Source organism: Sceloporus occidentalis, unplaced genomic scaffold, assembly GCF_023333645.1.
Source record: "Sceloporus occidentalis isolate IW3139 unplaced genomic scaffold, rSceOcc1.0.p SCAF_6, whole genome shotgun sequence".
Classification (NCBI taxonomy): domain Eukaryota; kingdom Metazoa; phylum Chordata; class Lepidosauria; order Squamata; family Phrynosomatidae; genus Sceloporus; species Sceloporus occidentalis.
In genome coordinates, this window is record NW_028316986.1 from 98466226 (window position 1) to 98538314 (window position 72089).

General features: G+C 40.4%; 1 protein-coding gene and 1 long non-coding RNA gene across 2 annotated transcripts; both read right to left on the reverse strand.

Moving 5' to 3' along the window:
- Window positions 1–17011: 17011 nt before the first annotated feature.
- On the reverse strand, window positions 17012–30776 carry GJA1 (gap junction protein alpha 1). The gene is made up of 2 exons (XM_089530484.1): window positions 30544–30776; window positions 17012–21015 (listed from the first exon to the last, which is right to left on the reverse strand). Exon 2 carries the CDS (start codon window positions 20997–20999, stop codon window positions 19851–19853), a length of 1149 nt encoding a protein of 382 aa, XP_089386610.1. The 5' UTR covers window positions 21000–21015; window positions 30544–30776; the 3' UTR covers window positions 17012–19850.
- Window positions 30777–65917: 35141 nt separating this feature from the next.
- On the reverse strand, window positions 65918–71258 carry LOC149311156 (uncharacterized). The gene is made up of 3 exons (XR_016281609.1): window positions 71115–71258; window positions 67242–67280; window positions 65918–66113 (listed from the first exon to the last, which is right to left on the reverse strand). It is a non-coding gene; the product is annotated as an uncharacterized LOC149311156 (long non-coding RNA).
- Between the last annotated feature and the right edge of the window lie 831 nt (window positions 71259–72089).

Sequence of the window (72089 nt, forward strand, 5' to 3'; positions counted from 1 at the left end):
TTCTCCCCTGGCAATGTAATTGGCAGATTCCATCTATCCAGCCATTTGTATGGGGTTGTTTTGTAGGGTTTTAATTGTTTTTAATTGTTAATTGTTGTATTTTTATGATATGATGTATGTTTTACTTGCTGTTGTACACCTCTGTGATCCCTGGAATAGCGGTATAGAACTAAATTAAATTATTATTATTATTATTATTATTATTATTATTATTATTTCTCTTATTACTTCCTTTCTCAACACCCCGGATAGCCTTAATCTACTGAAGATGCTGTAATACCTCCCAACTCCCAATTGACATTGTATGATTCTGACAGACTTCATTGGTCTGTCAAATTGCAATGCTGGGTGATGACAGGGTTGCTTTCCCATACTCTTTGCATCCCTGGAACAATTCTATTGGTATTCAAACCTCTAAATCACTTGTCTGACCCCATTGCCTTTTTATTTATTGTCCTTGACTAAGTACAAAGGGAGACACAGCCAAAAGATTCCCATATTTTGATAAACCCAAACTGTTTCTCCCCTTAATTTTACAAAACTTCAACTTTCACTACATCTTTCTACTTTGATTTAGAAAAGCAGATGTGCCCCTAGCCCTCTATGGACCCAGGGAGCCCATACACTGAATTATAGTCCAGGCCTAACAGTGATTGAATATCCCAGGATAGGAAACTTTTACTTCTAAGAGAAAGGCTTGCTTTTCTCTCTCAAATATATATTGTCTCTTATGGCAACCTGATGCTTGAGCCACTCTCTCATTGGTGGCAGGTGGTTTCCATGTGATTGGGTAGTCAATCTACTTTGAGATTTAATTCAGCAGCAGCAGCAGCAGCAGCAGCAGCCCATTGCATTTCCTACTGTTTGGACCAAAAGTGTTGAAACTGTTGTTTTTACATTTTGCTTTAGTTTTAAGCACAGCAATATTGTGCATATAGCTCTCAGGCCACAAAAATACAGAAGCCAAATGTAAAATGATCTTTTTTCATGAAGCATTTTCAAGTGTAGCATTAGAAACTGAAATGATCACTGATTATTCACAACATGCTAAAAAATTGGAAGGGACAATTTCAAAAAAGAAAGAGAAAAGAAGGGAGGGAGAGAAAGAGGCAGAGCAAGCAAGCTGTGCTGCTCTAACCAGTCTGCTGTTGAGTTTGTACTTGTGTAAACTTATTCATGACTAGGTGTGGAAGAACTTTAATTTAAAAGATAAGAAGTTATGATTTCAGTGATATCTATCCAGACATTGTGTAAGGCACTGCAGGAAAACAATTACCTTTTTGACCTGACATTGACTCTCCAACTACAAAATCTAGAAGTACAGTGGACCCTTGTTATATGCTGGAGTTTGGTTCCAAGATCCCCTATGAATAACAAAATCTGTATGCTCAAGTCCCATTAAGTACAGTATAATGACATAGCAAAATGGTGTCCCTTATAAAAAAAATGGAAAATCAAAGTTTGATATTTGAAATTTATACTTTTTTTGAGCATTTTCAAACCATGAATGCTTGAATCTGTGTATAAAAAATCCATGTATAATAGGGACCCTATCCAGTAATGTCACCTGGGGTGAAGGAATGACATACAGCCCTAAAGACCTATGGGCCTCCATGTCAGCAAGTTCTGTCACCTCTGAAATCTGCCAAATGTAGCTCAATGAGCAGACTTCCTCCACTCAATGCAATTCCCATCATCCTCAGCCACCATGACTTTAGCTGTGCTGGTTGGAGAAGATGAAACAGGTAGTCAAACACATCTGGAAATCATTAGGCTGAGGAAGGCTGTTGTACCTTATGAAGGTCTGGCTTCCTATTTTGAGCTGAGATAACCTTTGAAATCTTGAACAATACATACAACACTGGTTATTGGAAAAGAAATTCTTACAAATTGAGCAAGCAACAGAAAATCTGGGATTGGGGCTTTAGACAAGGTGATATTAGCAATCTCATTGCCTCCACAGGCCTGTGATTCGATTCACACAGGCACTAGTGGCTTTACCATTGTAACCACTTTTAACAATCCCTTGCTATAGTTTCCTAGAGGTATACAATATACAACTTTGTTTTGTTTGTTTGTTTTACTGTTGTCTGTTACAGTGTGACAGTGCACAAAGAGCAAGCCAACCACACAATCCTTCAATAAAGGGTACAGATACTACTGAGATTTGAAGTAATTATGCTTGTCCTCTGAAAGAATAAAGGTTGGCTGGAAAGTTTATATAAACTACAGCATGCTTTAAGTTACATGCCTGTACTCACTTATAAGTCCTCGTCAAATGCTGGGACTTATTTCTCACTAAATATCATTGAATCCTCCTGTGTTATAATACCTGCAGGTGAGAATTATGGGACACTTCTTTCGAGAATGAGTCATTTGGAGAAAGGAAACTGAGGCCAATAGGAAATAATTACATTGAGAAATATATGTATTTACCTTATGAATTTCTGGTAAGATATATGTTATAACTCATATCTGTTTGACAAATTGCTACTTGTTTTCTAGTTGGGATGCAGGAAGATGTACTGAATGTCCTCAAAATATATGGCATTTGTACACACAACTGGAATGCTCAAAATGTTATTTGTGTGTAAACATAAATGTTGAAAACAGGTCTGAGTTTATGGTGCAGAAACTCAAACAGGGAAAACTTGCACCAAAGACTGACTTTGTCTTGTGAACATATCTGACTCTTATGTTTATTTATTGCAGAAATTATTAGTGAATGGTCTTAGTAAAAGGTATTATTTAAACAGCTGGATTGGGTGATTCCAGAACAATCTTAGCTCTCAGATGCACTAAAATCTTTAAAATAAAGGTAACCCTGTGATCAGGCTGAAGCACGCATATGGGCACGCATGCGCATACACATACAGAGCTTGTTTAAGCAAGGATTAGCATTTTTAGGGATTCAAGTTGTTTTATTTATAACCATGCCAAAGTTTCTTACTTCTTTTTCTGGATACTGGAGAGAGAGAAAAGAACAGCAAGGAGTACAATGGTATATAGACCACAGGTTTTGTAAACTGTGATAGCAGGACTACATAAATTCATGGAAAAACATTAATCATTCTATACTAGCAAGGATATAAATTATGGTGTTAAGGAAGGATGTGTCTGTCTCTGAATCTTAGGCTGGCACAAAGCAAAAACAAACAAACATAGTAAAAATGTGTGTCATCTGTTGTTATTTTTAACTGCCCTTGAATCAACCCCGAATCATGTGTATGATACATCTCTAAGACCGCCTGTGCTCCACTACTCTGGTCAAGTCTTGTAAATTCATACTTGTGACCTCCTTAATTAAGTCTATCCATCTAGTTTGTGGTCTTCCTCTTTTTCTATTACTCTCTACCTTCCCCAGCATCATTGTCTTTTCTTGTGAGCATGCCTTCTCATGATGTAGCCAAAGTACGACAGTTTCAATTTGATCATCTTGGCTTCCAGAGAGAGTTCAGGTTTGATCCATTCAGGGACCCATTTATTTGTCTTTTTGACTGTCCATGGTATCCTTAGCACTCTTCCTCAGCACCACATTTCAAATGAATCGACTTTCTGATAGTATTTCCTTAATTGCAGCTGAGAATGCAGCTTCTAAAGGCTGAGTACCAGCATATTATAATGGGCTGAGTGTTGGAAATCACTGGGAAATCAGGATTTGAATGCCTGCTTGACCATGGAAACCCACTGAGTGTCCCTCAGCAAGTCACAATTTCTCCGCTTTAGGAGACTATTGTACAGTTTAAAAATCTGAATTACTGCTGCCAAATTCACTTCAAATTCGGGATACATCTGGATTTTAGAGCATGCGTTTTTGCCACTGCTGCTGCAGGGCAGGTACATTCCGGGTAACATCCAGCTAGAATTCGAGTTCAACTGAACTCTTTTCAAAGCCAGGAGCTTCCTGGCTTTGCAAATTGGCTGGCTGAACTTGGCTTCTAGCCAGATGTTACCCAGAATGCACCCACCTGGTGGCAGTGGTGGCAAAAACACATGTGATAAAATCTGGATGTATCCCAAATTTGAATTGAATTGGGCAGCAGAAATTCAGATTTTAAACTGTGCGATAAAGTCCTTAGAGCAGACTAAGGCAAGCTCTCCTTGAATAAATCTTGCCAAGAATAAATCTTGCCTGTGATAGGGTTGCCCTAAGTCAGAAATGACTTGAAGGCACACAGCAACAACAAAGGCTGATTAATGGGTCACAGAGACCATCAGTCTGACCATGCAAGTTTTTCTTACTGCGTTGTTGTTGTTGTTAGCTCCCTTCAAGTAGACTTCAACTCATGGTGATCCTGTGCATGAGACATCTCCAAGGCCTCCTGTTTTCAACCACTCTGCTGAGAGTTTGCATGTTCAGGCCTATGACCTCCCTAATTGAGTCTATTCATCTGGCATTCAGTCTTTCTCTCTTTCTACTGCCCTCTACCTTTCCCAGCATCATTGTCTTTTCTAATGAGTCATGCCTTCTTATGACGTGGCCAAAGTATGACGGCCTCAATTTAGTGATTTTGGGTTCCAGGGAGAGCTCAGGCTTGATCTGTTCCGGGACCTAATTGTTTGTCTTTTTGGCTTTTTGGTATCCCCAAAACTCTTTCTCCAGCACCAAATCTCAAATGAATTAATTTTCTTCCTATTTGCTTTCTTCACTGTCCTGCTCTCACATCCATACATGGTAATAACTTGGACAATGCTGACTGTAGTACTCAGCTGTATATCTTTGCACTTTGGAATCTTGTTCTGTCATAGCTGTCCATCCCATTGCTAATCTTTTTTCTGATTCTTTGACTGTAGTCTCCATTCTGATCCATGTTTAATCCAAGATATGGGAAATCTTTAACTATTTCAATATTCTTGTTATCTAGGTTGAATTTATGTAAATCCTCTGTGGTCATTATTTTTGTTTTCTTTATGTTCAGCAACAAGCCTGCCTTTACACTTTCTTTGACCTTCCTTAAAAATTGTTTCAAGTCTATCATATTTTCCATTAGTAGTATGGTGTCATCTGCATATCTTAGATTGTTGATGTTCCTTCCTCCTTTCTTTACTCCACTTTCTTCTAAGTCTAAAACTCATCTTCATATGATATTTCCTGCATACAAGTTGAGCAGATAGGGTGGTGAAATGCAGACTTGCCTGACCCCCTTGCCAATTGGGAATTATTCCCAATTGGGACTTCTCATTAGGACTATTGAATGTAGTGGCACTCCCATTTCTTTAAGAGTATACCATAGCTTTTCATGATCTATGCAGTCAAAGGCTTTACTATGATCAATAAACCCTGTAGTGATTTTCCTCTGGAATTCTATGATGCACTCCCTTAGCCATCATTGGCCTAACATAATTCTGTCAGTCACTCTCCTGCTTCATTTCTTCTATGTAGTCCAACCCTTCCTACGGTTTTTGATTCTTTTTTGCTGCCTACTTTAGCATTTCAGTTGCCTATCATTATCAAACAATCCCGTTATAGTGTATTGTCAATTTCTTCCTGGACTCTTTTATAGCAGCTCTTATAAGACATTATTGAAAATGCAGCTTCAAGTAAGTCTGTTTGACAACACTCAGAACTTAATTTTGAATATTTTGCTGAGAGAATGATAATAATAATAATAATAATAATAATAATAATTTATATTCCGCTTTTTCACAGGGAATCAAAGCAGATCACAACAGTAAAATGACACAACATACAATTAAAATTACAATTAAAAAGACAGATCCCAAAAACCCAACCCTCCCTTCAATCGTAAAAGCATAAGTCCAAGCCATAAAATAGGATTAAACTGCAGATAGTATAAAACATGACAATACAAGCATAATAAAAAAATGAAAGAAAAAACTTGTGGGTGAATTGTGCAGGAGAGGTTATCCTATAGGACAGAGGGGCCAGGGATGGTGATATCGGTACCAATGTCAATATCAATGTAAGGAGCAGTAGAAATAGCAGCAACAATAATAGTAATGGCAGGGGGAGGCAGATCTGGGAAGGCCTGCCAGAAGAGATCCATCTTGATTGCCTTTTTAAAGGCATCCAGGGTGGTAAGATGACAGATCTCGTCCAGCAGGTCATTCCAGAGCCTGGGAGCGACAGATGAAAAGGTCCTATGGATCACCGCAAACAACCTAGTCTTCTTAGGTTGTAGCAGATTCTTCCAAAGGATCAAAGTGTGTGGGGTGGATTCTATGGAAGGAGGTGGTCCTGCATGTAGTCTGGACCCAAGCCATGTAGGGCTTTAAAGGTTAAAACCAACACCTTGTATCTTGCCCAGAAATTGATAGGCAGCCAGTGGAGAGATTTTAGGACAGGTGTACTATGGGCAGTTCTAGGGGTGCCCATAACCAACCTGGCTGCCATGTTTTGTACCAATTGAAGTTTCTGAACTTGGCACAAGGGTAGCCCCTTGTAAAGCGCATTGCAGAAATCAAGCCGACAGTTTACCAGTGCATGTACAACTGCATCAAGGTATCTTCTTTCCAGGAAGAGGCACAACTGGCGTATCTGCCGAAGCTGATAACAAGTGCTCCTTCCCGTTGCATCCAACTGCACTGATAGTTGAAGCGATGAGTCAAGGAGCACCCCCAGCCTGTGGACAGACTCCTTCAGGGGAAATGTGACCCCATCCAGAACTGGCTGACCTAACTCCATTCCCAGATTGAGGGCCCCTATTACAAGTACCTCCATCTTACCTGGATTCAGTTTGAGTTTGTTTTCCCTCATCTACTCCTAAGAGGAGAGATGCCATCCTCAGTCGCTGCATCAGCCTGAGACATAGAGAATATATTTGGGTGTCATCAATGTACTGATAACACCCTACCCCATGTCTTCGGATGATCTCGCCCAGTGGCTTCGTATAAATGTTAAATAGCATGGGAGACAGAATGGCTCCCTGAGGGATGCCAAATTTTAGCTTTCTTTTAGAAGAGCAGCTGTCTCCCAGCATCACCATCTGGAATCTACCTGAGAGGTAGGAATGGAACCACTGCAAAGCAGTGCCCCCAATTCCCAATTCTCCCAGGCGTTCCAGAAGGATACTGTGGTCAATGGTATCAAAGACCGCTGAGAGCTCCAAGAGCACCAGCAGGGTCACACTTCCTCTGTCTGTGCTCAGACGGAGATCATCGACTAAGAACCAGAGAGGTTGGTCAGTAAGGCCTTTGGGGCTGTGTTAGCACCACCCCTAGCATGATAATGCCTCTGTTATCATAGTAAATTGGGAAGGTTTTTAGGATGGGGGAGTGGAAATGTCATTCCAAAGAAGAGAAAAATGGCCTATTAGAAAGGGCTCATTCTTTGCAGGAAATAGCAATATATAGCAAGTACATCTCTATACCATTTATCAGTGTACTTAAGCACTCCCTAAGCAGTTTACAACGTGTAAGCCAATTGCCCCCAACAAGCTGGGTACTCATTTTAGCAATTTATGGAAGAATGCAAGGCTGAGTGGACTGTGGAGCCCCTCAGGATAGAACTCACAACCTTGTAGCTGTGAATGGCTGCAGTGCTGGCATTTAACCACTGTGCTACCAGGGTTCTTCCTGAACCCTTCTTCAGAGGGTAGATGGATCTTAGCAGTGGGTAACTCAGAACACTTGAGACAGTAACAGTTTGGATTATGATAAGGGTATAGACCGCATGGTGACTCACCTGTCTTGCATGAAGATTGGAAATATCACCTGTCATCTAGAGAGCCCAATAAATAGTGCAGGGGTGGAGACAATGGTTATACTGTGTATCTGTACTACGATATTCACTTATGTCTCATTATAAAAGAGGACTCCTTTTTGCAGAAAATGTGCTCATCCTAATGTATATGTACAGATGCACACTTAGGAACACCTTGATGAGCTACGATCCTGGGAGTAGTCCCTTCACATATATAATTTTGTTTTTGTTAACTGCCCTCAAGTTGACCTCAACTCATGGCGACCCTGTGGATGAGACATCTCCATGATTCCCTGTCTTATACTGCTCTGCTTAAGTTTTGCAGACTCATGTCCACGACCTCCCTAATTTAATATAGCTATCTCAACATTAGGAAGAACGTCCTGAAAGTAAAAACTGTTCGACAGTGGAACACACTCTCTTGGAGTGTGATGGACTCCTTCTCTGGAGGTTTTAAACAGACGCTGGATGGCCATCTGTTGGGAGTGCTTTGATTCTGTGTTCCTTTATGGCAGGAGGTTGGACTGGATGGCCCTTGTGGTCTCTTCCAACTCTATGATTCTATGTTTCACTTGCCATGCAGTCTCCCTCTCTTCCTTGCACTTTCAACTTTTTCCCAGCATTATTGTCTTTTCTAATGGCTTGTGCCTTCTCATGATGTGGCCACAGTATGACAGCCTCAGTTTGAGCATCTTGGCTTTTAGGGGTATTTCAGGCTTGATCTGTTCAAGGACCCATTTGTTTGTCTTTTTGGCTGTCCACAGTATCCACAGCATTTTTCTCCAGCACCACATCTCAAAAGGGTTGATTTTCAGCATAGTAGTATTGTTTTGCTGTAACTGCAGTTTGTCAGTTTGTGTGATAAACTCCTTGGACATGGAACTCTTCAAGTAGAAAACACTATCAAACAGAAGATTATCCTTTCACAGGCCTTTGAAAACACCACTAGCCTCTATCAAGTAGGACACATGGATATCTTGGGGTTCGTTCCCACTTACCTATAAAGTGGGTCATGATCCGAATTTAGGGTGCATCGTTCCCACTGAAGCTGAAATTTAATCTCCATTCCCCCTCATTCGTTCCCACAGCATCTTGAATTAGAATCGAATTAAAATGTTTAAACCGGATTATCAGCCTATTATTTGGTTTTAAAAAATAGTAGTTTATAACGCGAGTTATTTTTGAAAGCAGGGTACGATTCGCTGTATCCGAATGGGAACCAAAGGGTGTCTGATTCGGGAACCTGGAGATGGGAGGAGCAGTGCTCAAGGGACTGGCCTGGGGGTGTCACCCTCTTTGGTCTCTTTCTGCATCGCCAGCGCCATTTTCTTCAATTCACATAGACTTTCCCCCAGTGGGTTGCAACCTCCCCTCTGCTCCTCATTCATAGACCGATGTGTGAGGAGAGCCATTGAACACCATTTTAAACTATTCTTTTTTTCTTTTTTCACCTCTGCCTGAGCAGCAGATGGGCTTTGCAGTACATGCCTGCTTGATTGCCCCTCAGACAGCCCAGAGAGCAATGGGGGAGGCAAAGCGATTTTTGGGAAAGGAGGCTCCTTCCAGAGGAACTATGGGATGGGCTTTGCAGGACATCCCTGCTTGATCACCCTCCAAATAGCCCAAGGAGCATTGGGGGAGGCAAAGCGATTTTGGGAAAGGAGGCTCATTCCAGAGGAACTATGAAATGGGCATTGCAGGACATCCTTGCTTGATCGCCCTCCAAACAGCCCAAAGAGCAATGGGGGAGGCAAAGCGATTTTGGGGAATGGAGAGCCTGGACGTCCAGGGATCTGAGGGGGGGGGATCGAGCCTTATCTTCTCTCTTCCCCAAAGATTCTCTCCCCAATAATGAAGCCCACTGCCTTCTCCTCCTTGATCTGATTTGCCAAGCCTCCTTCTAGTCTGGGCAGACACAACAGAAGAGCCTTGGACGCAGTCAATTTTCATTGGCTGCCCGCCCCCCAAAAAAACCCAAGACTTCTGACGTCTGAAGCCTACGCACTTGATTGACAGCTTGTGGACACAAATGGGAATGGGGAGCAAGTTAATCCGCTTTAAAATAAAGCGATTTAAAATAAATGGGAACGAAAAGAAGGTTTAAATGAATTGAGGTAATTTGCCCCTTTTGGTAATGGAAACGATGGGAAAAATTCGAATTATTCCCGGAACATAATCCGAATCAGAATCGCTCCAATATAATCCGTTTTATCTGCCAAGTGGGAATGCCCGCTTGGTCAGATGATGACAAATACAGTTATATGATCCAAGAAGACAATTTAGATTGCTAGGTACATGCCTGAAAGACAATTTTGCCAAGTGCCAAAGCAGCTTTCTATGAAATGTGATTTCACATGCAAGGCCATTTAACAGGTTTATGAAAGTGGTCTTGATGCATAATTGAGATGATGGGATATGGAAGAGGGTTTCTGTTTTATTGTAGCAATCAATCAAGGAATAAGCAGGGAAGTCCTCTTATGACTACTTTAATTTACAGGATTCACAAAGAATGAAAATATTAAGAGTTCCCACAACAGAGGAATGAAAAAAGTGAAGTCTCAATAAATCTAAACTGGGACCAGTGCTTTTAAAATTGACCATACATGATATAGAGTTCGGGATTGGTAGCAACGTGGCCAGTTTGTTACCAAATTAGTTAGGCTGGCTAGAAGAGAAAGGAACAGTGAACAGCTCCAAAGGGATAATTCCATAGTGCCAAATGACAGTGCTATATTATAGATATCTTAGGCATTCAGTGGTACTTATTCCCAGATAACCATATGTTGCTGTATAATGTCATTGCTAACACTTGCTGATTACCAGCAATGAAAGTTTATTTTTTTAAAAAATCTAGAACTGTCATAATATGATGAAACATTTTGCTGGAACCCATTAATGTATCAATTCAAAGCCTTGCCATGACAGTACTGTTATTGGCGGGGTACAAACCGCCGCTTTGCGGCGGTCTGCCGCCGCCGCCGGTAGATCCGCAGGGGAGCCAGAGCCTCCAGATGGCGCGGCTCCCGCGCGGAGCGAAAAAGAAGCTCCAAAATGGAGCTTCTTCTTGTGTCGCGTTTGCGACGTAGCGAGGCGCCAGGGGCGCACTCGCTACGTCACAACCCCCGCGACACGTACGGACGCTCAGCGTCCGATACGTAAAGATGGCGGCGCCCATGTGGAAGGGGCGCCGCCATCTTGTACGTATAGAATACGTACTAGGGTTAGGGGGGTGCGGAAGCACCACCCCTTCCTAACCCTAGTACGTATTCTATACGTACTAAATGGCGGTATGTATCCCGCCATTGTTACTATTGCTATCATTGCATTGATGCATGTCTCCAGTTTCTTCTTGGAGTGCTATAAAGCAAATAGCAAAACATTCAAGTCACAAGTACTTAAGAATGAATGTTCATGCCACTTCTATCAGGGCAGTGTGTGTGTGTTTATCAGTAATTCACTAGGTAAGGGAGTTTGTACTTGACTGTCAAGGGAGGCAGAAGCTAGTCATGAAATGTAACATGGCATGACATTGCTTTGGCTACTAAGCTTATGGGTGAGGAGAATCATTAGAGCAACACAATAATTGTTTGAAATTTAGCCTTGCAGTCTCCTGATCTGCAGACCACAGTGTGGAAGGCTAATCTGCAGGCAAGTTGGGGCAGCTTATGTAGGCTGTGGCACCATTCCAAGAGTGAGGATTTTCCACACAGGAGCTCCTTTCTTCTGGTTGTGCCAGTGCAACAAAGGCAGTAACACAGGGTTTTGCACTTTGAGTTTTTTTAAAAAAAAAGAAAAGAAAAGAAAAGAAAAAGAAAAGGGAGTTCTTTTTTCCTAACCAATATTTTAGCCCTATTTTCCTTTTACACTCAAGTCTGGGTAGCCAAGTACAAATGTTTAAAAAAAAAAAAGCACTACACTGAATATAAAAGGAAAATGTGTACCATTTGGTGTGCATTCCTTTAAAATGCTCAGGAGATAGCAGTACGGAAGGTACCCGAGTCCCTTGAATGGGCACCCTCTTTTTACAGTGACTTAATAAGACACAGGTCTGTAACTAAAGTACAAAGTTTGAGCAGAACTCTGTAACATCTTTGAAGAGAGGATGATTATTTCTGCAACTGATGGAATCATGTAAGATTTCATTTCTTTTAAATGGAAGCACATATATCTTGATCGAGAAATCCTTTGTGTAAGCCAGGGGTAGGCAACCTGCGGCCCGCGGGCCGGATGCGGCCCGGCGAGGCCTTGGGACTGGCCCCAGCCCGGTCCTGCCGCCGATTGCCGCTGGGGCCTTTGGCCTCTCACGCGCAGGGGCAAGGGGGGCAATTGTCTATAGACACCTCAGAAACATGCATTTATATTAACATTTTTTAAAAAATCAGCAAAATTTTTTGCATGTCCACCACTTTTTTTTAAAAAAGTGTCCACCATTTGAAAATGTTGTCCTACATTTGTCCTGGTTTATTTATTTATTTAAATTTTAAAAAATTGTTTAATTATTTATTTTTTGGCTTCGGCCCCCCAGGTGTCTGAGGGACAGCAACCCGGCCCCCGGCTCAAAAAGGTTGCTTACCCCTGGTGTAAGCAGATCTTTAGCTTTTAATGATTGGGGCAGAAGGGTTTTTAATGGTGTGTGCTGCATGTTTCATTATACTTTGAATTTGTTATTAATGTTTTATCTGAATTGTTTACACATGTGTGTGTGTGTGTGTGTGTGTGTGTGTGTGTTTAAGAAAAGTTTTTTGTATCATATTTTGTTTTGGCTGTGTTTGGTTTTAACTTATATTGTAAATCATGTTGGGTACCCTATTAGGAGAAAGGTGAGATAATGAAATGAAATGAAATGAAAGGTATATAGTCAAATAAAGCTCGTACAGACCTCTAAGCAGAGGCTGGATGGCCATCTGTCGGGGATGCTTTGATTGAAATTTACTGCATGGCAAAGGGTTGGACTGGATGGCCCTTGTGGTCTCTTCCAACTCTATAATTCTATGATTCTGTGATTAATATATGAAGCTACTCTGGGGCTGAGACTTATGTAGCCATCCAGACATTGTTGAACTGCAGTCCCTAGTATTCCTTGTTATTGGCTATGCTGGCTAGAGCTGTTGGGAATTGCAGGCCAACAACACCTGGGTATGGCACATATTTCACACCCCTGGGCTGTCAGCATACCCTACACCCACACATTCTTCATTGGATATGGGGGTTTGCATATTTGATATCTAGTGTCAGGCATATTTCTGAGATCATGATGAGCTGTGGAAATTAGGGAAAGGGTCACGCTGACCTAAGGACATGTGGTAGACCTACATAGTATTAAAATAAATGTTGAATAAATTTGCTGATCCAATCCAAACCACTACCACCACCTCTTCATACTTTGTCTTTGAAAAACAGTTAAGGACCATTCCTCCATCACACACCAGGCTGTTTCACTCTACTTGTCCAACTATCCAGGGACTGTGAAGTCGAAGGCCTTCATGGCTGCCATCCATAGTTTCTGGCTGACCCAGTCTGTAGTGTCTCTTGCTGGAAGATGAATTGAAGCAGCTACACTGGGTTCTACAGGCTAATGGTTACTCCAGCTCAGACATCTGAAGGGCTGCCAGACCCAGAAAAACCTAGAGGAGCAAAGACAAAAAAAAAAAAAACACCCAAAGGGGAGTTATATTTACCATATATCAAAGGAGTCACAGACTGATGAGAAAACACAACCTCTAAATGATCTACAGACTGACCAAGAAAAGCCAGCAAATGCTGCGCTCAGCGATGGACAGGAAAGACCCTCTCACAGCCACAGGAGCTTACCGCATACCATTCAGCTGTGGACAAGTCTACATAGGGACGACCAAATGCAGTGTTTAAACATCAATCAGTGAACATGACAGACACTGCAGACTGGGCCAGCCAGAAAAATCAGCAGTAGCAGAACACGTTATAAACCATCCTAAGTATAAAATGCTATATGAAGACACTGAAATTCAGGACCATGCCAACTACTATCAGGTCGGAATGCACAGGGAAGCCACTGAAATCCACAAACACCCAGACAACTTCAATAGGAAAGAAGAAACCCTTAAAGTAAACAAAGTCCCAAAAACACCACAATCAAGACCCAGCAAGTGCAAATGAAAACCACCCAGGGTCAGGGCTTTTCCCAGCAGACAGTGGATCACAAATTAAATAGACATTCTGAGGCCTTGCCATTCAACAACAGACCAACATACAGATAAATCTGTAGATCACTTCTTCTCAACCAAAGGTCACACAGTATATATACCCCTCTAACTTCCATGCCAGCATTCTCTGAAGATGCCGCCAGAAATGCTGGCAAAATGTCAAGAATAAACTCTTCCAGAATATGGCCACATAGCCCAGCCCCCCTCCCCCCCTCAAAAACTATTCAGGGACAGTCTCAAATCCTATCAAGGTTTTGTCTCTGAAGAGTTAAATCCATCAGTTGCTCCAGAGTCCTTTTGTTGATTCTGCCAGAAAGCCATCAATCCTTTGTTGTAATGCTTTTGTAGCATCAAGTACCCCTCAAGGCTATGAAATAGGATATAAATGTCAGCTTCAGCTCTAGCTTCATCTGTGCACAGAGGGTTCCTGTTACTCACTGTGCCACCCTAAGACACTGTCTGAGCCACTCTCCATCTTCCCTGGACTCCTCTCTTGAGAACTGGTATTTATTTATTTATTTATTTATTTATTTATTTATTAGAGTACTTATACCCCGTCCTTCAGCCCTAAAGCCTATTGGAGCGGCTAATTCCCTTCTGGCCAGCCTTCCACACTTTTCTTTCTGTTAGCTTTGTATAGTTCTTAAGGTTGCATTGCTATTATATGTGTGCATGCATACTTGCACATTTCTTAATAAACCTTTATTTAGAAACCAGAGTTTCTCTACAGTTAGTACTGGTATACACAGGTGAAAAGAGCCTCATCTCACAGCCCTCCTTTTGAGCAAATAATTTTTCCCATAATACCAAGTCTCACTGACCTTTTGGGGGTAACATAGAAAAAGGAGCTGGGGTTGGTCCCTGAACATTTGCTTGACCTTTAGAAGTGTATAGAATCATAGAATCGTAGAGTTGGAAGAGACCACTAGGGCCATGAAGTGTAGCAGATTAGCAGAAGGAGTGAGAGGAAACATGAAATCCCCGCCCCCCCCAACTTGTTTTACCCAATCCAGTCTCTCCTCCTTTGGAGTGAAAAGCAGAAGCAGCTCTTCAGTTGGCTTTCTTTGGCGGGTTATAGACCTCCCATTTGGGGCGGTCTGCACCCGCCCCTTTCCCCGGTGTATCGGGGCCTCAGCGGCCAGAACGGCAGCCGCTGAGGTCCCGATCCGCCACTTTTCAGGCAGCGGGGAAGCGGAAAAATGCCGCTTCCCCGCAGCCTGAAAAGGGGTGTCCTTGGGGCTTCAAGCTCCAAGGACACCCCGCAGCGGCGGGGAGGGGGAGAAAGGGGCCGCTTGGCCCCTTTCTCCATTGCTTTGCTGGGCACAGCCGTCTGAAGGCTGCGCCCAGTGAAGCAAAGCACCGCTGCAAACCAGGAAGGAGCTCCGAAACGGAGCTCCTTCCTGGTCCGCGGAAAGGGCGCCCTAGGCGCCCTGGCGTGGAGTGAGGACGTCACGTCTGCGCCGCCCCGTGTATAGGCGGCGCGGACGTGACGTCCTCATGACGGTGGCCGTCTGGAACGGCCGCCGTCATTTTTTACATGCGGAGCGCGTATTAGGGTTAGGGAGGTGCAGAAGCACCGCACCTCCCTAACCCTAGTATGCGCTCTGCGCGTACCTTCATGGCGGTTTGTAACCCGCCTTTGGCAGATATACAGCTTGGCTTTTCTCAGCTGAAACTTCTTCAGTGTTATTTCTTAATGTGTTATGGGATTGTAATGGGTGATGGTGGTGGATGGGGACATTGCCCTTTCAAATTAAAATTATGCCTCCTCAATAAAATGTATTTATTTATTTATTATTTATATCCTGCCTTTCCCCACAGATTGAGATTTGAAGCTACTTACAAAAACATTGTTAAAAATCCTCAAAATACAAAATACACTCAAAATCTTTCACGCCTACAATTACATTTGCTGCGTTCACATTGGCTCCATCCTCATTGCACAAATGATCTAGGTTGACACCACTTTAACTGCCATGGCTCAGTGTCATGGGATTCTGGGAACTGTAGTTTGTTCTGGAACCAGAGTTCTCTGGCAGAGAAGGCTAAATGTCTCACAATGCTACAGTTCCCAGAATTCCATAGCATTGAGCCAGGGCAGTTAAAGTGATGTCAACCTGGATTATTTGTGCAGTGTGAGTGCAGCTTTTCTCTATCATAGGTAATTTTGCCTGTCCTTTTTCTTTGGATGCATATACTCTACTTCTAAATGCTAAAATGTACTTTAAGATGCTGTGATGATATAAATTTGGGGGGAAATTTCATGGAAGGACAGATTTCTTATTGAGAGGAGGTGTGTTCAGTGCCTCCACCCCGAATAGCTATACTCCTGATGTGCTGTGTCTTTAACCTTAGAATGTAAATCTGGAGCTGTGTCTTTTCAGGTTTTTGTACAACCCCTGCCACTTTTAGGTGCAGCTCCTAAGCCTTGTGTGGGAGCTATTAGCAGGCACCAGTATTCTTCCTATATAATGTTTCTATATTATTTTTAAAACCCAACCAGGAGTGCCTTGTAGAAGAGTTCATCTTGTCTTCAAATAGAAAGCTGTCCTTCAGAGGGACATTTAGATCTCATGTATGAGTCTGCCTAAGACTGAAATGGTAAAAATACACCATAGTATGTAATTATTGTTGCATTACATAATACTTATTATTTCTCCACGGTATATAAGGAGCCAAAAATCTACCTGCCCCTTCAGGTAGAACATTTTGCAATGTCACAGGAGGAGGAATCTAGACATGCCCTGTTGTTCTGAAAGCAGGAATGGAATAAGGGGCATTGAGGACACAAAACGATATAAAATGAGTCTTGTTCTGGAGCTGCTTAGAACTATGAGTTTTGAAAGCAAACATTTTGACCTTAAGGCGTACTGGGTGACACCTTTAGGGGATGACACCAGTGCTCCCCAAACATCTGCCTTTTGGCAGAAATGGACTGTGGCATTTGCCTGAATCACTTTAAAACCGTGGAGCTCAGCTGAAGAGAAGGCTCGAGCAGGGCTAATCTCACGGGTGGAAAAAGGAGAGGCTTTCTTTTAAAGCATCATTTCTTACCCAATTTCCACTTTAATCACATGAAACTATGTAAATGTACATACATTTTGGCTGTGCTTATGATATTCTAATTTAAAGGTATAATTTTAATTTTGAGAGTTGTTTCATGTCACAACTATTGCTGTTACATTCAGTGATATTCAGGAATTACGATTTACGAGAAATATTAGTACAAAAACATTATGAAGGATTCTGTATGGTGTGATATGGGAGGAGGTCATTGCGGAAGTGACACCATGAGTTACCACATGAGGTGGTGCCAACTCTAGTGATGTCACTAGGCATCACCTGCAGCCTAAGCGGTCCTCCCAGTATTTAAAGTCAGACCCACAGCATGACAAAATAACAATTGGCAAGCCTGATTTATACTAAATTAAAACTTTATTGACTAAGATTTGTTCTCCAGACAATGTGATTTGATGGACTCTTGTGGCATTCATGCAGTCAATGAGTTTGGCAATGATTTTTAATAAAGAATGTCAAACAACTTAGTAAAACATGTTATATAAACCCATAAACCTGTGTTGCTGCAAAAGGAAACCAAGGCTACATTCCCAGTTGAACTGTGCTGAACTAGAAGGCACTGTGGTTGACAAAGAAAATAAAAACTAGTATCTTTCCATAACATATATTTCAAATAAATTAGAATTGTACTCTTTCAGCCTCCCTTACACCTCGACAAAAAATTCTGTACAAGTATCAAAACTCTCACTGAGAAGGAACGAATCATTGGAAATGAACTGAATAATGTCTGAGTTGAGCTAATTTGTAAGTGAACAACAAATAACATCATTCTTAATTAATCTAAAGACAATGTAGGCATATATTATTAGTACAGCTCAAAGCAGTTTGTGTAAGGGTCCATTCACAATCCATGGGGGTTGAATTCATTGTCTCTTTTCACATCTTAACTCTGTCCTTGATGTGATCTGTGATGTCCATTTCATATTTCCAAACTACACAGGGAGCACATGGATGCATAAATTGTTCCCAAATCTCTCACATTATTGGCAGGGTAATATTCCCCTTTTCCTCCCCTGCCACTTCCTGTACTACCATCTGTGTTATTCAAGCATTAATTACAACAAGTCAGAGAAATGGACGAGGTGAACTAGAAGTTTCATTCCTTCTTTAAAAAAAAAAATCATAATTATAGAAGCCTGCAACATTTGGTGTCTTAGTCATAATTCTTATTCAGACAGAATGTCTCCTTGGAAGCGAAATAAGTTTGTTTCAAGGGTTGCCAGGACTTGATTCATATGATGGTATTCATATTATATAAAATTTGTAAAACATCTGCTACAGGATATATGAAAATAAGATTGAAATTGTTCATATCAGTTTTGTTTGCACTCATTTAATTTTTTGTAACCATTAATGTAAACATCATAGTGACCCATAATATCCCAAAATGCTTAAGCATTTTGTGTGCACATTAGTCTGAGTATCTATGAATGCCTTTGCAACTCCATGTACATCTGCCTTGAAAAATAACATACAAATAAACATAGGTGCCTCAACCAAGTGATATGAATGTAATGTATACCCAAAGCTCCCGATTACACAGGAGCTATCTATTCACATTAATGCCTGTGTGGTTGTAAAATGGACTTGTGCATATTGAAATAACTGAGATGGTTCCTATCCACAGGATATTGGTATGAGGACTAGGCTACGTAGATTACTTCAGTACATCTATCAATGTACTACATATGTCAGTGAAATTAGTGGAAACATTCCCAGTGCTTTTCAGAATTTTGGTTCGAAATATAGTGGTTCCAGTTCCAGTGATAATAGTTGAAATTCCACTGATTTCAGTTGGGCTTAGGTATCATCAGTGGATGATACTATGAAACCACCATAGAATCCTTGTCCAGCTTCACAGAGAAGTGTATATACAAACTGTACGATCTGTCAGTGGTGATTAGTCCCGACCCAAGATATATCTCTGCCAAAAACAAAGGGGAAAATGATGGCTTACATCCCCATTCCAACTATTGACCCAGTAACTGGTTTTACTTCAACAGTGATGACAGGACAACATCTTTCACCACACTTGAAAGTAGCAAGTAGTTTAGGAGGTGCAGGGTATTTCCTCTGTCCTTCAACAAAGGGAATATTTAGAGAACTAATACCTCCCCCAAGCACTTTCATCCTGAGGCAGTGATTGTAATTTCAACCACAATGGCTGTCTTTACCAAGTAGGAGTGTTGGCTCTGGTGATGGTAATGGAATGACCAATGCTAGTATAGAACAGCTCCTCCAACCTGCACGCTCAAGTATGTTGATGCTTCTGAAGCAAAAAAGACAAATGGTCAAAGCATATTGGGTGGGAATTATCTGAAATGGAGTTGTGTAATTCCAAGGAAACCTACTATAATTGCAGGAGCGTATAGAAACTGAAAAGTTCATACCAGGAAAATTTCCTTCAAAGTGCACATGTTAAGATTGGAATGTTCTTTTTCAGAAAATGATCAAAAATCCATCTTTCAATGTGTCAGTTGCTCAATAAACGAATATCATCTTCATTTCATTCTGACACTCCCCTCCATTATCTCAGTTTAACATTTGTTTTAGTAAAACAAAAACAGAACTCAGGGGGGAGGAGGAATCTGCGTATTACAGACACACATATCTAGACATTTTATAATTTTTCTAAAAGAAAACAGAAAAACAACCCACTACTTTAGTACTACGTTTTTTTAAAAAGAGCATTAAACATTTTTTTTAAATCAACTACTTTAAATACCAAGATGTGCTGCACTTCCCCACACCACCCCAACTTCCCACTTTAAAAAAAATCCAAGTTTTCTTTTTAAAAATGTTTGTTAAAATCTCGAGGTTGAGATTGTTAAAGTACCACCTCCAATAGAACCGCATGAACAGCATGTTTGCATATTCTAATTTCATAGCATAGTTGTGTTAAGTAACCCTCCTTCAGCTGTGGAAGGTTAGATCTCCAGGTCATCAGGTCGAGGTCTGCTACTCGCTCGACTGCTGGCTCTGCTTGGAGGCCTTTGGCCCACAACTGTGAGAGGTTGTAGCTCATGCCCAGAGTCCATTTTTTTGGTGTTCTCAGGCTCCTCAGCAAATTCAAAGTTCTGAGCATGTGAGTTGGAGATGGTGCTCCCAGCCTGCCCAATCCTGTTCTGCTCAGCACTGTAATTTGCCCAGTTTTGTTCACTAGCTTGCTTATTGTAGTTACGACAGGAGGAGGAATTGTTCCTGTCTCCAGTGACGAGTTTGTACCCGGGTGGAGACATGGGTGACAATGGGGCAGTTGGAGAGGAGCAACCATTGAAGTAGGCATATTTAGGGGAGCCACACTCCTTGGAGGGGCTCAAGCCACTGTTGGGAGAGAACGGGTCATTTTTTGTCTTCATGCGATCCTTAATGCTCTTGAGAGTGACATAAAAAATTTCAATGATATTCAGGGTGAGGGAGACAATAGATACCACTAGCATGAAGATAATGAAAATGGTTTTCTCTGTGGGGCGAGAGAGGAAGCAATCCACCTTGTGTGGGCATGGCACTCGTTCACACTCATAAATGGCTTGCAGGGTGAACCCATAGATGTACCATTGGATGAGCACAAAAGCCACCTCAAAAAAGGATTTGAAGATAATACTGATAATGTAAGTGCGGAGCAGACCCCCACGCATTTTGACTTTGCCATGCTCTTCAATCCCATACTTGAACTTCTTTATTTCTATTTGTTTGAGGTGGATATCTACATTAACACCTTCACTTTGGACCACCTTGAGCTCTTCTTCTTTTCGGTTCAGCTTCTCTTCTTTTCGCATCACATAGAAGACGTGTGCCAAGTACATGAGTGTGGGTACTGACACAAAAATGAACTGAAGAACCCAGAAGCGCACATGAGAGATTGGAAAGGACTTGTCATAGCAGACATTTTCACAACCGGGCTGTTGGGTGTTGCACCGGAATGCCGACTGCTCATCACCCCAGGCAGACTCCACAGCTGTTCCCAATAGCAAGATACGGAAAATGAAAAGGACAGACAACCACACCTTCCCTCCTGCAGTGGAATAGGCTTGGACTTTGTCAAGAAGCCTTCCGAGAGCACTCCAGTCACCCATCTTCACTGCCCACTACCTATAAAAAGCAACAACAAAGAGGTAAGAAGGGGATCACATCACATCACATCACAAATTGAGATATTAGATAGATAGATAGATAGATAGATAGATAGATAGATAGATAGATAGATAGAGTGAGTGTATTATTCAAAAATACAATTCCATTGTTAAGCAGTCATAGTTGGTCTTGATATCAAGATGAGAACTAAAACCAGGGATCTTTGCTACCTGGCTGTTTCACATTTGATAAAATTGTTGATCATGAAGAGACTGCACCTGTGATCTTCCACATGCCAAGTGTGTGCTCCACCTCTACCACCTTGAAGACTCATTGTGAACACTTACAGAAAGCAATGGATTGTGAGTTTTGCTGAAGAAGGTGTTGCTATTACAAGGCATTAGGGTATGCCTACTTTGGGTTGAAGCAGCCAAGCAGCTTGGAGTGGCCTCTGGCTGTACCAGCCACAAGTGAACCCTGATTGGCATACGTCCATGGCAACCGGACACTGCAGTCCCGAGGCTGGCGGCTGCCGTGGTCCAAAATGGACCACCAGCAAGGAACTTTTCCCCCACTCCTTTTGTGGCCAGGTTTGGGCCACCTTAAGCAGCCTCAGTACAGCTTATGGCTGATCTAGCTGATCATCTACACACCATGCCCCTGGACTGGCCAGAAGCCAGCACTTTTTGCCCGTGTGTTTTGGGCCATTGTTATATACTGATAATCTTTGCCCAAAATCTGATGATGCTGTCAGAACTCAGTGTTTATCATTCTTAGGAGAGGGACATGAGTCCGAAGTTGCATCCAGATGAATTCTACTGCAAATTTTCACAAATTTCTTCTTCCTGCTATAAACTCTGATACACCCAGAAAACTGCTCTGGCAGGTTAAGGATCTTGTAGAACAGTGATTCCCAGACTCTGGCATTCCAGGTGTTTTTGACTTCAGCTCCCAGAATTCTTGACTGTTGGCCATGCTGGCAGGGGCTTCTGAGAGATGCAGTCCAAAAAATTTGGAGGACCCTAATTTGGGAATTATTGCCCTAGAACAACATGGGATATTGTACTGTAAGCTGCAGTGGAAAGGTGAAAACTGCTCCCCCATCTTCCTCCAGGAGGAAGTCTCTGCTAGGTCCAGGTTTCTCCCATAAATCCAAGTCAACAGTCAGACCCTCTCATTCCCCCAAAGAGATTAGAGATGTTAGACAGCTGTCTCATGTGCTGAATGTTAGTTTCTCCCAGAGTTTACAGTCATTTTGTACATGAAGTATTTGAGCAAAATAGATTATTCCTGAGTGGAAGCACAGTATATGTGAATATCTAGTCAATCATCAAACAACATAAACTGAATTAGAAAGTTCTGAAACTGGTCTTTGAAAAACATCCTTTTTCTACATCCTGCGAAATAACAGTTCATTCCTTTCTCTCAAATAATAACTTCTTGATTTCATTAACTGACTTGCTTCTGATTTTAAAATATGCCATTATCAGACTTCCTTCCAGGCTCAATGGATTTCTTTATAGTATAATGTTATTTCAGATTGAAAGTATGATTGAAAACAAAAGAGGTGTTATTCATGGGAAGTTTTAGATTATTTGTTTTTAATTACATTCTTCTCTGCTCCATTAATGCAAGAAGGTATACTGCAAATTTTATCTGTTTAATTCCATGTCAACAATATTTCTTTTCAATTTATCATCAATTTTTAAATTGGTTTTAGCAGGCAAAAATAATGTTATTGTTACCCAAGGCTATATTTATTTCAGGAGAAAGTGTTCCTTGCATGAATTATACAGGCAGTTTTAAGAAAAATATTTTTCAACAAAATCATTTACTTCTTGCTTTCTTAAGGCTCTCTCAGTGTCTAGCCAGAGAGGTGCTAATAAGATACAGTTTTAATGAGATTGGGGATACTATTCCTTCTTTGGGCAATATATGTCAAGCTTTGAATGATAATATTTTCATTTCTTGACAAGGAACTAATAAACAAGGTCTGCCCTGTTAAATATATAGTACTTATTAGGCCAAACTTTTACTGCCCAGTGCCCTCCAGATGCAGTGGGACTGCAATATCCATTATCTCTAGCCACCGTACCCTCTTAGTTGCACCATTTGGCAATAATGAGAGTTGTAACAAACTGACAGGGTGCCCCATTGGGGGGAAATATACCAGTAAATGAATTTCACTGAACATATTGAGAAATTTCTGAGTAAACATAGTGCTGTATGTAGGGTGCCCCTGTGCCCTGCTGTACAGATGGCACTACTCTGTTTCCAAGATTTTCCAAGTGCATTCCTTTACCTGAAGGCTTCTTCTATCTATCCAAGTCCAGTTTAAATATAAAGTAGCATCAGAAACAGGATAGAAGGGGCATGGAAACTGCCCATCAACAATTAATATCCGGACAGCAGACTAAGCTGGAACAGTGGTTAGTATCTTCTCTGGAATGATGAAATTTTAATTTCTTTTCACCTTTCAAATATTTCTGTCACAAAACTATGCTAGGTTCAGCAGGTATAGTTATTAGAGAGAGTATTGTAGTCCACACCACAAGACAGAAAACTAAATCCTAATTCAAAAAGTTTACAAACTCATGACAATGCATGCTGTCAATGGAGTTCAACTGAGTTTAAAGGAACTACACATGATGAACAGTTTGTAAATTTGGGAAATTTCTAAGAATACAAGCATGAAATAAACTTACAGTTTCAGTAACATAACCTGAAAGACAATTATAGGAATAACCGTTTTGCCAAATCAAAAAGTGAGTTCTTATAATAATAAGGATCCTGACTCCCCCCTCCCCCCCCCCCCCAGTCCCAGCCCTCATACAGGGTTGAATGAGAATGAATATCAAAACTTGATCTCACTTATGATGTTATCTATGATTATCTCATGCTATTACTGAAATAATGACATACAGTCATGGCTTGCAACACATTGCTGACTTTGCACCAGGCATCTCAACCTGTCTTCTCACAGCAAGCCTTATGCCAGCTCTAATGTAGTTCACACAAGCACTTTAGCTTTTTGTGTGTCTCTATGCATAGATGTCTACAAAGCAGGATAGATTGTGGAAGAGATCCAACATTTTCACCAACTTCATGTTTGCATCACAGTTAAAGAAGAATAAAACATTTATATCTTACTTGTCAACATTCACCCAAGCTATACCCTAATAGTGTGGTCTTATTTGTGTTTATTAAGAAGGAAGCCTCTTTGGATACAGTGGGACAGAGTTCTCAGAAAGTAGGCACAGGGTTGCAGCCCGAGGCTGCCACAGTGTACAGCTTCACTAAGGAGTAAGGTCCACTGAATTCTATGGAATTTCTTTATGAGTAACCATAGATTGAATTGCCCATGTTGGCTTGGGGCAGGGAGGGTTGTTCTAGGAAGTTTTTAAAAAAAAATTCCTTGGGCTTGTTTGGAAGTTATTTCCAGGGCAAGTTAAGGAACCTAACTATTTCCAAATAAATGCACTGTCAGTGCAGGAGCCATTACAAGTCAATAAATGACTGCAGATCATCTTAGCATAGCAAAGTGGCATGCTATGCTGCCTGTCTGCGGTTTGTTTGTTTTTCCCCAAGCGGGGAACACATCTCAATGGATTTCTAAAGAATTCTCCAAACTTCTAAAGAGGTTTGCCATGCTTTTGATTTACTGCTATGGTTCACAGCCAGGCATGTGAGAAGTACTCCTTGCATGTTTTCCCCCCAGTGTTGCAGTCCTGCTCTCATCTTGCCAATGTGTGAGTACCACAGAACTCACAGCATGAGCTCTGTGGTTTCCTCTTTCAAACAGACAGAAATTTGTTGGGGATCAGCTCAAAAAGCTTTGGACACTTTGTCACTTGGCCAGGAGTGTGGAGTTATCACGTTCATTGGGAAACTTGCCAAGAGATGTTACGCAGGTCACAACTGTGCATACATGCTGTTCAGTGCTCCTCATATCACATTGCGCCTCCAGCCAGTGAATGAAAGGGAATGTACATTCAACTAGCTGTGAGGAATCATCACATGTGAACTTTTCTAGAGCACTGTGTATACATAATGTATTAAATATATGCTAAAACAGCAGCTCCAATCTGATAATGGACTTTAGTGTGTTTGTTGAAAAATAGACAATGTCATTGGGGGGGGGGGGGATTAATGATGGCATTACTTGGTTAGCATTTTCAATGACCGTATGCAGGAAAAATTTGATCTCAAAGCCACAGCTGGGAAAGTAAAGCACTTTCTAAAAGTAAGCTGGGTGGTGTATCATGTGGCTCATGTTTTCCAGGACACATAGAGCCATTTTCAGTACCTATGCTGATGACTGAGTGCCATGTCAGAAAGTAACAGGGAAGCGTTTGTCATGTTTCTGTGGTGATGTGGTATGAGGCATGCACACAGATGGACAAATAGTTCTTCAGTTTACATTTAAAAAAACTACCCCAGAAAACTGTGTTGTAAAACACACTCCAGAAATAATCCAGTTTGAGACTGCTTTAACTGCCCAGGCTCAATGCTATAAAATTCTGGGAATTGTAGTTTTCTGAGACATTTAGCCTTCTCTGTCAGAGAGCTCTGGTGCTACAACAAAATACAGTTCTTAAAGATTCCCTAGCACTGAGCCAGGGCAGTTAAAGCAGTCTCAAACTGGATGCTTTCTGCAGTGTGTTTGGACCAGAGAAACTAGACTTTTGAGCACTTTTTATCAGCATTCAAACATCTGATACAACACACATTCAAGTGCTAAATGCACAATAAACAGAGTAACCTATGCCAAACTGGCACTGTCCAGATTTGTCAAACTTGTTGTTGTTGTTGTTATTGTGTGCCTTCAAGTGGTTTATTGACTTATAGAAACCATAAAGTGGATCTATCATTATAATTATTTTGGCAAGATTTGTTGAGGGGAGGTTTGCCCTTTTCTTCCCCTGAGGCTGAGAGCATGTGACTTGCCCAAGGTCACCTAGTGGATTTCATGGGGAATCAAATTCTCTTCTCCAGAGTCATAGTCCAACACTCAAACCACTATGCCATTATATCCAGCCAATCGGGGATGATAGGGGCTGCAGTCTGGAATTTCTGGAGGGTGGCAGCTTGGGAAAGGCTGAAAGAGAGAGCCCAAATTTATATGAGGCACACTACATTTTAAGGAGACTGAATTGGGTATGGAATGGGAGTAGAGAAAGATAGCCAGAAAATCCACTTAGATTTTGGAAAAGACAATTTAGCTATAGAAGTATTTAGTTCATTAAAAGAAAAAAATCAAAGCACCCCTAGATTTCCTTGCTGTCTGATAGAGCTGCAAATCCAGCCTCTATCTATTCTGAAAAAAACACACATATGTATGACTGCTGTTGAGTTAGTCTTATGTATTACTTAGCATAATAGACCTGTGTTGAGAAGACGTGAGTTCAAATCACCTTTCATCTATGAAGTTTACTGAGTCTGGGACAGTCACCATCTCTCAGGCAACAAGTCTTTTGGGAAGATAAAATGGAGGCTAGCTCACTTTCCACAAACACCTTAGCATCTTGACTGAGGGGGAGATTTAAAAAGGAATAAAAGAGCTAAAACTGAGGACAGGATATAAAGAAATACAGCGATTTGAATATTTCCTCTTACAGAGAAATGGGACGAAAAACAACAACAGCACAAAACATCCTCTTTCCCTTCCTTAACCCCAAATCTGAAATCCCTGCAGTCCATTCTAAGGCTGGGGACTCATTTTAACAAGCTAATACCAAAGAACAAGATCAGCAGACAGTCCTCTTAGCTTCAGAGAGACTAAGGTCTAATCTGAACTGCAGAAATAATGCAGGTTGACACTACTTTAACTGCTAAGGTTCAAGGTTCCAGGATTGTGGGATTTGTAGTTTGTTGTGGCACCAGAGCTGTCTGACAGAGAAGGCAAAATATCTCACAAAACTACAAATCCCAGCATTCCATAGCACTGAACCATGGAAGTTAAAGTAGTGTAAAACTGCTTTATTTTTTCAGTGTAGATTAGACCAAAGAAACAGAGCATAAGGCCCAGGAAGGGTCAGATGCAAAGAGAAAGGCAGCAGGAGAGGTTCCAACTGTGGGTGTCAGATCAACAGACATCAGAGACCACATAACAATTCACAAAAATGCATAGAGAACATTTACCAGAGAGCCAGCTCTCCAGGCTTCAGAAGGAGAATAGTTAGTTCAGGCAGAATTGTTATTCAGCAGGAAACAGATGTCACCTGTGCAGCTGTCTTTTTATCCAAAGTGAAGGAACATTTGGTTTCAAGACCAAACACAGCTTGTTTGTCTGCTGGATGGAATGCTGGGCTTTATCTCCCTGACATGCAAGCTTGAGCCTATCCACATACACTCAGCCTTCCATATCCACGGATTCTTTATCCACAGACTGAAGTATCCACAGCTTCAAAATATTAAAACAAATATAAATTCTAAAAAGCAAACCTTGGTTTTACCATTTTATATAAAGGAAACTTTTACTATCCAATGTATTTAATGGGACCTGAACATCCATGGATTTTTGCATCTACGGGAGGTTCTGGAACCAAATCCCAGCAGAAAACAAGGGTCCACTGTAATTCTGAATAACCTATGGAACATAATGTGCCAGGGCCAGCCCTACCATCAGGCAAACTGAAGGGACTCCCTCATCTGGCAGCTGGGCAGCGGGGTCAGGAGAGCAATTCTTCCAGCTGCCTTTCTGCCACAGAATAGAACTGCACATTCCACAATGCCTATCCTACAATTTCCAAGTGCACCATGTGCTGGAAGATGTTACTCCGCTTCAAGAGAGATTCAGCTGCCTGTCCAGTGAGCTTCTGTACCAATGGGAATATTTTGTTTTTTGCCTCAGGCAGCAATATGTTCTGAACCTGCTCTGCAATATGACTTACTTTAGAGTACTTAACATATGCATAAGATGAAAAATGTTCTGCAATAATTTCTGAACTGCTTCAAAGCCAAAGGAAGTCACGCTGAACACAGGAAGAAAGAATCTGAGTAATGTATGGGTAAAGAGAAGCAGTGTGGTGTAATGGCTTGAAGGTTAGACTAGACACTGGGAGACCAAGTTTTGGATACCCACTCAGCCATGAAAACCCACTGGGTGACCTTGAGCAAATCACACTATCTCAGCCTGAAAGGAAGGCAAAGACAAACCTCTTCTGAACAAATTCCACCAAGAAAACTCCATGATAGTTATGCCTTAGGTGCAAAACACACTGTAGAAATAATCCAGTTTGAGACTGCTTTGATTACCCTGCAGTGTTCAGCTGCAACTCTGAGCAACCTGACTACTACGTCAAGGCTGTAATTCTAAAGCATTAAGAAGGAAGCTGTACCGAACAAAGTGGCACTGACTTTTGAGCAAAACATGTCTAGAGCTGCATGACACACTTCACTTAATGCAAAGAGGAAATACTCCTGAGCCATCGGGAATAAAGACTGAATGGTGTTGCTAATCCTGATTTCCTCATTCAGCCCCAGATTCCATCAGACCCTTATGTCTCACTTCCCCAGCTACAAATAGTGTCTGACTTCCTAAAGCTTTCCAAGAGGGATGAATGAGATGCCAAGGGCACCCAGGCTTGTGTTAAACAGGTCCTGTTAAGAAGGGCTTTATTTTGTTTGGTGCTGCAAGATCGCTTTGCATTCTGTTTGGCATGGACTGCAATTTAAAAAAAGCAAAACTTAAATCCTTTGCACATGATCTCTCCTCTATTCACCATTCTCCTATTTGTATTCTAGTTAGGTATCATGGTTCAGCACCAGGATTTCACTTCAAAAGGTCTTCTCTTCCTCCTCCTTCTCCCCCACCCCCCCTAGTCTCTGGAAATAAAGAGCTTCAGAATCTGGAGGCTTCAGAAATCCAGATGTCTGAATAAGAGGTAGTTCTTTCTTCTCTCCCCCCCCTCCATCCCCTTCCTTCCTTGACACAAGAAAGAAATTATTTTCTGTTGGTTGACCTTTGTTGACTTTACTTTTTTTAAAAAAGACCCTCTCCCTGAACCTTTTGCTTCTGAAACAACAGGGCCCCCTGCCTGCAAGATTTATGAGCCCAATATCCTGGGGCTGGAGAAGCAAAGAGGGAAAGGGAAAAGTAAGCAAGAGCAATGCAGGTCCTCCAAAAAGAGAGTCTGCCTGCCCACTTCTTGAAGTTCACCCTCTCCTTTGGTGGCTTTGATTTACAACTCGGCTGGTGAGAAGGGGAAGACATCAGATGAAAGGGATTCTGCTGGGATGTGCCCTAAGGGTGCATCCACACTGGAGAAAGAAAGCAGATTGATACCACTTGCACTCCCATGGCTCCATCCTACAGAATCTGGGGATTTGGAGTTTGGTGAGACACCAGCAGAGAAAGGAATAGAGCTTGTGAAAGGACAAATGCTAGGATTCCATAGGATGGAGGGACAGCACTTCAAGTGGGGTGAAACTGCATTATTTTGACAATGTAGATGCGTGCATCTACACTGTCAAAATAATGCAGTTTCACCCCACTTGAAGTGCTGTCCCTCCATCCTATGGAATCCTAGCATTTGTCCTCTCATAAGCTCTTTAGCTTAGCCTCCCCCCCCCCCCCCCCACATCTAAAAGATGGTTTTCAGATCAAGATTCCAGGAATGTCAGCCTGACGCAAACAGAGAGGCTCTTCCTTGGACAGACATTTCTTGCACAAAAAATTATATATAACCTTGAACAAAAGACTGGATCTATCCTCCAGAAAAAGTAAAAAGAAGGGGAGGGGAAGCAAAATTAATTAATTGATTAATTAATTAAAATTTTAAAAAACCACCAGGTGAAAAACAGCAGTCCTTGAGAACAAAAGGCCCCCTCCCAATGAAAAATCTGGCTTGGGATGAGCGCTCCAGCCCCAGTCACGCGTTCCTGGCTCCGTGTGGATGCGCAGACGCATGTCTGGGGCGCCTTGACAAGTCCGCTCTGCTTCTCCAGGAGATACAGTGTTGCAAAGGCTCGCCTTGCCAAGGTTGGATCTCCAAGGCGAAAGCAAAGGGAGCCCAGCACTTTCTCCTTCCCTGGAGGAAGCTTGTTAGGGAAACTTAGCAAATCGGGTTTCAGCCTCTGGAGAAAGAATTAAGGACCCAGAATGGCTGGGAGAGATGGGGCAAAAATATCATCTCGAGTGTGTTTTTTGTCTGCCTGGAAGAAAAACACAAAACTTTGGTCTCCTGCTTTGTTGAAGGGTCCCTAGTAGTCAAGGTTTAGAGCATAGAAACTAAAGGAAAGAAAGATCTTGGTTAGAAAAATCCCTCTACAAAGGGATCTGGAAGATCCATCTGCAAAGGGATCTGGGAAATCCCTCTGCAAAAGGATCTTCTTGGAGCTTTCAGCTCCTGCTCCCAGTTTCTTTCTTTGAGTTAGTCTCTAAGGTGCTCCAAGAAGATCCCTTTGCCTCTTGACCAAAACCAAAGAAAAGTCAGCTGCAACTTTGATTAAGAAGATCTCCTTAGAACCAACTTGGAAATCCTCCCCTCTGACCAATTTTTTTTAAAATAAAATAAAAATCTTACCACCTTTCCCCATCCTTACCTTGGCCAGTCAGCAGTGAAGAAGGTCCAACAGCTCCTCAGTTCCTCAGAGAGGTCTGCAACCCAACCAGAACTGTTTTCAAAGTGCCTGGCTATTTAAACCTTTCCCCCCCAAAGTCTCCAGCTCTTTGGTCTGCTGGGTGTCCTGCCTTCCCCTGTTCCTGAAAGAAAAGTGCTGAGATCTTGTGTGGGTTTTTTAAAAAAGAAATCTGCCAAAAAAGAAAAGAAAAAACCACCACCCACCCAAGCCCTCCCTTCTTTCTTTTTTTTTAAAAAAGTTAAACCCAACCTCTTTTTTTTCTTTCCCCCCCCTCCCTCCTTCCCTTGAAGGCTTAGCTTTGAAGAGGGAGAAGAAGAAACTTTTCAAGCTACTCAAACTTTAAGGGAGGAGGTGGAAAGGGGAGGGAAAAAGAGGGGGGGAGAGTACAAGAGGTGGGGCTGCCAAGATGAGGAGGAGGGAGGAGGAAAAGTCAGAGAAGACACAGAAGTCAGAGACAGTCAGAGAAAAGGAGGTGATCAAGGGAGGGAAGGCAGCATCCAAGTGTAAGCTGTGTAAGCACATACTTTTAATGGGGAGACATGAAAGATCCCCACATGGGACAGGATCCAAGGCCACCTTGCCCTAGAGAAGTGACAGGGCTCAGTTGACTCTGTGCCATGCCACTCTCTCCAAAGGTGCGTGGCAGCATGTCTCCCTCCGGAGTTTGCTCCAAAGCAGTGAAGGCATGGAAAATGGGTTCCATCAGCAGCTGGCCTAGAGCAACTCTCTTCCTAAGCCATCCAAGAGCTGTCTGGCACCAAAGGTGGTGCCACCTTAAATTGGCATGGAGGTGCTTATGGTTGAAAGGGAATGCTCCCTGTTGGCACTGGACAAGGTGCAACAAAAACATGTGGCGGGAGAGAGTTGGCTTGTATTTCCCCCCCTGCTGGCTGGCACATCCTGGCAGAATACCTAGACTGGGTGCCTTCCCCACCCTTATGTGAAATCCGTGCCTTTTCAGAGGACACGGCGCAGTTGCACAAGTCTCTGTGTAATTTTTAACACACACACATATGCATATTTATTAATTTTATTGTTTTATTTTACTTATTTTATTCAGACCCTGTTCTCCAGACTTGTAGTCCAATGCTCAAACCACTACACTGTGATGGCTCCACACTGAGATTTTATTTTGTTGTTGTGTGCCTTCAAGTCGTTTCTGACTAATGGTGACCCTAAGGCTGTCATGGGGTTTTCTTGGCAAGATTTGTTCAGAGCAGGTTTGTCATTGCCTTCCCTCTGCGGCTGAGAGCGTGTGACTTTCCCAAGGTCAACCAGTGGTTTCATGGCTGAGCGGGGAATGAAACCCTTAATTCCAGAATGGGGAATCAAACCCTTAATTCTTATGCAGTCCAACGCACAAAATGCCACACTGTCTCTCATTTGATTTTATTTACTTTATTTATATGCTGCCTCCCCCCCACCCCCTTGGGCAGGGACACAAGGTGTCTTCCAGAACACATTTAAAACGTTTACAAAGAAAAATTTAAGACTAGTTTTAAAACACCACACCAAAACATCATAAAACTGATTTAAAAACCATACAAAAGTCAAAAACACATAAAACTCACATGTATACTAAAAACCTTCCCTGCTTAATCCCCAAAAAGCTTGCTTAAATAGGAATGTTTTTGCCTGGTGGTGAAAGGAAAATGAGGAATGGGAGCCAGACTAGCCTCTGGTGGCTCTGTGGCTGCCAAAATAGTGAGGAAAGAAACACCATCCTAAGAAACTCAACAACCATGACATGCACTTTGGGGTGTAAGATAGGCAACTGCTGCACAAACCGCACAAGGATTGCTCCTGTAATTCAAAAGCAGCACTGAAACCTAACCAGAGCTTTTCAAAGTTCATAGAATCGTAGAGTTGGAAGAGACCACAAGGGCCATCTAGTCCAACCCCCTGTCATGCAGGAACTCTCAATCAAAGCATCCCTGACAGATGGCCACCCAGTCTCTGCTTAACCCCCCCTTCCGTTAGATACAATGAATGGTGTGTGCTGCTGCACCGCCATGCCCAAGGCCCATTATAATAGTGGCACTTAGTCTGGACCTCCCCCCCCCCTTCCCAAAATTCTGGCTAAGTCCCTGCACCACCCCACCTCCTCCCCCCCCCCCTATTTGGTTAAAGTTGGTTCCCAGACTTGACACTCAAGACTTCACTTGAAAATATCTTGCAAGGACTTGTGACTGGACCTAAGACTTGAAAGTAGAAACTTGGAGTAAAAGATTTGAATACATCACTGCTTACTTTCAAGCAGAGATAATTAGGGTTGAATTGAAATAGAGTTATAAATCAATTCAGTTTAATTTAAAATGCATTTTTTAAAAAAAAAAACAGGTGTAAACTAAAGTGTAGGTTTTGGCAATGTTAATTTACCCTTTTAAGTCAGATGCATAGATTCCCAAGAGGTATTCGAATTACCTAATCCAGTTTAATCACCATTGCTGGTTCATTCAAGGAAGGACTAGCTAACAAGCTTCAGTACAAATAGCTCACCCCAAGCTTTGTGTCTGTCTGTGTGTGTGTGTGGGGGGGTGCTGTTTGACTTTTGGTGTTTTCCACTTATTCACCATAGTTCATGGTATTATCCAGAAAGCAGTTTTGTGCATACTGCCACTGTCTGTTAGATTGAGAAGATGCTAGTTACTTTAGTCATCTAACCCTGTATGTGCACAAGAGGTTCTACTATTGTTGGCAACAAGCTGAAAGAAATGTTTGCAAGTATTCTGAATTTGATAACCCTTCCACTTTCACTGTTCCAAATTTGAATTTGTACACTGAATGTAAAACTGTATCACAAGATTGAAAATTTCAATGTTTCCTGGAAATCCCTTGATTGTTTTAATTTGGACAGATATCAAATATTACCACTTCTAAGATGCAAAGTATCAAATGTTAACAGATAATAATAATAATAATAATAATAATAATAAATAATTTGTATTCTGCTTTTTCACGAGGAATCAAAGCAGATTTCAACAGTATAAATAAAGCATCAAACAATTAAAAATTACAATTTAAAAAAACCCCAAACCCAAACCCTCCCCACAGTGATAAAATTATTAGACATAATTCCTTATTTATCATATATTTTCAGACCCAGAAGCTGCAATCCTATGTACATTTAATTGTGAATAAGTGCCAATGAATTCAGTAGGACTTACTTTTGCATAGGAATGCCTAAGATTGCTTGATAAATACCATTGCAAGCTATCAAATGTAGCCAAACTTTAAAATACCATATAAACTATCAAAGGTCAAATACATTACATAATGTATATCAAATTCTGAAATCAAATATGGCATGTTGAAAATCTGGAAGCCACTGTCAAATAGTGCCTGCACCCCTTTGGGAGTTGAGAACCAGATGAGTAGACCAGAACTGCTGGACAGATGTTCCTTCAGATGCCCAAATCCGCCAGCCATTGACAGCAAGTAGACCAGAGCCTTCCTCTTCCACAGCAGTCTTATCTACTCCTGTGGGACTATTGACCTGGCAGGAGGAGGGGTGCTGGGCAGCCGGGGGGTTACAATATAAGATACTGCATTGGGATGATACCAATCCTAGTGATACCACTGCCAAATGGAGAGAGTGAGATCAGAAGAGTCTGGTGTTTCTACCCTTTGTTCCTTTTGCTATTACCAGGTAAGAGAGATAAACAGACGGCAGTGGCAAGGTGGTGCAGAAAATAATCCAACAGCAACTGTCAATGAGACCCTATGTGATCACTGGTCACAGAAAGTGCCTGATAATATCATAATCCTGATATTGACCTTACGCTCACTCTTCCTTTTGTTCTTTGTCCACTACAATGTATTGTCTCCTGGGAGTACTTCGGAATGGAGAACAGACTGCAAGATGAACATTACACCCAGCTGATGTGCAATGTATAGTTTGGCCCTCAGCTTGGGCCCTGATATACTGTTTTAACTTGATATGCTGTTTTAACTATTTAGCCTGTTTTAACCATTTAACTTTCAGCTGTTTTAACTTTTTGACATTTACATGATGTGAGAGATTTGTAATTGGATCGTCTGAGATTATTGATTTTACTTAAAGGCATCCAAATGGGATCATAACCATAACAGTGGAGAAGGAGGTATTTTATAGCACACCAATTTTCTATCTAAATAGGTTCCCCAGTGTGGTATTATTATGCTACAGGACTAATAACCATTTCTTGGGAGGATTTAAATAAAGAGCACAGTGAAAGGAAAATGAGTTAAAACCCAGCTCTCCTCATGCTCTTATTCCAATCCACTTTGGAGTTGTTATTATTATTATTATTCAGTTTCATTAAATGAAAACATCAAACATCAAAAGATCCATGATCATCATCTATAGTTTGATCCTATGACAAGGCCTTATTTTGATTCTGTTGAGCTGCTTCATACTCTGAGTGCTGGACAACTCCTTGAAAGGCGTAACAGATATCTCAGCAGCCCTTGTATTTGGATAGTGCACCAAGTCTATTGTTCTGTGATGTTTCACTATTTTGACAGCTGGGAACTCTTGTTCCACTGCTGGGTTTCAGAGGGTTCATTAAAGGCCATAACCCTGATCATGCTTATTCTGGGTTAACAGCCTTTTGAAATCAGAGCACAACACTTTACAATGGGCAGATACTCATCTACACTGTCTGGTATACATCGTCCTACTTATTTATTAAGACCTATCATGTCACTGTTGTCCATGTACACTATATTGCCATAGCCACAGTGTTAAAAAGACTGCTCCCACTACTCACTTCTGGCGAAATCATTTCTAGGGCAGAATGTCAACTCTACAAGATAGGTTCTGCTAACCTAATCCTTTCTAGTCTAATTGGATGTGGGTCAGCAGATTCTTGGAGCTTAAAGGACAAGCCTCCAAGGTGAAAGGAAAGAAGGGAAAACTGTTACTAATGTTCCCTGAGTCTCAGCAATAATCTTTACTCAGCATCCATGAGCCAAAACGCCAATAGATTAAAATTAAAACTCTAGGAATGGGACTTGTGCCCCTCCAGTGATTGGTGGGCTCCAAGGTCCAGCATTCCTAGTCAGCATAACAAATGACGAGGAACACTGGGGGCTAAATTCCAGCAAGATCTAAAACAGGGTTTCCAAAGCAATCTGAAGTGTGGGAATTTTTCCAATGTGCCACGGACCATACCCATTGGCTACAACTGCTTCTTTCTTTTCTTGAATGTCATCAGAGACTGTCAGCCAATGGCTCATGAACTGGCACTAGTTCAAGAACCATCATTTTGAGTAGCATGATTCCACCTTTGCTTTAGAGAAAAAGTAGTTTAAACCCAATTGCTGTTCCAAATTACAGTAACCCATTGAATCAACTACCGAATGTTCAACCAATGCTTATATAAATCCCGCTTGTTCAATGGTTCTGTTCCAGTATTTTGTAATATTTCCAAGGAAGATATTTGTTGCAATGGAAAAGAGAAGTGTTTAGAAAAGATGCATTACAGACATTAATAAGAAAACATAACTAAATACCTGTTCTATGAGCACTGAATATGAGTCTAACCCTGAACAGAGTCCAGGACTGGGAGGAAATAACCAAAGGAGACTCAAGGAGGACATAAAATCATATCACACTCCATGGCCCAAACTTGTATGCCCAAATCCCTCAGCAACCCAGAACAGATATAATTATCTGATAACATCATGCACTCACATCTCTACCAACATTGTGAAACAGGACACACAATTGAGGCAAGGGCACACCATGTAGCTGAACATGGTTATGCTCATTCAAAAGGCCTTCACTTTGACTTTGAGAATCTTAGCCATGAGGACCTAATGACTGCATGGAATGGTAGCATTTTCCAGAATGTGAAGAACCACAATAATATAACATTTCTGCCAGGCTGGATTTCTTCATAGCATTATATGATGGCTATCTTGTATCCCACAGTTATAAAGAGAAATGGGATGAAGTACAGTGTTTCCAAGACTTGTATTCAAAAGCATCTTCACAGATTTGGCCTGAAATTTGGCAGTCTATGAGAGGTTGAATTGAGGATTGTGATCAAGTCTGATTTCTGGAGAGAAAATATAAGAAATGGCTTCTTTATGGGAGTTTTAAATTTGATCAGTGACCTCTAACAGTTTGGCTGTTATCATTTGAAGGTTTTCCCCCTAGACTTTGATGGTGTTAGATTTGCTGGCCAATTTTTCGGTTTGTATGCCATCTTTTCAGATGAAAATAGGCCAAACAGGAAAGGAGGAGGAATAGCCTTATATGTCAGGGACATTTACACCAGTGAAGAGATCCAGGACATCAATCCTGGAAGCCAGGTGGAGAGCATCTGGATAAAAATTAAAGGGCAGGGAAACAACAAGGATGTTATTGTGGGAGTCTACTACAGACCCCCAAGTCAGACTGAGGAATTGGATGATGTCTTTCAAGAACAGATGACCACACATTCAGAAAGGAGAGATGTAGTAGTGATTGGCGACTTCAACTATCCTGATATTTGCTGGAAGGCAAACTCAGCCAAATCCTCAAGTTCTAGCAAATTCCTCACTTGCCTTGGAGATAACTTCATTGTCCAAAAGGTGGAAGAGGCAACAAGGGGATCAGCTATTTTGGATCTGATCCTAACCAATAGGTATGACTTAGTTAATGGAGTGCAAGTGGTGGGATCCTTAGGTGGAATTGACCATGTTCTCCTACAGTTTGTTATACAATGGAAAGGAGGAGCCAGGCATAATCAGACACGCATTCTAGACTTTAGGAGAGCTGATTTTAGTAAACTTAAAGAAATACTGAGTGTGATCCCATGGTCAACAATACTAAAAGAGAAGGGAGTTCAAGATGGATGGGAGTTTCTAAAAAGGGAGATACTGAAGGCACAATTTCAAACAGTTCCAGTGAGGAAGAAAAATGGGAGATGTCTCAAGAAACCAGGATGGATGACTAAGGAACTTTCAACTGAGCTAAGTTTTAAACGGGACATGTATAAGAAATGGAAAAATGGGGAAATCACCAAAGAGGAATTCAAACAAATAGCGAGCCTGTGTAGAGATAAAGTCAGAAAAGCTAAAGCGTAGAATGAACTCAGGCTTGCTAGAGAGGTTAAGAACAACAAAAAGGGCTTTTTGGGATATGTCCGCAGCAAAAGGAAGAAGAAGGAAACGGTAGGGTCACTGCGTGGAGAAGATGGCAAAATGCTAACAGGGGACAGAGAAAAGGCAGAATTACTCAACACCTTCTTTGCCTCAGTCTTCTCAGAAAAGGAAAAGGGAGCTCAACCTGAGGATGATGGAGCTGAGGACAGATTAGGGGAATTTTAAGTCAGAATAAGTAAAGAGATAGTAGAGGAAAACCTTGTTAATCTAAATGAATTTAAGTGTCCAGGACCAGATGAACTACATCCAAAGGTATTAAAAGAACTGGCAAATGTAATATCGGAGCCATTGGCAATAATCTTTGAGAAGTCCTGGAGAACAGGAGTGGTGCCAGCAGACTGGAGGAGGGCAAACGTTGTCCCCATCTTCAAAAAGGGGAAAAAAGAGGATCCAATCAATTATTGTCCAGTTAGTCTGACATCAATACCAGAAAAGATTCTGGAGCAGATCATTAAACAGAGAGTCTGCAAACATCTAGAAGGCAATGCCATAATCACAAAAAGTCAACACGGGTTTCAGAGAAAGAAGTCATGCCAGACAAATCTGATCTCTTTTTCTGATAAAATTACCAGCTTGTTAGATGAAGGGAATGCTGTGGATATAGTATATCTTGATTTCAGTAAGGCCTTTGACAAAGTTCCCCATGATATTCTTGCAAACAAGCTTGTAAAATGCGGGCTAGACAAAGCAACTGTTATATGGATTTGTAACTGGTTGACTGACCGAACGCAAAGGGTGCTCAACAATGGCTCCTTTTCATCCTGGAGACAAGTGACCAGTGGGGTCCCACAGGGCTCTTTCCTCGGGCCAGTTCTATTCAACATCTTTATCAATGACTTGGAGGACAAAATTGGGGGCATACTTGTCAAATTTGCAGATGACACCAAATTAGGAGGAGTAGCTAATCCTCCAGATGACAGGATCAAGATTCAAAACGACCTGAACAGACTAGACAACTGGGCCAAAGCTAACAAAATGAAATTCAACACGGAGAAATGTAAGGTACTGCACTGGGGGGGGGGGGGGGGGAATGAAAAGCACAGATATAGGATGGGGGACACCTGGCTGAATGAAACTATGTGTGAAAGGGATCTAGGAGTCCAAGTAGACCACAAGTTGAACATGAGTCAACAGTGTGATGTGGCAGCTTTTAGGCTGCATCAATAGAAGTATAGTGTCCAGATCCAGGGAAGTAATAGTGCCACTCTATTCTGCTCTGGTCAGGCCCCACCTGGAATATTGTGTCCAGTTCTGGGCATCACAATTAAAAAAGGACATTGAGAAACTGGAGCGTGTCCAAAGTAGAGCGACTAAAATGGTGAAAGGTCTGGAAACCATGCCCTACAAGGAACGACTCAGGGAACTGGGGATGTTTAGCCTGGAGAAGAGAAGGTTAAGAGGTGATATGATAGCCCTGTTTAAATATTTGAAGGTATGTCATATTGAGGAGAGAGCAAGCTTGTTTTCTGCTGCTCCAGAGACTAGGACCCGGAGCAATGGATGCAAGCTGCAGGAAAAGAGATTCCACCTCAACATTAGGAGGAACTTCCTGACAGTAAGGGCTGTTCGACAGTGGAACACACTCCCTCGGAGTGTAGTGGAGTCTCCTTCCTTAGAGGTCTTCAAACAGAGGCTGGATGGCCATCTGTCGGGGATGCTTTGATTGTGATTTCCTGCATGGCAGGGGGTTGGACTGGATGGCCCTTGTGGTCTCTTCCAACTCTATGATTCTATGAAATTTCTTGTGTTAAGATAGAGAGTGGGTATGGTGTGTCCTATAGTGTTTTTTTATTAAAAGAACCATCATGGTATTGTGTTTTGTATTTTGGACTCTGAGTTTGGGAGACCATGTTTCATATCCCTGCTCAGCCATAGAAACCCACTGGGGGGCCTTGGGGAAGCCATACAATCGCAGCCTAAGAGGAAGGCAATGACAAAATCCTTCGAATCAATTTTGCCATGAAAACTCTGTGATAGGTTTGCCATAAACCAGAGTTGACTTGTAGAACAGACAAATAAAATAGTGTATTTTTTATTTTTTTAATTTTTTAAATATATTTTAAAATCCATTTTAGGAGATGGTATACCAGATGCTGTAGGCAATATTTCAGAAGAAGGAACTGGCAAAACTATTTTTGAGTATTTTTGCCTAAGAAAATCCTATGAAATTCATGGGCTTGCCATAATTTGACAGGCAACTTGAAGACATAGACACACAAAAGGTCAGAGTTGCAAATGCTCAGAATGCATTGTCTGTCTAGTGGATCTTACGTGGAAGATCCCAGAAAGGAGGCTGTATAGAATGGGAGTATGTTTGTCTGGATATCAGGCAAATGAGAGAGAAAACTAAAGAGGAAACCCAATCTATTCTGTCTCAGAATATTTCAGAACAAATATGAAACTTCTCCTTCTCCATCTAAAAAGGAAAATGTTTTGAAATGAAGTGCAAATATTAATTTGAATAGTTTTGACTAATATGTCTAATTTTCTGAGTTCTGAATTACCTAAATATTTCTTATAAACCCTTCACAATTGGTTTAGTTATTAATAGAATACACTTTACTTCTGTTCTTTAGAAAAGTCTGGGAGTGCACTATTTTACAGACAGACCCAATGTTATTAATGATCTAAAAACCTTCTCTGGAGACATTGACATAAAACTTAAGAAAGAAAGAAAAATGTAGATTATGGAACTTGTTGCTACAAGAAAATTAAGATAGCAAAGGATCTACCATTTTCCAAAGAAAATTCGATTTCAATATAAAATTATATGAGTAAATGCTACCTGGCAAAGCCAAGCTCCATTTCCACTTGCTTTCATTTTTGTGGCTGGCTCTGCCCTTCTCTTATCATTTTGTGAGTGCTGAATCTCATCTTTCTCAGCTCCTTCAACGAGACCCTGAGGGTAGAAAGTTTCAACACCTCAGTTCAGTACGTGGTGTCAATAACATGAATTCAATACCTGTACAGGCCAGGAAAATGTTTGTTTGATTTAATTTGATTTTATTTTTTTGTTTGGTTTTAAACCTTCGTTCCTTTTTGCCTTTGGTAAATTTCATTCTCCCTCCCTGCTTTTCCTCTCTTTCTTTAATACACTTAAACAGGATCTTTTCTTTGAAAATTGCCTAAGTACATTCCCTTTAGATAAATCTGAGGATGTATAATTTCAGTTTAATATCATATTGCCAGACACCATACACACATAATTAAAATATTTATATAATGCCCTATAACCAAGGATATTTGGGTTTCAATATATATGACTCCCTCCCTCCCTCTTCTGTGTAAAAACCCATCATTTGGATGCTTTGGTTGAAGCTTTCCTGCAGGGTCTTCCTTCCCTTCTCTATATTAAGAAGAAAATCAAATAGAAAAATATACTAATGGGATAAAAAGTTCAGTTCTGAGCTCTAATGAAAGAAGGTTTCACTATTTTAGATCTAAACATAAATCCTCTCTATTCTACAGAGCCTCTTTGTGTTGCTATCTGATTGTGTTGATCCTTGCAACAGAAAGCAACAGTTATATGTAAATGTTTCACATGTTTAGATCCCTAAATCACACAATTAAATGTTTGTCAGTAGGAGACACTGAAGAAAGTCCTTCTTCATGCAGCAAAATTCTTATGGGATATACTGCCACAACTCATCATAATGCTCACTAGTTTGGATGACTTAAAGTGAAAGGATTAGATAAATCCAAGGGGGATAAATCTGAGGAAAGTCCTGGCCTAAATAGAAGACAGAAGATTATGTATGTATGTATTTTATGTTTAACTTGTTTATTTATATGATTTATATTTCACCATTCTCCTCAGCCTGGGACTCAAGGCAGTTTACATTAGAACACAGATAGAAACACAAAAGTTATATTAAAATACAGTTCAACAAATTATATATATTAAAACACAATTAAAACTACAGCAGTTTAAAAAGCAGAGCACCCAGCCATGAAAAGCTGGTCTCCCAATAATCAGTCAACTGCCAAAAGCTTGCATTGAATTAAAGGGGCTTTACCTGCTAACAGGACAGCCCAGAGGGGATGGCCTAGTTTCCTTTTGGAAATTCCACTGTGTGTGAGCAGCCATTGAGCAATGCCATCAAACAGTCTTTCCGAGGGTAATGGGGTTGCAAGAAGGACCTCCTCTGAGGATCTCAAAATCCCAGCAGGTTCATATGGAAGAACAGTGTCATCCAGATAACCCAGATACAAGTTGTGTGTTACAAAGAAAAAGATATTAGATTAAAAGGATGTTGTAATTTTCCATCTAAGCATTGGTGCCACCTGGCAGGGACGTAGCCAGGATTTTAGGAAGGGGGGGGTCCAGACTAAGTGCCACCATTATAACGGGGCTTGGGTGCAGCGGCGCAGCAGCACATACCATTCATTTTTCTAATGGAAGGGGGGGTCCGGACCCCAAGATTCCCCCCCTTGGCTACGTCCCTGCAGCTGGGCAGGACTTTGGGGCAGAAGTCCAATTAGCAAACTGAGAAGGAGGGTCTCCCAAGACAGTAGAGCTGGCTTGCTGCATAAGGAAGGAAGCAAGCAAGCAAGCAAAGCAAGCAAGCAAGCAAGCAAGCAAGCTAGAGTGAGAAATGTCAGTTCAGAGTCTAAACTGATCCTATTATACCACTGCGTTCAACACAAATGGTTTGGATGCAAATTGTACCATTTTATTGTGATTGTTTTAATCAGTAAGCTGTGTCGAGTCCAAATCTAATTGGAAAGGCAAAGTATAAATAAAGTTTATAATAATAGTAATGATAATGATTCCCAGTTCATGATAATGAGTCTGAGTTCTGGAAAAAGAGCAGGATACAAATAAATATAATAATGATGATGCTTCTGCTCCCTCATTTTCATCTGATTCCCCACTTCTGCTGCAACGCTCTGTGCCACATTCCATACCATTCAGAAGGCTGCCCCAGGATCAGCTTTTCAAATGGTGCTGCAGTGAGAAAGGGAAGTTAGGACCCAAGCCATTGTATGTGGTGAATGGAAGCTAGAGATTGCATCACACAGACAAAATTTGATTGTCTCTTCAAATAGAGATTATTTTGTTGCTCTGAACTGCTACTGATAAGATTAAACAGGGCTATAAGTAAAGACTTTTGTTTGTTTGTTTTAACTTTGATATGTTGGTTACATTTCAAGATAGTTTGCTCCACACTTGTGTACCTTTCTTGCTCACAAAAGAAGATGCAAATAAGTGGTGAAACTCCATTTTCTATTAACCAAGGGACTGGGAAAATAAGAAAAATGTCAAGAATTTTATAATTAGGCAACTTGAATTTACTTCTCCCCTTACCTGAAGTCTGGCACTTCACTGAAAGACTACAAAAAGTAACCATAGTGACTCATCTCCAGCCTGACTCCCCTTAGCTGTTTATATATGCATAGTTGCTTAACTACCTCGATAAACAAAAGTGCCGTTTATCCACAGAATTCTTTTTGAAAGTGTTTGTTATCCTTCACAAACTATGAAGGTGGTTGTTGTACCCATGCTGTCATCTGACTAGAATATAAACATTCCCTATGAGTGGTCATAGGACACGGGATTTGCCTCCAATCAGAGCAACAAAAGACTGCCTATCTAGTGAAATTATGAGCCTTTTCACTGTACACCATTATAGTACTATGATTCCACTTCAGCTGCCATGGTTGCATGCTACTGGGGCTTGCAGTTTATAGGTCTCTGGCTGAGTTTTTATCCCGAGAGGAGGAAGGAGGAAAGTGGGAACCTACATTTGCTTCTCTTGTGCGCTGCCATTTTGCATGAGATAGGGACAGTTCTGTAACAATGGCATAGGCTTTGGACCTATGAGTCACTCTTTTCTGTAAAAGTGCTGAAGGCTCTCAGACACATTTTCTTTGTCTTGACTGCTGCAAAACCAGCAATGTGACCTGTTAACAAACCTATTGAAAAAACAAGATAAAGTCCATTGAACCAACTTCATGGAGTATAAAGCACAGGCATTCTTAACGGCAGTTCAGGAGGATTAGGCAGCTAATCAGAAGGATTGCATATCTTCTCAGTGACCTTAGGTAGCCTGTTAATATTCACGCTTATGCACTGTTGAATGTGCAGGCTTTGGATGTCTTGGAGGTACCAGTTTAGATTAGATGACATAAAAACACCAGCACAGGAGCATAAGAGGCTGCCTTACATCAGATGAGACCAGTGGTCCATCTAGCCCAGAAATAGCTCTCCGGGGTTTTAGAAAGGACTTTTTTTTTCTAGCCCTGGAATTCATCTGGTGGTCACCCATCCAACTACTAATCCTGCTTAACTTCCAAAATTAGATTATCTTTTCACAATACTCAGTTATAGTACTATAATTCTACTTTAACTGCAATGGCAACATCCTATGGAACCCCAGGAACTGGAGTTTGGAATTTTGAATTTTCAGCAAGAGCTGAAATCTGAGGGCATCTGACCCTCCAGATGCCCTCAGATTCCAAACCTAATAGCCCTAGTAACATGGCCAATGGTCATAGATGCTGTATTGTAGTTGAGGAACATTTGATAGGCCAGTTTCCCTATCCCTAAGGACATTTCCAAAATGCACTTTTATTGTGGCCTTGGAACCCCCCATTCACTGGAGTCTGGGCCAGGGGTGTGAGTGTCAAGATAACGCTGACTTCTGTTTTAATCCTTCCCATGTTTTTTTTTTTTCTTTTTCATTTATTCTGTCTTTTGTTCTACCATAGAAAACCTGTTAAAGAAAGAAGATGGACTATCTGCACAAAGCCTTTTCATTGTGAGCATCAGGAACACTCTGTCTGGAAACATTCTGTCATTGTAGGTGAATAAATGTGGGCTTCTTCTTTTAGGAAATAAAAGTAAAAAATTATTGTTGTTATATTTATTTCTCTCTCACTTTTCCCCCAGATTGGAACTCAAAGTGCCTTATAATAATTTTTAAAAATGGTTAAAAATCCACAAGATACAAAACATAAAATACAAGTAAATATTCAAACACCTACTTTGGTATCATCTGCACATTTGATAAGTATGCCCTCTATTCCATTGTCCAAGTCACTGACAAAGATTAATATTGAATAGCATTGTCTAGCCCACATGTTACTAGTTTTTTTACAAGAACATTATGGGGGACCTTCTCAAAGTCCTTACTAAACTCAAGATATGCTACATTCACAGCATTCCCTTCATCTACCAAGCTTGTAACTGTGTATATAAAAAAGAGAGAGGTGATTAGTCTGGTATGACTTGTTTCTGAAAAATCCATGTTGACTTTAATATTCACAACATCCCCTTCTATAGACTTCTGTTTAATGATCTGCTCTAGAATCTTTCCTGGTATTGATGTCAGGCTGATTGGGCAATTAATGTTTGGGTCTTCTTTTTGTCCCTTTTTGAAAATGGGGACAACATTTGTCCTCCTCCAGTCTTCTGGGACTTCTCTTATTCTCCAGGAATTCTCAAAGATTATTGACAATGGTTTTGAGATTACTTCTGCTAGTTCTTTTAATACTCCCATCCTGGGCATAATATACTGTTTGAAAACACTGAAATTCTGGACCATGCCAGCCACTACCATGTCAGGTTGCTTGATGCAGTGCCAAAAGGGCTTCATCACAGGGCCGTAGCTAGGGGAGGGCAGGCGGGGCAAGGCCCTGGGGCCCCCACTCAAAGGGGGCCCCGCACCACCCTCCCTCGCCTCGCCTCACCAATCTCTTTCTGTCTTCCCTGCATGGCCCGCCCAGCCTCTCCCTCCCAACAACAGGGAAGTCAGGAAGACTTGAGTCGTGGCCATGTGGGGCCTGAGGGGGAGGTGCCAGGCTGGCAAAAGGGAGCTCTGGAGGAGAGGGAGGGAGGGAGGGAGGGAGGGATGAGAGGCTGCATCAGGCTGCATCCACACTGGAGAAATAACCGGGTTTGGCAGCGCTTTAACTCTTTTTCTGGCTCACCACTATGGAACTCTGGGAGTTGGAGCATGTTGTGGGGCCCAGATATCAAGGCTTGAGTGTTTTCCTGGCTCACCGCTATGGAATTCTGGGAGTTGGAGCATGTTGTGGGGCCCAGATATCAAGGCTTGAGTGTTTTCCTGGCTCACCGCTATGGAATTCTGGGAGTTGGAGCATGTTGTGGGGCCCAGATATCAAGGCTTGAGTGTTTTCCTGGCTCAAAGCTATGGAACTCTGGGGGTTGGAGCATGCTGTGGGGCCCAGATATCAAAGCTTAACTGTTTTTCTGGCTCAAGGCTATGGAATTCTGGGAGTTGACATATGTTGTGGGGCCCAGAGCTCAAAGCTTAACTCTTTTTGGTCTCCTTTTATAGGACACGTCCTACATTTCACACTTCTGCCCAGAAGGAATTTCAAAACGTCCACTATTTTTTGTAAGATAACCAAATGTCCTCCTTTGCTAGGACGTGTCCTATGTTTCAACTTTCTGGCCAGGAGGAATGTCAAAATGTCCTCCATTTTCGCAGGGTGACCAGACGGCATCCTTTATCCAAGACACGTCCTACATTTCCGCCCAGGAGGAATTTCAAAACATCCTGGTTTGTTCAGAGTTTGCCTTTGCCAGTCTTTCCTTGAGGCTGATGAGAGTGGTGACTTACATGCTTAGTGGGTTTTCTTGCTTTGTTCAGAGAGTTTGCCTTTGGTGACTTGGGTGTGTGCGAGTGTATGCCTTCAAGAAGTTTTCTTGGGAGGTTTGTTCAGAAAGGATTTGACTTTGCCATCCTCTGAGGCTGAGGGAGTGTGACTTGTCCCAAGGTTTTCTTGGAAGATTTGTTCAGAGGGAATTTCTCTTCACCTTCCCTTAAGGCTGAGAGAGTGTGACACAAGCCCAGTGAGTTTTTTATGCCCAAAGAAGGGATCGAACCTTGGTTCTCCTCCACCGCTGCCTCCTGCCACACTTCCTCAGATGCATTTAGTCTCAGAGGTGCTCCAAAATCTCTATGTCTTTGAATTCTTTTATTATTATTATTATTATTATTAACTGAAAGAAAGAAGTTGGCAGCATGAGCTTTCCTAAAATCTGCTTCCTCAGATGCATTTAGTTTCAGAGGTGCAACAAGATCTCCACAATATAAGAATTTATATTACTTTTTTAAAAAAATTAATAATGTTTTTGGCTTTTAATAATAATAATAATAATTTGTTTTATTTATATACCGCTATTCCAAAGATCATAGCGGTGAACAGCAAGTAAGCTAATTAGCAAGTAAGCTAATTTGCCCCCAACAGTCTGGGTACTCATTTTAGCGACCTCGGAAGGATGCAAGCCTGAGTCGAGCTTGGGCCCTTTTGCTGGTCTTGAACTCGCAACCTTGTGGTTTTTAGTTGGTTATGTCCTCCATTTTTTTATGTCCTATATTTTGGGGTAAATCTTGTCCTACATTTTGGGGTAAATTTTATACTACATTTTTTCTACATTTTGTCCCGGTTTGGTGGTAGAAAATTATGACAACCGAGCCAAGACATGCGGCTCCTTTATCCACTGCAACAGAGGCAGCATAAACACTCTGGAGAGGCGCTGTGACGTCCCTCGTGCGCTGCACCATTTGGACATGGCGCATGAACCATGTCATCAACACGCACCCCATGTAAATAGCAGTGTGCCAAGATGGCGCCTGTGGCTCGCGGTAGGACTCAGGATATAAAAAAATATAGGGGCCCCAAATGTACTTTCTGCCCCAGGGCCCCTAAAGGCCTATCTATGGGCCTGCTTCATCATGCCATGCCATGATGGATATGGCAACCTTTAGAGGGTGCAAGAAGGAGCTGCATTTTGCCACTCATTTTTGCATCCTCTAAAGGGTGGAATGGGGCCATGGCGTGGGGTTGCTGCAACCCCGATCCAGGGCAAAAAGGGGTGGCATCCCACCGTCCCTTCGCCCCAATCTGTACAGCCTCTTAATTTATTTTAGTTTAGTTTAATTGCTTAATTTGTTTGAGTTGATTTACTAATTCTTTTGTTTACTGAAGAATGATGAGACAACACTTTTGAATCTTCAGTACTGTGTACAAACTGCCAAAAACATTTCTTACCTCTTCACTGTGCTGGCATAGAGTGCATCTATGCTGTAGAAATAGTGCAGTTTGACATCATTGTAACTGTCATGGGTTCATCCTACAGAATCCTAGGATTTGTAGTTTGGTGAGATATTCAACCTGGTCTGACAGAGAGTGTTGGTGCCTTACCCAACTACAAATCTCAGGATTCAGAAGGCTAGATTCCTGGCAGTTAAAGCAGTGTCAAGACTGCTTGAATCCTGCAGTGTGGATACATCCATAGTCACCTGCTTTGCACACCTCAGGACGCTTGATTGCAAACCATAATAATTGACAAATGAGGGATATGGTTCATTTACCCCATAAAACGTTTTATCAAAACAAAACAAAAAAAGGGAAAGAAAGATAGAAAGAAGGAAAGGAAAGGAAAAGAAAGGGAAAAGGAAAAATTTTGTCCTACTGCTCCAACTGGTTTTGTTTTGGCTTACTATATTTTTTTTTTGGGGGGGGGGACTGTGTTTTAAAATTTAAAAGAAAACATTCTCTTCTTAATTTGACTTTTGTTCCACCTTGTACCAAAAGGTGTACAAGAAAAAGGCTGAAAATAAACAGAATATAGTTTAGAAGGGGTTTTTTTGCTTTTGGTTCCCCCTTCTGTACACAATGAGAATGACTACAGGGAAAAATGTATGTATTGCATATTATTTAAAGCATTTAATTTATATGTGTGTGATGAGGGGCTGCTATCTGCAAAATGCACATATAGAAGGAGTATTTTGTGAGAATTCTGGTGATTTACTCCCATGCATTCTATTTAATCACATATATATTTGGCACACAGAATATCCAAAGCTAATTATTTCTGTGATGATTCAAGAAAGGTTGTTTTTAAACCCCATTCAGTTCACTCACAGGAACTAGCAAGCATGCTCACTTTCCCATTGAACTTGGGGAGGTCTGTTTTTTTCCTTAAATGCTATGTTTGTTAATCTTCTTTAGTTATTATATACTTTCAATGAGTCAGTGTAAAAGTACCCCACAAAAGCTATGTGGTACTCTGTAATCCACAGATATCAAACATTAATTTTAAAGCCTAGAATTACTCTCTGAAACATTTTAAAGATGAGCATTTAAACCTAGTAGTAGGCATTCTGGCAAAGTCAAAATAGACTTGGGAGGTGAATGGAATTACCTTGAAAATTACTACAGATTTCTTACTCTAAATTACTGTTTATATGGATTTTCATCGAGGTGGTCCATATTATCATAACTATACATTTGAGCACCTGGAATTATGAGTGTGACTATGGGAGAATACATAATTAAAAATGACAGCCATTTCACCAATGAGGCTGGGAAAAAATGATCTTCACTATATTACAATTGTAGTGATTGTATTAAAATTCAGTGTAATACTCTGCATTACACCACATTCAATGTATTATAATTAGTAAAGACAAAATGGAATGAACAAGGAGAGACAAAGGCCTACATCCAATTATTGGTCCCAACTACAGTAGACTCCACTTAGTCAATGGGAATTTGGTAAGTCAACATTCACTTATGCTCCATTGATTGAATGGTCTCCTCTAATTGGGAGGAGTTACATTTTAGGAAAAGTGGATAGAATGATGGATTGGTTGAAATTATATGATAAATCTCCAGTCTGGCTCAGTGGGTTCAAGCAACCAAGAACACATAGCTACTCCCCTTTTACCTACTTCACTGCTGCTTCTGCCATCCCTCCATGTAATGTAGGAAGGAATGCCCAAATGTAATCAAAGGGAGCACAGTTCAATGTGCAGTGGTGAAAATTACATGGTTAGTTGCCCAGTTGAATTGGGGATATTAACGACATGGGTTTCATGTCACCTAAGAACTGGGGGCCTTTTGTTTGTTTCTGTTGAGGAGTTCTTTCCCTTCAAACTAATTTGTCAGGGGAAATATGTGAGTGGTGAGGGAGGTTAGAGACAAAATGTGTTGTGCTCTTTTTCCTCTGTTAGTCTCATCTGTCCTCCTCAGTGGACTTTGAAGGGAGGGTTAAAATTGCACTTTTGACAAATGTGTGAATTTATCATTTCTAAAGCAATTGTGAAATTATGTTAAAACCCACTTCAGAGGTTGAAATTTGCTTCTCCTGAACTATGCTCTTTAAGTTAAGTAGCTGTTGATGGTGATATTTGCATGTTTTACTTCCACTTGTACACATGGGGATGGGGGAGGTGAAAACATTGTGCTGAATGGAACAGATTGTGTTGGGCCCAGATTGGGAGTTACCTACTGACTGACCCTAAGGTGAACCCATTAAAGGGTTAACAAGATTTGTTCAGCGGGGTTAATTCCTTTACCTTCCTCTGAGGCTGAGTGAATGCAGCCTGCTAAAGGTCACCTGGTGGGTGTCCGCAGTTGCGCACGAATTTGATCCAGTGCTGAAACCACTCTCAACATTGGAGTATTTAATGGCTCCTAGAGCAAATCAAGCATGAACTCTCTCTAGAAGCCAAGATGACTAAGCTGAGTCCATATTATGGCCATATCCTGAGGAAACATGACTCCCTAGAAAAGACGAGAATGCTTGGTGAGGTGGAAGGCAGTAAGACAAGAGGAAGACCACATTCCAAATGGATAGACTCAGCCAAGGAAGCCATGGCCCTGAACCAACAAGATCTAAGCAGGGCTGTGGATGATAGTGTGACTTGGATATCTCTCATTCATGGGGTTGCCATAACTCAAAGTTAACTTGACAGGGGTTAACAGCAACAACATGTTACCCAAAGAAAGATGGAGGATCTGGGGAATTCCTACCAACTGCCAGGTTCATTTTAAATGTTGGGAGAAATTAGCTTGAGCATTTCAAAAGGCTGGGTAACCTTAAGACCATTGGCATCTTGTATAGCAGTAATAACTGAGGGGGGTTCCAGGTTTCGGTGAATTAAGATGGTTGTATTAAGAAATATGCAGAGTGCATTCACACATATCACAATGATTCAAGACAAGCATTCAGTGATAATTGAAATGGGAGGTATGGAAACTGGATACCAGAGATTATTGTTGTTATTATTATTATTATTATTATTATTATTATTATGTTTATTTGTATAGTGCCATTGGCTTTACATAGGACTTTATAGAGGAGAGAATACAACAATCCAAAATAGAAACAAAATCCTGCCTACAGTGCACAAGTTAAAACCACAAACAAGATTATAAAATTAATAAAATATTACTATAACAAAGTTAAAACAATACTATAAAAGTGTAAAGTTTAAAGGGTTTGAAGAGGGTGATTTTTACCTTTCCAAAGAGTTGACCATGGAAAGCGGTAGTGGCTGAGACTGAGGTCTGAGGGTGACAAAGCTCATACACAGAGCACAGACTGGGGACTAACTCTACGCACACTGTATCTGTGCCTGCTGGGTGCTGGTTGTGTGTGCAGAGAGACTAGGTTTTGGGACCAATATTTATACCTGATAACTGGCTTCTGAGGGTGTGCTTGATGATCTCTAGCAATATAACAAAAAACTGATGGCTTTCCTGGGAATCAGCAATGGAACTCTGGTGTGAGAATCAAGTCAGCAGGCAAGTCTTCAAGAGAGGATGAAGTTTAAGAGATGATATCCGGGGGGGGGGGGACTACATGGAGAAAACTTGTGCAAGAGCACTGTCCCTTGGCAGCACTCATTTGCACTGGCTGATGGCTTTAACTTTAGGGTAACAAAAACAGTGATTGGATGAGGACAAACCCCAGGGTGGATGGACAGGGAAACTGGCTGAACATACCACAGGGAGTAGGTAGAAAGAGCTTGCTTACTGCTTCAGTGCAATGACACTTCCTTGTCTTTTGGTGCAAGAGGAAATGCAAAAGGGTCCAGGGTGAGCAAGTAGTCAGCACACCCATTTAGCTTTGATTGTAGCATAACCTGGATTGTGCACCTTACTTAGTGTTCCAAAAGATCATCATGACATCTTAAGAACATGCTGGTTCTAGATACAAAATATGAAAATATGGAGACCCCAAATACAGCACAGGGTATGCAGGGTGTACTAACAAACACCTTGCACCTATCCCACTGTGATTCTAGTCTGGATCGGGTCAATTGCAATTTGAATTGTGGGAGTTATTTACTCCCCTGGAAGGAGTCTTTGCTATACAAACTGCAGGCTTCAGGGCCCTGAGCTGGAGTATAATGGCCCACATGTTAATGCTCCCTACATCTACAATGAGTCCTAATGTGGATCTCTACAATTTGCTCTGCAAAACTATTCATAGAATCATAGAATCATAGAGTTTGAAGAGACCACAAGGGCCATCCAGTCCAACCCCTGCCATGCAGGAACTCTCAATCAAAGAATCCCCGACAGATGGCCATCCAGCCTCTGTTTAAAGACCTTCAGGGAAGGAGACTCCATCACATTCTGAGGGAGTTTGTTCCACTGTTGAACAGCTCTAACTGTCCGGAAGTTCCTCCTAATGTTGAGGTGGAATCTCTTTTCCTTTAGCTTGCATCCATTGTTCCAGGTCCTGTTCTCTGGAGCAGCAGAAAACAAGCTTGCTCTCTCCTCAATATGACATCCCTTCAAATATTTAAACAGGGCTATCATATTACCTCTTAACCTTCTCTTCTCCAGGCTAAACATCCCCAGCTCCCTAAGTTGTTCCTCATAGGGCATGGTTTCCAGGCCCTTCACCATTTTAGTCACCCTCCTTGGAATTTGCATTTATTAATGGCACAATATGCCCTCAGTTCAACACTGTATATTTAGATCAGTTACTGAGAGGTGTATATACTGTATATCTATGGGCTTCTTTTTAATCTGTCACTCTGCATGTCAGGATAGTAACTTCTCACTACATTCAGTATACATCTACACTATTTTAAGGTGTACCAGTCATGCTAAGACGACCTGAGACTAAGGCCCCTGTGATTATGGATTTATGTTAAAACATCCTGGTAAAGTTCTGATCAGTTCTGCATTTTATTCATTATTTTGTGCTTTTTTTCAGTATTCTCAGCTGCGTGTACCTTTCACACATACACTTCCACAGTTTTGTGGTGTTAGGACTATGCATGTGAGCTTCAGAGACAAAAATAAAGAGAACAAATGAATAAAACTCAAATGTGACAAGAACACGGGAAGACCCTGATGCTGAAAAAAGGTCTGGAAGGCAGCAAAGTTTCAGCTTGTACTGTAAAATCTCCTTCCAGGGGAGTAAATAAATGTCCTCCCCCCAAAATGCAAATTCCAACTGGGCTGATCTAGACTAGAACTTCAATGGGATAGGTGCAAAGAGTTAAAATTCCCTATATTGGTGCAGATTTCTGTTTTGATCTGTGCTGTATCTTTGTATTGGATTATGACTGTGGAGACCAGAGTTCAAATCCCTGCTTGGCCGTGGAAACCCAGTGGGTCACCTTGGGCAATTCACACTCCCCTCAGCCTCAGAGGAAAGAAAGTCAAACCCTTTCTGAGCAAATCTTGCTAAAAAATAGGTGATAGGTTTTCCTCAGAATCACCATAACTACTAAGAATATCACACAGGCCCTGGGGAACTTGACCGGAGAAGAATGGAAGGGAGCGGGAATGGAATGGAATGGGGAAATAATGCATTTTACCACAGGGGAGAACACCGCCGATGCCGCCAGAAGTCCTCGATCCGTTCCCCATCTGTCCCACAGCAGCCGATTTTCAAGAACAATTTTTTATTGTTGTAATCCGCTTGGATTCCAAGAGATTAAGCGGATTAATATATATATTTAAAATATATAAAATTTAAAATATTATTGAAAATCAGCTGCAATGGATGGAGAACGGATCGAGGACTTCCAGTGGCATTGATAGCATTCTCCTGAGCGGTAATATGCATTATTGCCCTGTTCCATTCCCTTCCCACTCCCTTCCGTTCCACTCCAGTTGCATTCCCCAGGGCCTGTGTGATAAGCTTATATGAAATGACTTGAAGGTACTCAACAGCACCAATAGCAGTACATATTTTCTTCTATGTTAGAGTTTCAATCTGTATGTATGTATATGTCTTCAAGCTGCCTGGACTTCATAGAGTTTTCTTGGACAAGGAATTCTCAGAAATGATTTTGCCAGTTCTTTCCTCTGAAAATAGCCTGGTATTAGTTTCTAAGATCAGATAGGATCTGATGCCTTTAGGGTATATGTATACACCCCCCCTTCCAAACATATGCCTAAGTATGCAATTTACTTTTAAAAGGCCAGGCTCACTGTTACTGATTACACAATTGATATGTCATCTATTTAAGCACTCAGTAATTTTATCTCTATACCTGTATATCACATATAGACTTCACTTATTGTGTCATTTATTTTTATTTGAGCCTTTTGAATGACTATGGATGCTGAAGAGTTCACTTTTGCAGCTGTCCAGGAAGATCAGACACTGTCCTGCAATGTGAAAGAAAGGTGGTGGTGGTGGTGGGAGAGATCCAGGGAATTCAAATTATGGCAACTTATGGTGACTACATGATCCCCCCCCCCCCCCGAAGGTTTTCTTAGGCAAGGCATTCTCAGTGGTGGTCTTCTGAAATATAGCCTATAGCACCTGGTATTCATTTGTGGTTTCCCATCCAAGTACTAATTAGGGCCGATCCTGCTTAGCTTTCAAGATCAGATGTGATCTGGTGCCTTGAGGGTATTTAGGCCCTTGGGGATTTAAAGTACTGCAATTTAAATTCTCATAATTCACACGCACACGCGCGCGTGCGCACGCACACACACACACACACACACACGTACACTGCTGCAAACACCACACTTGACACAGACAACTTTCCATCCTTATTCTGCCACCTAGTGTTTATGCCTATTAGAGAAGTGTCTATATCTTTACAAATGTTACTTAAGGTGTGTTTCACTGGTTATAAACAACAGTTTCAGTGCCATACTGTACTGTACAGGCAAAATGCGGTTCAGCAATTAGAGGACTGAAATGAACAGAAATCTGGCTCATGGAACATGGTTTTCCTGTCTGGTAGATTTTCCAGTAACAACCTACTATCTCCCTGCTCCCCCAACAACACTCCTGTATAACCTCCCACTGTTCCGGTTTGGTAAAGACATTCTTGATTACTGTCATCCCACTTTTTCAGCTGCTTTTAAAATGTCCCATTTCCTCTCTTCTTCTCTTATTTGCTTCTTTGTCTTCAAGCTCATTTCAATTGTTGCAAACTGAATTCAAGGTGTAAGAGTAGTTTGCTGTCAACTAACTCAGAGAGAGGAAAGAAGAGGAGCTGACAGAATCTTGCCCTTCCCAGTAGGCTCAGGTAAAAGCAGACTGCTGCATCTTCTCCTAACATTCTCCCTTATTAATGACTTTTGCCATCTTGACCAAATGTTGTTTTTCCAAATGTGTGGTGGCATTTATCTGTCAAATCTGTTGGAGCATATGTTGATGGAAACTGGAAACTTCATGTCTCACTAAAAAGGCACGTAGGAAGACATCCGAACTGGGTAACTGGAAGTACGAGGGGTTCCTTATGGAAACAGAAATGGTGATCTGCTCACGTGAGAAAACTCTAAATCCCAACCATTATAAAATTAAATACTTCTATATCTTCAGCAGTATTTGTAGCAGAAAATGCTGTGAACATTATTTCAAAGTTTATAGATATATTATTATTCTTTTTAGCACAGTATGGACATCATCACATAGAAGTAGAAAGTAAACAAACCAAAATCCTTCAGATATTGTGCTGAATGTAAATTATTATATGAAACTATATGATACTAATTCAAAGAATTAGAAAGGATTTTATGTTCCTTATACCTTGATATGAAAAATAAAAGACAGTAAATATTGTTAGCACTCACTTTCCATTCTCAAAGCTTGCTAGATATTTGAATGCATTTAAGAATGCAATAAGAATTAAGAAACAATCATTACAAAACTGGGATTAATTTGACTTTCAAAGGGTTATCCTAATCCCCGATTATGCTTGTTCCTATCATTGGTTATTCAATATATGGAGTAATTGTTGCATTTTTTTGTGTGAAAAGATATATTCACAATATTTTAGTTGCAGATTATTTTTGTTTAAAACATGTAAATTATTGTCCACTAGGGGGAGATGTAACATAATGAGATTTTGCCATATAGTCTGATTATATACACGATTTATATTTCTCAGTTTGCATCACTTTAAATTGCATTTATTTTAGCTTGCTGTTTTGCTGTTGCTTGCTTTACTTCGGTTACTGTATGGTATGTGTTTTGAAGATAATAAAGCAGCTGTAGTTTATATGGTGACTGTTAAGATGACACTGAGCATCGATTTACACAGTGAAACAATTTGGGTTTGCTCTCCATAAAATTTGCTTCATGCACCTTTTGGCCTTATGAATATATGATTTAGGAGTTTGGATCATAAGGGTCTAATCTAGAAATACCTAATGAAAAAGAGCCTCAGTATCTCCATGATACTTGGATGTGGAAAAATATTTGCCTTGCACTAAGATGTGGACAGAAAACTTGGGGAGACTGACAGGTATCTGTCCTGTATCCCTTTTTGATAGCTTCTATATGTGTACATTTTTGATAATGTGAAAAACAAACCTGTTCTTAAAATCAACAGTTTCTTTTCTTTTCTTTTTTCTTTTGTCTGCCTCGAGGGAGCTTCCATGCACTTTTCTATGTATGGAAGATAGTAATCTATCTGTACACTTTTGTATACCAGGCATTTCATAGTGATAGTATTTGATATTATCTGGCTTGACTGCTGTAATGTAACCACTTCTGGGGAAACTGTTCTTGTCACTACTGGAAATTACTAAACAATGCCTAATGGATTAACCCTTTGTTTCTTTAGTTTTCTGTGGGTTTTCCAGGCTATATGTCCATGTTCTGGAAGACTTTATTAGGAATAAATTCTTCCGGGATGCAGCCATACAGCTGGAAAAACTTACAGAAAACTATGGACACTGGCCATGAAAGCCTTTGACTTCCCTTCCTTTTCCTCCTTCCTTCCTTTCTTCTTTGCAAGCACAAATAAAAATCTTCAGCATAAAAACTTGATTTGTATACTTTAAATGACATCCAACCTTGAAATTGCTAAATGTTGGAAGATAATCACAGACTGAAATATTTAGGTATGGTTTAAGTGTACAGTGAGCCCTACACATTTGTTGGGGTTAGGGACACAGGACCTCCATGAAAGTGGAAAAACCACAAATAAAAAAGAACTATTTTTTACTTCTCTAGGAATCTCTAGGTCCTACAGAGCAATTCTATGGTCAACATCTGCTGGACATTGACCATAGAATTGTGCTGGAGAGCCTACAAATGCCTAGAGAACTATTCTCTCTAGAAGCCTATATGTCCTCCAGAATGACTCTGGCAGAAGTTGGCCACAGACGAGTCACACCGGAGGATCTAAAGGTACCTAGCGAGAGCATACTAATCAAATCCACGAATAATCAAATCTGCAAAACTTAAAGCCACAAATGTGAAGGGCAAACTGTATTTGGACTACGATGTGCTATGAAAACTTTCTAGCAAGTTTAAAGCTGGTTTCATTTATTTTTTAATATATCAAAAGTAATCCTCAAAGTGCAGGACCATCTTCAGACCACAAAAGATGTGTTCTAAAGTGACATTCCACTTTGTGGAGTGTTGTGTGTGGAGGAGAAGAAATCTCCATCCTGTTGGAGGTCAGGTGCTTACCTGCCACTGGATGTAGACCAAAGAAAAGAAAAATGAAGAGCTCAAGACATTTTCGATCAAGGCAGCATCTTATCAGAAAAATAGTTATATTCATGCAGTGGGGATCAGAATAAAAATAACATGCAATCACTCTAGTAAAACATCCAGATTATTTACTGGAAAACAGTACAACCAAGACTATAGACAACTTGGATCTATAAAGAAGGTCTCACGGCTCTTTTTTAAAAATCTAATATTTTGGAACCATACTCTAAAACTAAATTTGTAATACATAAATTGTCATATATGCATTTGTAATACAAAAGGTAATAAATAAAGTAATCAATAAATCCCCTTTTCTCCTTTTCTCTCCCTGTTGTGAGTGTGTGGCTGTTATTTTTCAATCAAAATCTATAATTAATTCACATTTTAAAATGCATGAAAATGCAAGCAGGGGGAAAATGCTCTGGGAGTGCATATTAAAAGGTTGTGGAGATACATTATCATGACATAAATTGTAGAACAAAATTATTGATAAAGCAGTGAGCAATTTTGCAGCATCAAAAGAAAGGTGAATTATTCACCTTGAAAGGGGAAAGAAAGAAGCATTATCTGATAGAAAGATTCTGTCTTGGAAGCTGTACATTCTCTAGCTGATAAATATAAATTTACTAACTGGATTCATTTAAACATTGACTTCTATTAAATGTAAAACATTTTAAAAACCTTATTAAAATACTTTTGCTCATGGAATTAAATAAATACATGCAAAAAAGTCTATGGAAGTAGATATCATTTATATGATTTTAAGGATAAAAATTTAAAGGACATACTATTCAAATACAAATAAAAGCTAACAATATAATATACTAGAAAACATGCAGGGGTAGCTGTGTTGGCCTTTCAGTAAATTCAAACAAAAATCCACCAAAAAAAGTGATACCTTTATTGGCCAACCAAAATGCACAATATACTTGTTGCAACCTTTTGAAGCTCCACTGGCTTCTTCATCAGGCAAGCTGTTACATACCAAACAGGAGAAAAAATGGAGATATTAGTAAGATGTTTGCATTTTGTTGTTTCTGTTATTAGGACCTGTACAAACAGGCAGGAAGGGACGGCAAGACGCCGGCCCTTTCTGCCTCAGATTGGTGCCGTGGCAAACGCATGCATTAGCACAGATCCAGCCTCCACAAAGCACATAAAGGACCCAGTTTTTCTAGCTCCTTTTTAAACCTCTGAAGAGGCACCATAGCCAATGTGGGGCAGCTTGTTCACTTCCCTTTGGCGCAGTCAGATTTGGGCACTGCACCAAAGGGATGTCATCAAGGTGCATGCCATATGAACAGGCATGCACAAAGATGGCGCCCGGGCAGTACAGGGAAGGTTGTGAGTGTGAGGATGCTCAGCCCTCACCCCGCTCGCAGACCAGCACTTTTCGCCCATCTGTACTGGGCCTTAGTTAAGATGGTATGGGGAGTATATCTTTAGCAGGCTGGCCCCTCCTCTTCTGGCCATGTGGCACTGGAAGATTTTCAAAGTCCAGGAAATTTAAAGTCCATTTGCATATCAACAAGGACTCTTCCTTTGCAATCCAATATGTCTCCATACCTGTGAGGCCACAGGTTAAGAATATGAAGCCAGCACTCAGACACTTCCCTTATTTTCATTTCACTTTGGCTTTATGGTTTCACTGTCTTTCTACCTTACAAGCTAGAGCAGTGGATAAAAATGTGCTACAACAGTATGAAAATTATTGGTACACTGTGGTCAAACCTATACTTAGTCCTTATAAATGCAAAGAAACAGATCCTGAAGGACAACATTGTAGTTAGATTATGGGCAATTTCCTCTAGCTGAATTATAACAAATTATTGAAAGATAAGCACAAATTATTGAAAAATAAGCACATTATGGCACTCAATAATATATCTCTGAAGGAACCCTGAGTTAATCACAAGAAATTTTACTTCACATCTAGTTTTGTACCTTAGTCAACATGTGCACCATTGCTGAACTGTGGATGAGATGCCTGTCATGCTCTCTTTCGGCGAGAACAACTGCAAACCTCACAAGTTCAAGGAGGTAAGGAACTGCCTGTAAATCCAGGACCCTTAAATGACTGCTTCACTCGTAGGGATAATAATAATAATAATAATAATAATAATAATAATAATAATAACATTTTTAAAATTAAAATATTTGAAAAATGGTCAAAAACATGGTTTTTGAATGTTGAACAACCATGAAAGAAGAATCCTAGACTGATGAGAATCTTTGCACTTCGGGACTTATTCTGTGTAAAATTTATACACAGTTGTCTTGCACAGAAAACAGCATTTTCTGCATAAAAAACAATCATATTTTAATGTACAGAAAATGCTGTTTTATGTGTAGAAAATGCTATAATTGGACATTTATTTTGTATAAAATTCATACATGATAGATTTGCATGAAAACAGCATTTTGTGTAGATTACCCGACACATACGAGGCATAGCTGTATCCCTCCTTCATTATTTGCTAAGAGCTGGGGACTTCTTTTCCCCTGGATTGCAGCGCTCAGTTGGCCAGAGACATGTAGCTTAAAATAGTAATCTTTCCAGCTTTTTTCTCCTTGCTTGCTACTTTGAAGCAATTTTAAAGCAGAGTAAATTTGGACTTCTTTCAAATATTGGAACAGTAAAGGCTGCAGGTTCAAAGCCCAAGAAAACCATATTTCCAAAATATTCCAGAAAGTGATACTTGGTTGACCTCTGAGAAGGCTGATTCCATTCTGAGGTTTTGCTTCAGACCTGAAAACCTTACTGTGATTGAGTGACATTTCTAGTAAGAAAAATCATTTAAGGTACATTCTTCTGGTTTTCATTAAGAATGCTTTGGTACAGGACCAAAACAGAGATCAGAAACATTGCGCATGAGTGTTGTTTGAAACCACAATGAATACTTCTTCCAAGCATTTAAGTCTGTCTACAAACTAATTGATTGATGTATCAAGAGGCATTGTCTTCTCATTTTTGATTGGACATGTACTTCTTCACTAATTTCATAATATAAGGAATCAATTAGCAATTTTCTTCTTGCCATAAGAGTCATGCAGTTTTTGAATCCTATTCACAATTTTGGACTTATTCTGCACAAAATTCGCATGTGGAACTTTTACACAGGAAACATTTTCTGAACAAAAAATATCATTTTTGCACAGAAAATGCTGTTTCTGTGCAAAAAATGCTTCTTTCTGAACAAAACAACCACATGGGAATTTTGCACAGAATAAGTTCCCATTTGACTAAACTGTTGAACACATCATGAGATGATGAACACATCATGAGATGATGTGATTCTTATGAAAAGACAATAATGCTTGGTGCAGTGAAAGTAGGAAAAAAGGGAGAGCACAGTACAAGTGGACTGATTCAATCAGGTTTGCTGAGTTTGCTGAGCATGACTCTTGATGACCAGGTCATGGAGGTCTCTCATTCATGGGATAGCCACAAGCTGAAGTCAACTTGATGATAAACAACAAAGTTCTAAACTAGAAGGATTCTAATCAGTCCAGGATTCTTCCTGTCAGAGTTTCTCAACTCTTGTTTCTCAAAACTTATTTATTATCATTTCCAAACATTCTTTCTATCCAATTTTTATTTGTTTCTTGTTTTTGTATGCCTTGAGATGTTTTTCAACTTACAGAAAACCTAAGGCGAACCTATCAAGGGATTTTCTTGGCAACATTTGTTCAAAAGAGGTTTGCCATTGCCTTCCCATGAGGCTGAGAGAGTGTGACTTGCTCAAGATCACCCAGTAGTTTTCATGTGCCTGGTATAGACGGGCAGGGAGTGGTGTGCCAATTCTAGGGCTCCGGAGCATGCACCGACCACACGCTCTGGAACCCTAGTCCGTATGGACTCCATCATCATGGTGGCCTCCTGTCTACATGGCAGCCACCATATTGACATCACCACCGCACAGCGTCCAGACATCACTTCCAGGAAGTGGCATCATGGTGGCGCCCTTTCCCCTTTACGGCAGCCGCTTAGAGCGGCTTCTTTTTGGCAACGCATCAGTGCCATGCGGTGCGGCTGCTGCGGCACCAACTAGGGGGAAAGACGGGCAGCACAGAGCCTCCTGTTTGTACCGGGCCATGGTCAAGCTGGGAATTGAACCTTGGTCCCCAGAGCATAGTCTAACACTCAAAATTTTATACTACGCTGGCTCTCAGCTATTTTTGATACATGTTGGTAATCATTTTATGGGAAGGGCAGCCAGTGAAGAGGTTGATTAGTGTGAACTACTAGCATGTGCTGCAGGACAGAGAAAAGGGAAAGAGAATTCCGCCCTTTTTTGGAAACATCCCTGAAAGTAACTGCCAGGAAAAAAATGATCTCACTAATTTCAGCAGTCCTCACTTGAGCAACAACCAAACCAGAAACAACTTAAATGAACACTATAGATTTTTGTGGGTCTTTTGGGCTATGTAGCCATGTTCTAGAAGAGTTTATTCCTGATGTTTCGCCGGCATCTGTGGCTGGCATTTTCAGAGATGCCATCTTTCTCTTTCTCTGAAGATACCAGTCACAGACGCCAGTGAAATGTCAGGAATAAACTCTATGTACACACACAAACATATATTTTTGATAATGAATGATCCCATAAAAAACTGTTTCATTTTAAACCATTGTAGCAATTCATATTACTTCTTGTGAAAGCTCCCCTTGTTTCTGAAACATATGTCTCTAATGTTTGACATGCTCTTTGAAATGTTCGTGCATTGTTTCAGTTCTCTCAAAGTGGGAGTGGTTAGGAGTGTGAATAATCTTGTGTCATGGCTCCTGTAGGAGTGCCACTGTCTCACATTTTCCATCTTTCCACCATCACCATGATGTACAAGTCCTTGGTAATCTGATAAAACAAAAACTTTATTTCTTCCACTTTTAAATGCTTATTTTCCCAGTGGCCGTTATGAAGCTTTTACAGTACAATCCAGTAAAGGTCTACTCAGGAATAATCTCATTGTTTTCTGTAAAATTTACTCTCAGGAATTATTCAGATAATCCAGGTAGAATCTGGGTTGAATCTTTGTTGTTCACATGCCTTTCAAATGCATCAAATTAATTTTGGAGGGAAAACCCATTTAATCCGGGACAATTGATGTTGGGTTTCCCCCCAACTTTTTCTAAAAGATTAAGATTCTCAGTTGTGTGAATGACTGATGTGGACAGACCCAGGACAAACCAGGCTAAAATTCTGCGTGCCTTAAATGTGCTTTGAATACATTCACATAATTGACTTCATCTTTATTTGAGTGTTGATAAGTAAGAGCAACTGAATTTGCAGAGATTTACATAGATGTGGTTCCATAGTGTGAACAACAAACCATGAATTAGATTATTCACATCTTCATGCTAAAAACACCAATGTGTGAAAGACCCCTCATATAAACACATATAAGATTGCAAATTAAATCATACTCTTGAGAGTGGGGAAACGATTATTTAGATTTCTTAGTCTTGTATCTCTTATCCCCTGTTTTTGTGCTTCTATTTATTCTGTTACTTCAGATTACTAGTTCACAGCTGTAAGCATATTGAGCAAGTGGTTCTCTGGTTTGGTTTACAAAACTTGGCAAGGCATTTCTTCAGTAGCATAACCAATACATCCACTAAGACTGAAGGGGGAAAATTCTGGTCTTGGTCAATTATAACTGTCTGTGCAATAAATACAGTCATGAAATTGGGGTGATCAGCAATTTCTGAACAGATTTCAGTGACTGCATTTGTGCTGCCTGTTGGGATTTATTTATTTATTTATTTATTTTTACTAAACAGCATTTGCAGTCTTTGATTAGAAAGCAGATTGGTTTTCTCTTTAAAATCAGATTTATTTCACAGCAGCTACCATCATGCTTTTCTCTCAGCTTAATAGGAACAAACATCCGCCAGATTCAATTTCTTCAGCCCTCTGAAATGGCCATAGCTCAATAATGGAAAGGTACTGAGGATGGGAGAGCAGGCCTGCTGTCAAACCCCAAGCTCAGGCTGTGAATCTCTCCAGCATAAATAGATCTATTCCAGCCTCAGAAAATTGCACTCAATTGCCATTGAAAGCCAATACACAAATATGCTTCCAGTCTCTTCCAGATGAATTTTAGTAACAATTCCAGTGGTTAGAACAAGTTTACTATAAATTTATAGTTAACTATAGAACACAAGATCAAAACCTCAATTTTATCCAGTACATCACTCAAGATAAACTTTCTGCTTGTCACTGATTTCCAGGTTGCATGTTCAAAATAATTTACTAAGGATTAGCTGTGTCTTTAGATATGTTGCCATACATGCATAGCAGAACAGTGGATGGTTATCTTGGCTTTGTTATTTCTGTGACAGCATATTCTCATCAGATAGCTGTCTAGCCTCTTTTTGAATATGTCCAGATAAAGTGACCCCACCACTTCTCTAGGTAATTGATTCCATAATCAAATAGCTCATACCGTCAGGAGGTAATGCTCAATTGAATTGTATCCTCCTATAACTTAAAACCATTAGACCTGGTCCTACAGTCTGTGACAGCAGAACCCTTTAGATATTTAAAGAATGTGATCATGTCACTCCTTTGTCTTCTCTTCACCAGGGTGAACATGTCCAACTCCCTCAACCTTTCTTCAAATGTTTTGCTCTGCACACCTCTTATCATTCTTGTTGCCCTTCTTTGAACCTTGTCTCCCATTTGTCTATTATGACTGTTTCCCAGACTTTAATCCTTTAGATGTTTAGACTTCAGATTCCAGAATTCCTGGCTGTTGCTAAAGCTTCTGGGAATTGATGTTCAAAACATCCAGAGGGCCAAAGCATTAGTCTACATCCTTTCTAAAATGAAATGCAGTACTCCAGATAAGGAGTGGTTGTGGTCCTATCTCTCAGGCAGATTCTAGATGGTGATGCTAGGGGAGAGTTGCTCCTCTAAAAGGGAGCTTAAATTTGGAGTCCCTCAGGGCAACATTTTGTCCCCAATGCTATCTAATATCTACATGAAACTGCTGGGGGAGATCATCCAGAGGCATGGGGAAGGGTATTATCAGTACACTGATGACACCCAACTATACCTCTCCATGCCCCAGACCAGAGCTTCAACTAAGGAAGGCATCTCCCCTCTGAATGAACGTCTTGAAGTGGTAATGGGCTGGATGAGGAAAAACAGATTAAAACTGAATCTGGATGAAATGGAGGTGCTAGTTGTTGGAGGTTCTAATCCAGGTATGGAGGTTTGTCAACTGGTCCTTGATGGGGTCACACTTCCCCAAAACAGATTCTACAGCCAGGAGTGCCTGTTATCAGCTTTGGTTGATACGCCAGCTGCACCCCTTCCTGGAATAAAGCTCTTCATGGCTTGGGTCCAGCTCACTTAGGGGATCGCCTTCTTACATATAATCTGCCCCACACATTGAGGTCCTCTAGTAAAAATTTACTGCAACCAGCCAAAACTAGGCTGGCTGCAGTTACACAGAGGGCCTTTTCTTCTGCTGCTCTCAAATTATGGAATAGTCTGCCAGAAGATACCCGACATATCACTAGTCTTGATTGCTTTAAAAAGGCAATCAAGATATATCTCTTCCAACAGACCTTTCCAGATTAACTTTCCAGCAATCTTCTATTAATTAAACCAGTTGTTTAATCTTCTACTCTAACTGCCGCTGTCCTATTTTAATAACTGTTTTAATAATTGTTTAATAATTTAATTGTATTTTATTGTGGGTGGGAGGGTTTCGGAGAGTTTGGGATATAACAATGATTATATTTTACCGATGCTTTTGTTGTTAGCCACTTTGATCTTTTGATTTGTCTGGAGAAGCGGGATAAAACTATATTTTATTATTATTATTATTAGTAGTAGTAGTAGTATTAGTGTAAAATACAGTGGGACTATTATTTCAATCTCCTCCTGTCTTGGAAACTACAGTTCTATCAACACAGGCTAAAATATTATTTGCTTTCTTTGCTGTAGCATCACACTGCTGAGTCATGTTCAGTTTATGATCAATAATAATTCCACAGTCTTTTCACATATGTACAGCGCAGCTAAGCCAAGTTTTCCCCATCCTATAAATGCATTTTGGTTTAGAGAGTACGTCAGTAAGTTCTTCCAGTACTTTGGGATACAGTTCATCTGGCCCTGTAGATTTGAATTCATTTATATTAACTAGGTGATTCCTGACCACCCCCTTGTCAATTTTGCTTTGCAGTCTGGATCCCTTGGCATGGTCTTTTCTGATGTATGGATGCACATTCTTTTTGGGAGAAAACAGAAGCAGAAATGGTATTGAGGCATTCTGCCTTTTAATAATAATAATAATAATAATAATAATTATTATTATTATTATAGCATTTTTCCATTCTTTCCAAGCTTCACCACAACTTTTTCCTCTTGTTTTGAATGTATCTGTACCCACCCTCTTTTTTTTTGCTCCCTATTTGCCCAGCTGGTTTCCGATCATTCTGAGCTTTAGCTTGCTTTATACAATTCCTGCCAGCTTGGGCTATACATCTGTACTCTTCCTCACTGATTTGTTCTTCCTTCATTCTTTATACATGCTCTTTTATATTTTCACAGCTTTCTTGGGTTTGCTCTGCAGTCCCATTAGCTTTTTCAGTTGTTTCTCATTTTTCTTCTTCAGGCCAATATTCAATTCTTTCAGTTTTTGAGTTAGGTTACCACATAGCAGGAGATTAAGAATGTGGATGAGATAACTGTGGGGTTGGATTAATGGTGGTCAGCAGATGTTGTGAACAGCATGGGATGGGATGGAAACAAGCATAAGTCCAAGATACAGACATCAACAACAGAAGTGCTATAACTTTGTTCAGGCTGAATTTCACTGATGTAACTTTAGCCAATAACATGGATTAAATTTTGTATAGTAAAGAGTGTTTTGTGGTTCAGTGCTTCCTTTTATTCTACAAAGAGTCTTGCAGAACCTTGAAGACCAACAAATTTTATTTGTTTTATTTTTTGCAGACATCAGCCCTTTTATCAGATGCAGCTCAGTTGAATCTGATAAAGTGGCTTGGAGCCCATAAATGTTTGTACCAAATAAAATGTGTTTTAGTCTTTCGGGTGTCACAAGATTCATTGCATTTGCTTCAATAGACTAGTGTAACTACCCTACCTTGAAATACCGTTTTCTGTCCATATTACAGTATTTTGATATTCTTCACCACATGCTTTTGGTGGAGGGAGGGTTAGAGGTTTTAAAAGAAATCTTATCTATTGGTCATGGGCAATTTCACATTGATATAAAAAAGATTCAGTTCTTATGATATGGCTTTTTGGGGTTTGCTGGTTGTTGTCAGTTCAGCATCCCTAATTCCATTCTTTTTTTGGAGGCTATTTATGGCTGCACACTGCAGAAATGATCCAGGCTGACACCACTTTAACTGCTATGATCTATCTATCTATCTATCTATCTATCTATCTATCTATCTATCTTATGCTGAATAATATGGAATTCTGCAAACTATAGTTTATTGTGACCTCGGAGCCCTAGAACAGAGAATTGGAATTCCATAGCATTGAACCATGGCAGTTAAAGTGATTTCACTCTGGATTAATTACATAGTGTGAATGCAGGCTAGAGCAATTTCTTGGATCAGTGGTAGGGTTCTCCCAAAGAGTTTTTTAAAACAACAACTGGGACATATTTGTTGAGGTAGTCCTATGATTAGGAGATAAACTTTTCTCCTTTTTTCTTGTTTACATTTTTATATTTATAGCACAAAAATGCCATGTGACTGATACACCATAGCACTAAAGGGGGGGGGGGGAGATTTCTGTTGTTATTGTTGTTCAATATGTCTTGAAATTTAAAAGAAACTTACTTGAAGGTGGGAATATAAAGTTGCAGCTGGTGCTGGGAACTGTAAAAATAAAGTTGAGGACAAGAGAAACAATGGAGGTTATTGCATCAGGACGTGTAATGTTCCCATCGAATCCCGGAAATGTTCCGTAGGAGAACGATTTGGGAACAGGACTCATCACATTTGAGAAGTAGTAACAGGATGATAACATAATGTAAAATGATAACACATTTTATAACACAGTACTGCCCTCTGAATGGGTACTTTTGCTGAGTACATTCTCATATCGTCCTGCTGTTATATAAATATGTATACATATATATTTTGTGTGTGTGTGTGTGTGTGTGTGTGTGTGTATAAAATATATTTTGTATACATATACTTTGGACATTATATATATATATATATATATATATATATATATATATATAAAACATATTTCATATTTCATATTCCATGAATATGTGTGTGTGTTTACTGTATATATATCAATAACAATACTATATACACACATATGCAAATGTGAATACACACACACACACACACATACATACATATACATATCCACAAACATGTGCGTGTGTGTGTGTGTGTGTATACCAATATATATATATATATATATATATATATATATATATATGAATTTGCATGTAAACATTTGTTTAAATATGATGTGGGGGGAAACCATTTTGGCTTTGAGGGGAAAAAAACTTCCGACATGTTAACATGCTGATTTTTTAAAAAAATTGCGCCGCATCATACCTGGAAGAACATTAGAGTTTGTAGACGCTCTAGGACAACAGAAAATGAAATTGTGCCAGCTAATCAGAACATGAGGATGGAATGGGAATGGATAGGATTACCGCACTAACTTCTGGAGCGGTATGGAAACGTTTGAGCTGGCTGAGAACTGTTTTTTATGGTTCTCACCCTGGAAAGCTGTTAGGACACTTTGAGCTCAGAATGGGAACTCGATGGGAACCAAACCGTGTGATAAAGTTCATGGCATTCCGCTCTCATTAGGTTCCCAGAACGTTATCAGAATGCTGTGCGATAAGTTTAATTATTTCAGTGTTTAAAGATAGGTGAGAACTACAGAACCTAATATTGCAACATCTCATGTTAGAAAAGTTCTTCAGCTTCTCTTCCATGACTGATGCTGTGGGTTAAGGGAAGGTAAAATCAAAGTATATATTCAAAAGTCAGTATAATGATGCATAGTTCTATCAGTGCACATGCCAGCACTGATATTAAAAACCAAGAAGGAATTTTTGCACTACAGAGAAGCTTCTTCTCAGTGCTGATCTGAGAACTTTCATAAGGACTTGTAACAGGAGTCCTGCTTCTGATTGTCTTAGAAGATTATCTCACGTGACTTATCCCGTTTTATACTCAATGAGATACACACACATTTAACTATCACTGATGGATCTTACCGCATTCTCACGTGGCTGGATCTAGGCAGGCCATGGGCAGCCTGATGTAACCCATGCTTGACCCATGGCTTTTCAAGGATGGGATTTTCCCATCCTTGAAAAGCCGTAGGATACACCTGGGTTGCATACAGGCTGCATACGCCCGACCATGGGAGATCTGTCACTGACAGTTAAATGTGTGTGTATCCCATTGGGGAAAAGACCGGATAAGTTGCATGCAATAATCTCCTTAATGTTGTTCACTGGCAGGAGTGTGTGTGTGTGGAAATGTTATCCACCCTGCACCCCAATCAGAAGCCGAATGAACCTCCTTCATCTGATCCAGCTGCTGGCTCTTAGGGTGGGCAGGGGTGCCATTTATGTAGATTAACACAAAACAGTTAGGGCCAGATGAGTTATGACTCTGTAACTGCAGTACATATAGAATCTGTAACTGCAGTACTGAATACCAGCCATAACTTCAGCTCTAGAATTTGGGGGTTCGAAAGAAAGGCTAGATCTGAGTCCAAGTGATACAATAACAGGGTATGGAAGGAGAAGTGGAAATCCTTTGCTATTTCATTTGGATGGCAGCCTAACACACACACACACACACACTTTTTCAAAAATGCGATGACAACTAATCCATATAAAGAAAGCATTTGGTAGTATGTTATTTCCATAGCATTAACAAATACCATTGCTCTTCCTCAGTAAAATAGCATATTACATGTCAGCTTTAAAGGGATGAATTTGGCAGCAGTCGAATTGCAAATATTGAACCAGCAGATGTGCTTAAACCTATTTGTGAGAAAAAGCTATCTTCATTAAGTACCCACAAAGCGACACCTGAATTAGTGTATAGTCATTTTAACTGGAAAATAGATAGAAGTTTAATTGCCTTGCTTTTAATGAATAATAATTTGAATGATCTCTTTAAAAGGTGTAGGGAATTATGGCAGCTACATTTAATATAGGTCAATATTGCTGCTTTTAATGCAGGACAAACATATGCATGTTTACTTTACTCAGAAGCAATTTTGAAAGTAGTCACTGGGATATCTATTCATGGAGGCAGGCATAGGATCATAGTCGGGGCTGACCAGAAGGAAGAATTTTGACAGGCGACCTGTCAATGTGAAAGTCTTCTCTTCTCTTTGGTAATTAAAGGTACAATAGTCCTGACCCATACCAAAAGTTGCATCTAGTTAGCACCTCCTGCTAACTGGGACAATTAAACATTTTATTCACCATTCTAAAACTAAATATTCCATAATCCTTTTTTTAAAAAAGTTTTTTTCAGGAGAAAAATGCTTTGGAAAATGGGAGGGGGGTTGTTTCCCTTAATTTTGCTGATTTTGTTTTTAAACGAAATGTCAGTCAAGGAAATCTGTATGCAAATTGTATAATGTTGCCTGATAGAAGAAATGTATCTATCTGTGCAGCAAATTTGTGTAATTCTATGAGGAACGCTAATATAAAATAATCCACCACTGCTTTGATTGTGTATCTCTGCACAGTAGGAGTCTGGACTGGATGGTCCTTGTAGTCTCTTCCAACTCTATGATTCGATACACTCAATATTTTTACTGTAAATGCTTCTGGTGATAAGCATTTATTTCTGTAGTGGTTCAAGAAAAATCCTATCGTATAGCCTTTTTGAATGTAATTTGAGTGTCATAACTTCTAGGACACTCGTGACCTATGAATGATAACCAGCATGGCTGCACATGCTGACTAATGCCCTGGCTTTAGGCCAAACAAACCATGAACTTCATGGTTTGTTTATTGTGACATCCAAACTCAGCACTCTGGCTTGTTTGTCCTCCAACAAAGAGACATAGGTCATGGCTTGTTCTCAGGAACTTTGTGTTCTTGTGATAACTGAATGCACCCGATGCAACAAAATGATATTCTTGATTCTGTCATTTCTCAGCAAGTTTATGAAGAAAAGAGAGTATGATCACTCTCATGATGAATATTATACTCATGGAAACACACCATCTGTTTATAATTCAGCATTCAAAAGTCCTATATGCAATGTGGGGTTTGTATTATCTCTGGGGGTTTTAAAACAGAGTTCTGTGGTTAATGTGTTTCATTGTAAAGAGGATATCTGTTTCATCCTATCCTTCTTTCAGTAAGTGTTAAAGAAGAAAAACATCTATTTGCTACATTTTGTTTATAATTCATTCCACATACAATGCAGGCATCTATGAAAGTGATGAAAACTTGTGACTTTGTATTATATTGAGTTATATGCAATCTAATATCTGATTTATATGCAATCTAATATCAAACAAAAACACCATAAGGTGCATTACCAGAAGAATAATGAGTGAAAGACAGCAGCAATATAGTTATTCAATGATTTAGCAGAAAACAAAGCAAACCAGTAAAATGACAGAGAGCTACAGACAGCATCTCATTAAAATCTTGGGATGTGGAATGAAAGAATGAAAAGAACTTTCCAGCTTACCTCAAAGAACATTGTTCTTAAAATTAGCACTAGCCATCTTCTCATATAGTGGCACCAGTTTGTTTTAAAAAACTACATCTAATGTTCAAGTGACAAATTGGGTCATGGTATAATATCCCATCATGCTCACAGCATCTACAGGTATTCTTCTGAATTAAGGTTGTATAGGAAGGTATAGATTATACAGTCTCAGTCATTGTTTGGGCTTCATCAGAGGTTATGATAGTTGAGGTTCCTGAGAAGATGATGAAAAACACAGAAGGAAAGGGACAATGTATTATTAGAGTTGCAAAATTGTCATTTGTAGTGGCAGCTCTGGATGTATCTTTTTTATTTGTACTGGTTTTTTTAAATGCTTTTCAGCATTTTTAATTTTATGTTTTAACTTTTTTAGTGTTGACAATAGTTTGATCCCATGTTAATGTTGCTTCTTTGTGTTTTAACATTTATTATTATTATTATTATTATTATATCCCAACTTTCTCTCAATAATGAGACTCAAGGCAGCTAATAGCATATTTAAAACAGAAGAGATTAAAACTAGGGAAAAACATTAAATAAAGGTAAAACTATAAATGTTATTTTTAAAAAAAGCAATTAAGCAATTTATAAAGCCAAGGCTATTCAACACTGTAAAACATTAAAACTGAAAGATTGTATAAAACCTTAAAACAGTACCAAACAGCATTTAAAGCCCACTTCAGTCAGTTTCTAAAAGCCTGATAGCATAAAAGTGTTTTAACTTGCTAACAAAAAGAGAGCAAGGACAGGGCCATCCAGTTCCCCTAGGGAGGAAATTCTAAGTCTAGAGCTGAGAAGACCCTTTCCTTTGTTCCTTCTAAGGAAGCCTGAGAAGGTGGGACAGAGAGAAGGACCTCTCCAGAAGATCTTAGAGCTCTGATGAACTCATACAGGGAGATTTAGTCCTTTAAATAGCTGTACAGGGCTTTATAAGTCAGCATCACTGGTCTGAAT

Coding starts and splice junctions, on each gene's coding strand:
- GJA1 (XM_089530484.1), bottom strand. CDS start 20,999: ATGGGTGACTGGAGTGCTCTCGGAAGGCTTCTTGACAAAGTCCAAGCC.